The sequence below is a fragment of the Narcine bancroftii genome, chromosome 6 (assembly GCF_036971445.1).
Source record: "Narcine bancroftii isolate sNarBan1 chromosome 6, sNarBan1.hap1, whole genome shotgun sequence".
Lineage (NCBI taxonomy): Eukaryota > Metazoa > Chordata > Chondrichthyes > Torpediniformes > Narcinidae > Narcine > Narcine bancroftii.
In genome coordinates, this window is record NC_091474.1 from 33,036,550 (window position 1) to 33,108,638 (window position 72,089).

At 39.8% G+C, this 72,089-nt stretch overlaps 1 long non-coding RNA gene across 1 annotated transcript; it reads left to right on the forward strand.

Annotated features, from left to right (window-relative positions):
* Window positions 1–546: 546 nt before the first annotated feature.
* LOC138735932 (uncharacterized) lies at window positions 547–35,227 on the forward strand. The gene is made up of 3 exons (XR_011340019.1): window positions 547–947; window positions 14,567–14,780; window positions 32,543–35,227. It is a non-coding gene; the product is annotated as an uncharacterized lncRNA (long non-coding RNA).
* Window positions 35,228–72,089: the final 36,862 nt, after the last annotated feature.

Genomic DNA, 72,089 nt, shown 5'->3' on the forward strand with positions numbered 1-72,089 from the left:
CCAGCAACCACAAAGAAGGCATATCACACAGGGGTAAAGATGAACAATTACTTTATTAACAAAAATTCACCTTCATACTTTAATTTAAAATCCCCCCCACCCTTTTATAACAATGCCCACTGGTTACTATGCAAATTTCTATAACAGTGTAAAACTAATAAATTCCCCAGCCTAAATATAACATATGTAATTAAAGTCTAAGTTATATTTCCAACCAGCCCACAGAAAAACTTAAGACACAAAACAAACACAAAACACACAAAACTTAGATCTCAACTGAAGCAAATATCATAAACAAAATTCAGTTTGTTTGGTAAACTGAAGCCAAAAGATCTTTGAGAGAGAGAGAGAGAGAGAGAGAGAGAGAGAGAGAGAGAGAGAGAGAGCACAAAATTCGAAGTTGTCTTGTGTTGCTCGCATAGAGAGGAACAATGGCTTGGTCCGGATCCTTCTGGCTGCCTTTGGAATGTTCGTCCCTTTTAAAATGCCCAATATTCTAAACTGCCTCTCAGACAATGACTCTGCTTGGGCCTCCTTCCACTCTAACTGTCACTTTTTAACATAGAATCACACAACACATAGGTCAATGCACAACACAACTCTGTAACAAAGTAGTTCAAAATATAGCATGAAATCTTAACTAAATACAGTACCACTCTGATTATCTGAAATCGAATTTTCCAAAATTCTCATTTATCTGAAATATTTTCGGAGCCAAACTGACTGGGGACGTAGGCTCCCAGCTCTGGCAACAACGGACCTCAGGCTCTCGAATCCAGCAGCAATGAACCTCGGGCTCCCGGCTCCAGCAGCAACAAACCTCGGACTCCCGGCAGCGGCAGCAATGGACTTTGGGCTCCTTGCGGTGGTGGAGAGCTCAAGCTCCCAGCATGAGCGGGGTCTCGGTGGGGAAGTGTTGGTATTCGACAGTGGCTAACTTATTTTTGGTGAGAATTAAATGTTATTTTAATGCTTAAAAAGCGTTCCCTTGTTGTTTGTTGTTGTTTAAACACTGTTACAAGTGATTTGCTGTTGCAACTTGAAGGGCTCAAGTCTGAAACTTTGCTGATGTGCCTTTACCTTTGCTACATGAAGACCCTTTTTGACCTGTTGAGTTTCTCCAACATTTGTGTGTTTTTTCACTTAACCACAGTGTCAACACAATCCTGTGTTTTACCTCTGATTACTACAACAACTCTGTGAAAGCTTTCCAAGGGATGCCCTCCCTGAAGAAGTTTGCCTTTGCTCTCCACAGGGAGCTTTGTGGGATTCTCACTCACTACTCCCCCCCTCTGTCACCCTTGCTGCTCTCAAGCTCTACAACCATGTACTCACCCAGACTCGATTCCACAGCCACATTGCCTTCCTCTCTACTTTCCTCCACCGCCACCTTGTGCCTCGTGGATTCCAGCTATGATTCCAGGCCTCTTAGTTTGGCCCACTCCAGGACCTAAGGTATTTGTACCACATTGACTGCTGCTCTCTCTGCTTCTCCCAACAACTCCTATGCATCACCCTCACCTTGAGCAACTTTCCCTCTTGCTGCCACAGCTCCGGACCTCGCTGGCCATGGCCTGCAGCAGACCCCTCCTGTACTACATCTGCCGCAGGATCCATGCGTTCAACCATCGGTTCCACACTTACCCGGCGTCCATCAAGGATTAATATTAGACACCTTGATGAAGGGCTCAAGCCTGAAATGTTGGGTGATGTATCTTTACCTTTGCTACATAAAGGCACTGTTTGACCTGCTGAGTTTCTCCAGCATCTATGTGTCTTTTCACTTAACCACGGTGTCAACACAATCCTGCTGTTTTACCTGCTGTTGCTACTCAGCTACTTTTAAAAAATGACCTGTTCTCCAAAAAAAAAAGGTTTATTCAAAATGGCCCAGTCCCAACCATTTTGGATAATTGGAGTTGTACTGTATGTTACTTCATAGAATGCAATCCTACTTGTATTATGTTAAAATATTCCCAATACAGTTTTATTAGCCATGAGAGATAGGCTGTGTCAAAATTAGCTTGAAAAATTTCAAATTTACATGTACTTTTGTCACAGGAAAAAAGAAATTGCACAACGTAAGATTTTTGCACACTGACTACTAAAATTTAGAGGGAACATGGGTGACATGCTTTCTTTTTCAGGGAAACACAGGGTGAGAACTTATTAAAGGAGCCAAGTTAGAACGTGTAGGTAGTGATGTATAATATCTGGAATTCACACGTTGGATAGAAATTTTTTATATTTGAGGAAGAGTAATGCTTGAAAATCGTAGTTTGACATGGTTTCCTGGGGGACATCACATGATGAGCAGGGCCAGGATGGAGAATCTGGCTCCTCCGAGAAAAAGTTTTAAAAAAGTGAAAAAATGAAGAGAAAACCTTGCAATTCATCTAAATAAATTATAAATAGTCAAGGGAAAAAAAAATGCATTTCTGCCAAAGGAAGAGAATAAATTACAGAGAAGATGGAAGAGAAACATTCAGAGGGAAAAAAAAGGCCTACCTTAAAAAAGTGAAGCCTACTTTTCAGACAGAGGGCCTCCTGACTCATCTCCTAGTGAGCTGCAGCATCCTTGCAACAACAGGGGCACCTGGATGAGTCAGGGAGGCCCTGTCAGAGTGACTTACTAAGCCCTTTAGACATGCTCCCAGGCAGTCCAAAAGGCTGCCTGAGGAGGGAAAATTATTTGAGCTGGAAGAAAAAAGAGAAGAGGAGAAAGAAGAAGAACAAAGCTCAGAGGAATTTTTGGAAGAAGAAGAGGGGGTAAGAAAGAAAGCTAAAGTTATTCCTAAATCTCAAGACACACTGGTTATGATTATGAAGAGTTAAAGTTAATAAGATGTAATATTAAGAGATCAGAGGCTAAAATTAATAAAATGTGTGAATTTGTTTAAGAGATGCAGATAAAACATCAGGAAATGCAAGAAAAAATTCAAAGCATTAATTTGGAATATCAATTTCTTCAAGAAAAAGTAGATAAAGTGGATGACAGATCAGAGCAAGTGTTGGCCATGAATAAGCAATTGTCTGAAAAGGTGGATTCGTTAGAAAATTTTAGCCGAAGAAATACTATTAAGATTATTGGCCTGAAAGAAAGAGAGGAAGGAAAATATTCATTTTATACAGCGCTTGATTCCTCAGACTTTGGGCATTTTAAAGGAGATAATGAGACTGAACGAGCTCATAGAGCCCTTAGACCTAAACCTACTTTGGTCAAATTTCTTTGTTATCACTGTGGGAAAAACATTTGGAATTAGCAACAAAACAGGCTAAAGAAAGAAAAGCACCATTGGAATTTGGAGGGAACACGTTTTTTTTATCCTGATATAAGCTTTGATTTATTGAAGAAAAGGAAGAGTTTTAATCCAGTAAAAAATATACTGTGAAAGAGGGGATATACTTTTATTCCGCATTATCCTGTGTGACAGAGTATTTAGAGGTGGTTTGGGAGGAATTGTTAGAGCAGCTTTCACACACACATTTTAAAACACAGAATATTTGCAGGAATTTTGCAGAATGCTTTTTGCAGGAGGCAACAAAATATCGACAGCAGCTTGCCTGGGAGAGCATGTGATCTTTGTAGGCAGAGGAGAACAGTTTTGCTCTCAGAGAGGGAAGGTGTGAAAGAGAGAGAGAGGAGACAGAAATCAGTTCCAGAAGGACAAGCTGGCAAATTTTCGAAGGCTGTCTGGTCAAAGGAGGAGATTGGCGGTCTGAAAAGGTGACTTGAAAGAAAGTGGATCATCTGGAGAACCCTGAAGGGGGCAAGTTTCATCAGTAAGACTGATTGAGAAGGAATCAGTTGCAGATATCCTGGAAAAGGAATCTCTCTCTGAAAACCAGCAAGAACCCTCCTGTGTGGCAACCATTTGCCTGTTAAGCACCAAAGCCTGGTTAACTTTGTTAATGCTAACTTCTGTGCACAGTACAAGAATTGCCTGCAACCCGTGAGATTGGATTATGATCCAAAGAACTTTTCTAATCTTAAATATATATTACACACACCTGCGCTTAGTATTAGAAGGGGAATTAAGTGGGTTAGGTAGGTTAAGTAATAAATTAAAGTTTAATTCTGTTTTCTTGTTCAAATATAATTAAAAACAACTTTTGATGAAGTAACCCTGTGTTGTGGAGCATATCTATTGCTGCTGGTTTTGGGGGTCCTCTGGACTCTATAACACCTGCAACTTTGAAAGTATTTGTTCAAGGAGGTCCAAGTCGATTTTTTATGAATCCAGAACATGCTTACGAGCAAGCAGAAAGTTTGCCGGTTATGCATCAAGAATTGACCCAAAGAGTGGAGATTTAAAGATGGAAAGTTATATTATTGTGGTGAAGGGAATCTCGAAGTGGTTTGAGATATTGCAGAGATGAGTTTAATATACTCAGAGGAGCTGGAGATATGCTGACTGGTTCCTGCCTAGCCGTGGGCGATATTTTGCAACCCTAGTCGCAGCCTGAAAAAATGGAGGGTGGTAGCATTGTCAGTGGGCTTTGTGACAAACCTTGGTGGGGGGGGGGGGTTCTCTTTTCTATTTCTCTCTTTCTTTATTTATTCAATCAAGTACTATCTTTATTACTGGATTTATTTTTTTTGTATTTAAGAGGTTGGTGAAAAGCTGGGGACTGATGAAGGGGAATCATGAAAAGGGGGAAAGTGTAAGAATTTTAATTTTTTTTACAATGATTAAAGGATTAAATTTTATGTTTTATTGCAAATAGGCTTCAAAACTATAAAGTGAAAGAGAGTTCTGACATATGTCAAAAAAATGAAAGCAGATATTGCTTTTCTACAAGAAACACATTTAATTGAAAAGGAGCATCAAAAATTAAAAAGGAATTGGGTTAGAATGGTTGTAGCATCGCATTTTAATATAAAAGCTAGAGGAGTAGCAATTTTGATAAATAAAAATCTTCTAATTAAAATACAAAATACAGTATTAGACCCATTTGGTAGGTTTGTATTAATAAATGGTCAATTTTTTTTCTGAACAGTGGAAATTAATGAATATTTATGCAACAAATGTGGATGATGGTAAATTTATACAAGAAATCTTTATTTTAAATATGGGGAAGCTAATGAAAATATTTTAGTAGGTGGAGATTTTAATTTTTGTCTTGACCCTCTATTGGATGGATCTACAAAGAGTGTATTGAAATCTAAGGCAGCAAAAATAACTTTGTATTTAATACAAGGCTTGAATTTGGTTGATATTTGGAGAAGGATATATCCTAGAGAAAGGGACTATTCATTTTATTCTAATACACATGATTTATATTCTAAAATTGATATATTTATATTATCAGCAAGACTTCAAGTAGAGTACCACAGTTTCAATATAAGGCAAGGCTCATATCAGATCATTCTCCTTTGTTCTTAGCATTTTAGTTAGAAGATAAGCAGGATATGAGTTTTAGATAGTTTAATAGCACATTGTTGGAAAAGAAAGATTTTTGTCAGTTTATTAGGAAATGGTTTCCTGCTCAGAGAATCCGCTTCCTACTCGGAGCAGCTGCTGGACTTCCTGTGCTGGACTCCCAGAGAAATGGAGACATAACAATCTTCTGATGCGCAATCTAGAGCAAAATTAAAACTCTGGAGGAAATCGGAGGGTCTGGCAGCATCTGTTGATGCCCCAGACTGAGACATTGCTTCAAAGCCCTGGAGTTAAGATCTTCCCCTGGGGAGTCCACTGTCCCTATAGGCGATGACTGACCTGCTGAGTTCCTCCAGCAGTTTTGTTTTTGCACCATAACATCTGTAACTAGGAACAAGATAAAATCACTTTGAAGTCAATTCCTTTAACCTCTTGCACCCTGTAGACATTAACAACATTAATATTAGTGAGAGTTAGATTGAAATGCTGCTCAGCCAAAAGTGAATTATGAAGGACTGAAGAAAGTTAAAAGGATCTGCAACCCATTGCATTGGTGACACTACTGATAAGATTAGAGTTTGTTTGTTTGTAATAGGTTGGTATCTCAACAAAATTTTTAGTCACTGCCTGTAACTTCGTATATTGTGGGGATCACGCTTAGTAGATACTAAGCCACTTGATTAACTTGTGTTTAAATTAATATGACTCATTCAACATCAGGTTTGTTGTGTACAGTGAAAAAATATAGTCCATGAATCATTTGGTAACACCTGTATTCTGGACCACAATTTGCAGACCATTTTAATGAATGTGGCCTGGTACCTAGGAACACATGTAAAACTAAGGTTGTTTTGCTGACTAGTTCAAATTTGTGTAAATGTAAAGAAAAAAACAAAATTAACCATTAATTTCCTTGTTGATTCATTTATTAAAGGAATGAGAGACAGAGCAGAGATAATTTTGAATCATTGCACTAGAATAAATCAAGTGATATCGACTTGGCAATCCATTTTACTTGTATTTCAATAGTAATGAAAATCAACTAGTCTGATTTTAATTTAGACATGCAGCGCGTTAACAGGCCCTTCGGCCCACAAGCCCGTGCCACCCAAATGCACAAATTAACCTGCAATCCCCATACATTTTAAAGGGTGGGAGGAAACCAGAGCACCCAGACGAAACCCATGCAGACATGGGGAGAACATAAACATTCCTGAAAGACAATGCTGCATACCAGCTGTAATAGCGTTGTGCTAACCATTGCACAAACTGTGCCACCTGACTGCATTTTTATATTCAACGCTTTTATATTTAGGCACCCACTCTACCTTATATCTTTGGTCATCAATGCTCTCCACTCTTTTTAGGATTAAGATGCAATATAAAATAACAAACACAAATGTCAGGCAGGAAGCAGGAAAGTGTATAAAAACAAAAAGCTGTACTTGTTTCATCATCTGTTCAGAATGTTCAGCATCAGCTCTTTGTATGAAAGCTCATCTCGGAGCCCATAGAAAAATCTGAGCAAAGCTATTATCATTAACTGAGATTTATAGAGAACCAATATTATGCTACAGAAGGAAAAAGTACTGGATCCAAAATAGGGTGATGTGCAATGGCAGAAACCTGATGTGCAGAAAAGAATATCAGAAATGTATAAATGAAAAGATGATGTGATTTATGACAGACCTCCAGGCTGTATAAAATGTCTGACTTCATTATTTAAAAAGTGTCTGTTTTTTTTCTTCTGCAACGTTCTCAATGGCACTGCTATTAGAACTACTTCCTCTTAGTTCGAGAGACCTGGTTTCGACCCTGACCTCAGGTACTGCCTGCGTGAAGAATACCTTGTTGATTTTCACTGACTGGTTCAATTTCCTCCAAAGATGCGCAGAATGTTAGGGTTATAGGCCACTGTAAGTTGCCTCAGGTTTGTCAGTGAGGTCAGAATCTGAGAGGGGAGAATAAATATGTAATGATAATGTGGGATTGACATACATGGGTGGTTGATGGCAGACACCAATTTAGTGGGGTGAAGATTTTTTTTTCCCCCTTTCGCACATATGATTGTATTAGGCGTGGACATTAAAATGTACTTGAGGTGCAAGGGCAAGTATTTCTACCATCATTAAATGTGTCATGCATAAATTGGTTTAGATGCATGAGCTGTAGCTGAATACATAACAAGAGGTGAAGGAGACATGCAGGAGACTGCAAATGCTGGGGTCTGAAACTGAACAAACTCCTCCAGCAGAGTTTGTAAGGTGATGGAGGTTGCAAATAGAAAATGGAGTGTATTACTGTGTTTGTAAAAGGTTTACTCCACAAATTGTGTAGACTACACAAAAGAGTCTGGAAAAACAACCAACTGAAAAACCTCACAAAGATAAGCGTATACAGAGCCGTTGTCATACCCACACTCCTGTTCGGCTCCGAATCATGGGTCTTCTACCGGCACCACCTACGGCTCCTAGAACGCTTCCACCAGCGTTGTCTCCGCTCCATCCTCAACATCCATTGGAGCGCTTACATCCCTAACGTCGAAGTACTCGAGATGGCAGAGGTCGACAGCATCGAGTCCACGCTGCTGAAGATCCAGCTGCGCTGGATGGGTCACGTCTCCAGAATGGAGGACCATCGCCTTCCCAAGATCGTGTTATATGGCGAGCTCTCCACTGGCCACCGTGACAGAGGTGCACCAAAGAAAAGGTACAAGGACTGCCTAAAGAAATCTCTTGGTGCCTGCCACATTGACCACCGCCAGTGGGCTGATATCGCCTCAAACCGTGCATCTTGGCGCCTCACAGTTTGGCGGGCAGCAACCTCCTTTGAAGAAGACCGCAGAGCCCACCTCACTGACAAAAGGCAAAGGAGGAAAAACCCAACACCCAACCCCAACCAACCAATTTTCCCTTGCAACCGCTGCAATCGTGCCTGCCTGTCCCGCATCGGACTTGTCAGCCACAAACGTGCCTGCAGCTGACGTGGACTTTTTACCCCCTCCATAAATCTTCGTCCGCGAAGCCAAGCCAAAGAAGACTCCACAAATGTAGTCCTGCACACTTCTCTCATTTTCTGATGCATATGTATGTCTATCTCTGCACATCATTGATTGCTATGTTACTAGAAAGGAGATGATTGACTACTCTTCTAGATTAGTCTGTGGTAAAGAAAATTTCAATTTACCAAACAGAAGATGTATGTTCTTCCACATTATCATTGCATTTCAACCTGTTTCAACTCTGAACTCAAATACTTCAATGTATTGAGCAGTGCAACGTGTCTGCATGCAGGGAACCCAACATTTTCTCTTTTATGAGGCATTTCTGTTCAATATTTTGACTTATTTCATGGACTAACTCTAGATGTTTTCACTTACCATCAGATAACTTCAGGTTTGTGCGTGTTGGTTTGAATGGCTTCATGAAGGAAGCACATCAACACCCCCCTACTTTCTCAGGAGTTTGCAGAGGTTTGGTATGAAATTGACAACTTTGTCTAGATTCTACAGATGTGTAGTGAAAAGTGTGCCGACCAGCTGCATCATGGGCTGGTATGGGGGTACCAATATCTCTGAGCATTAAGCCCTGCCAAAAGGCAATGGACACGGCCCAGTACATCACAGGTAAAACTCTCTCGACCATCAAGAAAGCGCTGCCGTCAGAGAGCAGCAGCAATATTATCAAAAATCCACCCAGGACCTACACTCTTCTCGCGGCTGCCATCAGGAAGGAGGTATGAGTGTCATGAGACTCATATCACCAGATTCAAGAACAGTTATTACTCCTCCACCATCAGACTCCTGAACAATAAACTCAATCAGGGACTTGTTTAAGGACTCTTACCTTGCATGCTATTTATTATTAAGTATTTATTTTCTGTATCACAGTCAGTTTGTTTACATTCCTTTCTTTGTTTACATTTCTCTCTTATGCATACATATCTTCTTCAGTACAATTTTATTTTGTATTATCGATAAGTAGAAATTCTACCTGGTCTGCAGGATACACTTAGATTTGTGTGTGATATCTTATACTCTGACAATAAATCTGAACTTTGAACTTTGAAAATGTTTCATTGCCTGCGATATTAAGAAGTTATTCATTTTGTAACCACGAGGTGGAGTGCTGTGTAAAGCAAGAAATTTTAGCCTGGGTGGGAACATTGCCAATTTTCTTTGAATTTATGAACCAACATACTTCTTTGTCAGAAGATGATGAAGAGTCAATGTGATGTGTCAAAAGAGGATGTGGCTTCGATTACCTGGGATCTCTCATGGTTGCCAAAAGTAAACATTGTATCAGAGGAAATATAAGTTTGTTATTCGTTCTGTATTTTAAGCTTGTTTGAGGGAAATTGGTCCTAATGCAAATAATTATCTAATTCCCACCTTTTTTTTTAAATGTCAAAACAAAACATTGGATAAAATCACTCCAATTCCAAGCCGCTGGTGATCACATCAGCAAAAATATAAGACAAACTTTAATTAGAATTTGACATTTATAAAACTGTGAAACTCTGTGCTAAATATGTTTGGAAGGAATGTAAGCCTTAAGAGGAATGTAGCAGTATGAAGGTTGAGGTTATTTTAAGGGACACTGTTGGAATGATGCCACCCAGAGCATTAATAGAGTGCAGTGTGGATGTAAAGTGGTGTGAGATTGCTTCAGATGATAAATAGGCAGGAAATCCTAGAAAAATTGTATGTATTGAGCATTTAATAAAATGGTTGTCTGAAACTGTCAACTTTAAATGTATCTTTATTCATTTTCTTTTCAGTATGTAAATAAATGGTGTATTCAGTTCAGTGGTTGGACTGGAATATGAAATGATCCAAATGAAGCTCAAGTGTTTTGAGATTAACTTTTGAACCTGACTGTTCAATCGCACCTTTAATTTACAGTGACTGATATTATGCAAATATGCAAAATAGCCTTCATTCATGTTAATTAAATACTTTGACATGGTTTGTGTGGAATACATTTTAAAGAAACTCACCAGGTATTCAGAGCAGACAAATCATCCTTCTTAGCATTTTGAAGTATTTGAGCTGCAGATGGCAACTTCATAAATGTAGAAGGGAAGATGGTGTGGATATTTGTAGTAAGGTCATCAATGTTACTCAGCAAGAAAAACACAATGCTGGTGAAACTCAGCAGATCAAGCAGTGTCCTTTATATGGCAAAGATAAATATACATAGCCAAGGTTTCGGGCTTGAGCCCTTCATCAATGTATGAGCAAAATGAAGGCAAGCGTATGAACAGAATTTTTTTTTAAGGAGAAAATGGGAGAAGGGAATAGAATCTTTGCAGGGGACAGGGTGTGAAGAAGTGTAGTTGAGGTAGTTGTGGGAATTAGTGGAAATCTTCTCTCCTGAGATGGAGACAGAGGGATCAAGAAAGGGGAGAGTGTCACCAGAGATAGACCAGGTGAGTTTGAGTTCAGGGTGGAAGTTTACCACAAAGTGAATGATGTTCACAAACTCATCATGGCTGCAATAAGGCAGCACCGATGTAGTCATCAGTAGCGTGAAGGAAGAGTTGAGGTCCCTTGCCTATGTGGGTTTTCAGCATGTATTTCTCCATAAAGCCCACAAAGAGCTAGGCGTAGCTGGGACCCAATGGTAACCTCTTTAATTTGGAGGAAGTGGGATGAGTCAAAGGAGAAGTTAGTGAGTGAGAACAAAGTTCTGCCAGGCAGAGGAGGTTGATGGTGGTGGGTAGCTGCTTCGGTCTCTTATCAAGAAACAAACAAAGGGCTTTGAGAACTTCTGTATGGGGGAGGGAGATGTAAAGAGATCGGATGTTCAAAGTGAAAATGAGGTGGTCAAGTTCAGGGAATTGGAAGTCATTGAAGTTACTGAGCGATAAATTGGATAGCAAATTTAGTCAAATGTACACATCCATCTAAATGTATAAATCAGCAACTGTTTATCCAGGTGCCTTGTTTCCTTGAATTACTGTGCAATGATAGCATTTAAGTGAGAGACTCGTGGAGAAGAATGAAGTTGCACTCTTTGCAAGATGCTCACTGAAATTAGTAGAAATAATGCTTGAGATTGTCCATTGTGTTGTCTGTACATTTAAAAATATGTAGACTACATGATCGTTTGAGTGAGAATGCTGGCAGTGAATCTCTACAATATTGAGTCCACGCAGACACTGAAAACTCTCTTCTGTGCCTCAGTCTTTCAGATTTTAATGTCAGATATTTAAATGCAAAAAAAATAAACATTTTATAACCACTTTTGACATTAATCTCGCTTCCTCAACCTTAATCTTTACTCTCTGCCTCAATTTCTCACAATATAAATAACATATTGATATGGCTTCAAGAAGCAGAATTGTATTTGTGAATGGTGATGTTCCCAAGATCAGTGAGAGGACAATTGCTTTATTGATGAATTAATTGGATGGTCAAGACACTAACTCAAAATCTGCAAGTGCCACAATAATTGTGAAAATTTTAAGGATGTAGACTGCTTTCTGCAATTGATGGATATAGGTAAGAATATGCAAAGTTGTACATTGTGACAGGAAGAACATGGACAACTCAATATAATGTGAGGTGACAGTGAGAACCAGAGGCCAGAGAGTTTGTGTGCATAGACATTGAAATATCATTAACAAAGGATGTAGTATTTTGGGTTTTAAGCCCAGAATCATAAAGTCTAAAACTAGGACATTGTTGAACCTTTAGAAGACCCAAATTCCAAATTCATTGGATTTAGTGGAGGATATGAAGGCTTTAACAAAAGGTTCTTGCCATTGATGAGGAACTTCGGTTAATTGGAGAAGTTAGAATTGTCCTGCAAGCAGAGAAGCATTCAAAGTCTTGAGTGGTCGGGGAAATACGGATAAAAAAAAAACTGTTTCCACTGATTGAAGGGTCAAGAACCAGTTGACACTGATTTAAACTGATTACCAAAGGTGGGGTGCATGGTTAGCACAGCGGTTAGCCAACTCTGTTATAGGACCAGGGATCGGGAGGGACCCAGGTTCAATTGCTGCACTGTCTGTAAGGAGTTCGTACACTCTCCCAGTGTCTGCGTTTTCCCCCGGGGGGGCTCCGGTTTCCTCTCACCCTTCAAAATATACCAGGGGTTATGTTAATTGGGTGAAATTGGGTGGGCCAGAAGGGGCTGTTACTGCACTATAGACAGGAGCTCCACAACTTACAATGGGGTTACTTTTCTGCAAACACATTATGTTGAAAAAAAATCATGTCGAAAAAGAATAAGACACCTACCATTTTATATAATTAAATTTTGAATACCTTTATTCCACACACTGAAAAGAATCCATTAATGCACACAACTGAAAACACACTGTTCACAATAATTTGTACTGATTTTCTGGTTTATTTTACACAGCAGAGAATGAAATGACTCACCCAAAGCTTCTGGGTGATCAGTAAAACCTCTGAATCTGAAACAGACTTGGAAACACCTCGATTCTCTGCCCATTGCTGATGAAACTCATTGCACATGAACTCCTCAGATATGGCGAGCTCTCCACTGGCCACCGAGACAGAGGTGCACCAAAGAAGAGGTACAAGGACTGCCTAAAGAAAGCTCTTGGTGCCTGCCACATTGACCACCGCCAGTGGGCTGATATCGCCTCCAACCGTGCATCTTGGCGCCTCACAGTTCGGCGGGCAGCAACCTCCTTTGAAGAAGACCGCAGAGCCCACCTCACGGACAAAAGACAAAGGAGGAAAAACCCAACACCCAACCTCAACCCACCAATTTTCCCCTGCAACCGTGTCCCGCATCGGACTTGTCAGCCACAATCGAGCCTGCAGCTGGCGTGGACTTTTACCCCCTCCATAAATCTTCATCCGCGAAGCCAAGCCAAAGAAGAAAAGAAGTCAAGAATGGCTCTTGCCACCAGATCATTATTTCTATTCTCCCTCCCTTGAGTGAAACAACAAGGAAATAATAACTAGACCTCATGGGAGAAGGTGGGCTGCAAGAAAATTCAGGGCAGGGAGATAATGTAAGCAGACTGCAGGCTGAATTTTGCACCACTAGTCAGTGAAAGAGACTCTCAGATCTGCCTGCAGGCGAGGTATGCCCTGAGGTGGGCCCCTTCCTATACAAGGTTTTCAATTCCATTCATTTTAATTAGTGGGGGCAGAAACGGACTGCTGCTCATTGAGCATGCAACTCTTATCTTTTTTTGGAATACATATTAATTAAAAATTGCATCGCATTACACATAAAATAGGGCTTTGTTTGTGAATCCATTGCCTCTGTGCACTGCGCCTAATGTAACCATGTATGTACCCACTAAATATGGATCAACATGCAACTTACATAAACTGGTGTCTGGCTTGTAAAAGAAAAGCATGGTATTAGTACACATTACTGATGCAAAACCCTATGGTTTACACCCACTTTATATGTATATGTTGAGTTTTTGGCAGCAAGGAAAATATGTGGAAAATGCAGTCTTGCTCTTATTCACATTTGGTATGTAAAATTATTCGATCCTCTGAATCCTGTAAATGATTAAATGCCTTGTGTATTCTATAACATATTAGGGGCAATATTTATTTTGTGCATAGATCCTGGAATAAATAAAAAAATCTGAACCTTGCCATATTTTTATATTAATTTCATGCAATAAACCTGCTGTTTGCATCAAAGGACTGAAGTTCATGTGTTACTGATGAAGCAATTCTATATTTTTGTCAGAAGTAATGATTAATAGATTGGTTTAAACTACAGCAGTACTTTATTTGGAAGCCTTGCAACATGTTTCATGAATCTCATCTGTACATTACATTTTTAGAAGGAATTTGAATCATAATATGCAAAGTAATTTTTTGCAAATAGTCTTGTAGAAAATAGCTTTCCCTATATATCTCAGAGGGTTATTTTAATTCCATGTCTGAGCTTCGCATACAAGTGAAAAATACTGTGAAGGATTTTTTTTTTTAAAGTAGCTAATAATAGATTAATACCATTTGTTTAGGTCTTTTTACAGAGGACCAAATCTTTGGCATAAGAACCTTGTGCTTGAGCCAATAACTTCATTCTAATAAGCATGAACCCTTTGGCACCAGCCCTTCGGTGAGTGAGAATGGTGGTACATTCCGTGAAGCAGCAATGATAGAGTATCAGCTGATGCATTCATACTCTGACATACTGCCTCACTGTCTCTCCCTCACTTTGTAGGTGGGATAAGCCTTGTTGCGAACCCATGGGCCGGGAGCTTTAAGCAGATGCTGAGCTGTGGATAAACTGAGAGCTGGAGGAACTGCATTTAGAGCTGGAGTACACAGTGCTGAAATATTATTCAGTTACTGAGCTGAACAGAAAAGTAATGGCTTCAAATTTTAATGACATTGTCAAGCAGGGATATGTGAAGATTTGTAGCAGACGTTTAGGGGTGAGTGTTTCTCTCTTGTGCTTTGTTCTTTAAGCTAAACCATTTTCTTTTGTGTCAATATTCACAATGAATGGAGTATATGTCATTAATAATAAGTATAGCTCAGGTGCTAGCTGTTACTATAAATTAGCAACAAGGGATTATATCCAGCGTTAATGAGATCATAAGCTTTGTACTTGTCTGGCCTTTTGTTTTATTTAACAGCAAGAATATTTGCAAGGATGAATATTTAACAAGTTAAACATTCCTGAAGGTTTGTTTTAAGGTTTTGGAAAAAAGTTGTTATTGCCAATTAAATTAAAGCATAATTGATAATTTAATAATAGAAGGATGTTCCAAATAGAAATCAAACTTTGAAAGAAGTCAGTAGAACAAAATAATCTAATAAGAAATGCTAGGAAGGAACATTTCCACCAATGTTTTGAATCCTTGATTTATAATCAGTGGCATTTGTTTTGTACACCGTATGATTCTATTTTCAATGTGTGTAGAGCAGTTCTCAATGAGTGAAAGTTACTCTTCAAAATAAATATGCTTCATCAGAACATAATTGTAAAATTATTCATTGAAGATCAGTTCCTTGATTTTCAAAACATTTGGTTTATAATCTCACTACAATTTGCAAGGTATAAAACAATTTTGCTCCTTGATTATTGAATATGATTAAATAATGAAATTTCAGAGAATACATTTTAATCAATATAAGGTCAATTTTTAAAAAAAATATTGCAGTTTGCAAACATTTCCTTTCATTAAAAAGTTGTCTTGTGTGAATTGCTGCTGTGATACCAATCAATCATTGCCATCTTAAATTGGTCCAAAGGTAAGGAGGGGCAAATATATTTTGTGTGTTAGCAAATCACAGACAAAGTTCCATCAGTAACAAACTGGTCACTTATTTCCATGAATGAATGATAAAGTTGAAGCACGTAACAGGTATGGTGGGAGTCATCTTTTTGCAAAATAAAAGTTTGGCATTTGTTGCTTTCCTTGACAATGAAACAATCATAATTATTTAAATCATTTGCTGCAATGTATATGCTTGTGACAGATGTATTAAATGAACAAATGAATAAAGGATATAAAGTGCTTTTAAAATATAATGCATGAAGCTGGCAGAGCCTTTAGATGGAAAAATACTGTGTGCAAATTAACTGAAATGGACAGGTAAGAGACTAAAAAGAGAGATAAATATTTTGCGCAGGTGGTTGTACTGTACATTTGTCCTTGAGATCATGATAAATAAAATGAAAGAATGCACAACACAGACTCTCCCATGGGATTAATATGATTTGCTACGAGGTTGTCTGCTTATTGGTTACCACCATGCTATATTAAGTCAGTTTTTACATCCTAATTGGCAGATAAGTGTGCAGAGTTTGCACTTGTGGTCAGGAATTAATGTATTTTTAGAATTATTTGGAACATTAGCATTCTATTCCATTTTATATTTAAAAAATAAAAATAATGAATAACAATCTCACATAATTAAGACCAAAGCATTATCAGTCCTGAATGTCGCCAATATTTCTGTTAATTTAAAAGTAAAATTACCACAAGCCATAACATTAAAGGCTTTTGACCCTTTTTTTGGAGTTTTGATTAACGCTTCAGCTAAAAGAAAAGATCAAAAATGACCATGTTTGTACCAGACTCAATTTTAAAATTTCATGACAAGTGACCTGTGTAGGTAATTTGCAAAAGGTGGTGCTATTTTTGAAGTTTCACTGAAAGCTTACATCCAGTTTCCCTGGCTAGTGAAAGGATAATTTTTTGCTTCGGCCTTATTGTTATATTGAGATTTACTAAAGGGAAGTTATTCTTTCTACTGAGAGAGATGAAGTGTATATTCAAATTCCTGATGAATGAATGAGGAAGAATATTAGGAACTCATCATCTTTGTGAGACAGTGATTGATCCAGTAAACATTTGTTAATAAGTTGATTTCCATTTTGCCCAACTAGTGTATTTTTTCAATTCCTTTCTCCAGATCTGAGCTTTGCTGGCAATCCCTATTTGTCCTTTGAACTGAGAAACTCATTGGTCCATTTCACTGGGAATTTGGAGGGCCTTTCTTTACAGAAAGGCTACATTGGGAATGGTCAACAGATTTCAAGACTGAAAGACATCACTGAACCAGATGGCTTTTGCAGTCATTATTACAAATGATTGTTTATTTTTCCAGATTATTAAATGACACTCATCAACAAAGGTTGACAATATAGGTTTTCGTCAAGCATTTGTCAATGTCCTGCATGGTAGGGTAGCCCAGAAGATTAAGCCACATGGGATTCAAGGATAGCTGGCTCCAAAATTGGCTTGGTAATATGAGGCAGTGGAGAATGATACAAGGATTCTTATCTGATTGGAAATAAGTGACCAGTTTTGTACTGCAGAGACTGGTGCTGGGACACTTATTTATATATATATATATAATTCAATTTTGATTTTAATCTAGGAGGGGTGATTATCAAGTTTGCCACATGGCAATGTTGTTATGGATAGTGAGGAAGTCAGGAAATAGATCAAATTAAAAACTGGGCAAAATATTGGCACATAGAATTCAATCTTAACAAGTCTTGGTGATGCATTTTGGGAATTCTGATGTGATAGGACATGGTCAATAATTGGTATGGAATTAGGGAGGTTTTATATCAAACTGACTGGGAAGCTTGTACAAAAAAATTGAGATTTCTTATTGTTTCTTCCTCATGACCTAATAAAGAGCCCTTGGAAATCTGATGGTAATGGAGAGAGGCTCTTTTTAAAAATGAATTATCAGATGTTAACCCATGTGAACATGGTAAAATTAGTCGATCTATGAAGATTCCTCAAAAAATGCGGATGTTGCTTAAAGTGCAGGTTACTAATTCAATGTAGCTGCAGATTTTGATTTGTATCTGCATTACCAAAGGTGGTTCACAATCAATTACACTTTGTGGCGAATGCAATCTATATTGGTAAAATCAGGAAACATTCAATTGTGCAAAGATAGGAGAAACCTGAGAGTCTTGGTCACAAAAAAACCAGTTGAACTGCATGAATTAAGATTTTTAAAATGTGACTTGTTGATTTTTTTTATTTGGCAAGTTTTATTTTAAATTACCAAATGATTTCAAGTGAATGGAATTGATGAGAGAGCCAAGAGCTATTCCAGTGACCAAAGAGCACAACCTATTTTTCTCTCAATGTATGAATAGGAAGATTTTTCAAACTTAAATTAACCTACATGTTTATGATGGTGTTTGAAGAAGGAGGAATGTTAGCTTATAAATCATTGTTGAATAGTGTGGCAAGATTTCTTATTTCATGGATATCTTCAATATCTCAGTCCAGCAGGGTGTGGTACCTACCTGTTTCAAACAAGCATCAATCATACTACTGCCTAAAAGCATGTAGCAACTGGCCTTAATAACTATCGACCAGTAGCACTTACATCAACAGTGGTGGTGTTTTGAAAGCCTGGTGTTGAAGCATATCAGCACCTGTCTGAGCAGTGACATGGATACGATACAGTTCACCTATCATAGCAACAGGCCTGTGATGGATGCCATCTCACTGGCTCTCCACAAAGCACTGGAACACCGGAACAGTAAAGATGTATTCATCAGGATGCTCTCTATCAACTGCAGTGCGGCATTTAACACCATCATCCCCTCAAAACTGATCAACAAACTCCAAGACCTGGGACTCAAACCCCACTGTGTAATTGGATCATGGGTTTCCTCACCTTCAGACCACAATCAGTGAGCATTGGTAAGAACATCTCCTCCATAATCTTCATTAGTACTGGGCTGTGTTCTTAGCCCCATGCTCTACTCATTTTATACCTACGACTGTGTGGCTCGGTACGACAATAACATCATCTACAAATTTGTCAATGACTGTAGTGGTTTGTATAAAGAAAGGTGATGAGTCAACATACAGGAGGAAGATTGAAAAATTGGCTGAATGGTGCACCTTCAACAACCTTGCACTTAATGTCATCAAATGAAGGAGTTGATTCACTTCCAGTGAACATTTGGAAAATCAGAAGTGGAGAGGGTGAGCAAATTTGTTCCTAGGAGTTATTATCTCAGAAGATCTTTCCTGGACCAAACAAACTAATGGCATCGTGAAAAAAGCACATCATCGCCTCAACTTCCTCAGAAGTTTATGGAGGTTTCGTATGACATCAGAAACCCTGGCAAATTTCTACTGATGTGTGGTGGAAAGTATTAAATCCCAAACTGCAGTTGATAAAGAGCATCCTGATGAATACACCTTTACTGTCCAGGTGTTCCAGGGCTTTGTGTAGAGCCAGTGAGATGGCATCCATCATAGACTGACCGCATCACGGTCTGGTATGTGGACATCAATACCCCGATTGTTAAGCCCTCCAAAAGGTGGTGGACATAGCCCACAGCATCATAGGCAAACCCTTCCCACTATGGAATACATCTACAGAGAACACTACCTTCAGAGAGCAGCAGCAATCATCAAGGATTCACACCATTCAGCACAACCTCTATTCTCGCTGCTGCTATTAGGATAGACGTATAGGCACCACAAGACTCACACCACCAAGTTCAGAAACAGCTGCTCCCCCTTCACCATCAGACTCCTCAACAACAAACTCAATCAGGGACTAATTTAAGGACTCTTACTTGTTCACTTTATTGATTTTTTAAAATTCTCTCTGTATAGGAACATAGGAATATAGGAAGTAGGAACAGGAGTAGGCCAAAAATGGCCCATCGAGCCTGCTCCGCCATTCAATAAGATCATGGCTGATCTAATTTATGACCTAACTCCACCTACCTGCCTTCTCCCCATAGCCCCAAATTCCTCTATCACGTAAAAATTTATCTAACCGAATTTTAAATATGTTTTATGAAGAAGCCTCAACCACTTCCCTGGATAGAGAATTCCAAACATTCACTACTCTCTGGGAAAAACTATTTTTCCTCATCTCAGTCCTAAATCTACTCCCCCGAATCTTGAGACTGTGTCCTCTCATTTTAGTTTTCCTGGCCAGCTCAAAAAACCTTCCTACATCTATCCTATCCATACCCTTCATAATTCTATATGTTTCTATAAGATCTCCTCTCATTCTTCTGAACTCGAGCGAATATAATCCTAGACAATTGAATCTTTCATCATAAGTCAACCCCTTCATCCCAGGGATCAACCTAGTAAACCTCCTCTGGACTGTCTCCAAAGCCAGTATATCCTTGCTCAAATATGGAGACCAGAACTGGACACAATACTCCAGGTGCGGTCTCACCAATACCTTATACAGTTGCAACATTTCCTCCCTACTCCTGAATTCAATTCCTCTAGCGATGAAGGCCAACATTCCATTTGTCTTCTTAATAACCTGCTGCACCTACAACCTAACTTTTTGTGATTCATTCACAAGCACTCCTAAGTCCCTCTGCACAACAGCATGCTGTAGTTTTTCACCCTTTAAATAATACTCAGCTCTTTTTTTTTTGCCAAAGTGGATAACCTCACACTTACTAACATTGTACTCCATCTGCCAGACCTTTGCCCACTCATCCAGCTTAACTATATCCCTCTGCAGACTCTCCACATCCTCATTACAATTTGCTCTTCCACTCAATTTTGTGTCATCCGCAAACTTGGCTACACCACATTTTGTCCCCTCTTCCAAGTCATCAATGTAAATGATGAACAGTTGTGGGCCTAACACCGACCCCTGCAGCACCCCACTTACCACTCTCTGCCAACCTGAAAAACTCCCACTTATCCTGACTCTCTGCCTCCTGTCAGACAACCAATTTTCAATCCATGCCAATATACTTTCCCGGATTCCACTTTCCTGTAACTTACTGAGAAGTCTCTTGTGCGGCACCTTATCAAATGCTTTCTGGAAATCGAAATATACAATATCAACCTGTTCCCCTCTATCCACCAAAGTATCCTCAATGTATCCTAACAAGTTTGTCAAACAAGATCTTCCCTTTCTAAAACCATGCTGCGTCTGCCTGATTGAACCCTTACATTCCAAAAGTTTCACTATTTCATTTTTAATGATGGCTTCAAGCATTTTTCCAACTACAGACGTCAAGCTAATTGGCCAATAATTTTCAGTCTTCTGCCTACATCCCTTCTTAAAAAGTGGCGTGACATTTGCTGTCTTCCAGTCTGCCAGGACTTGCTCAGAATCCAAGGAATTTTGGTATATGACCACCAATGCATCAACTATAACTTCCGCCATTTCCTTCAGAACCCTTGGATGCATATCATCAGGACCAGGTGACTTGTCTGGCTTTAGTCCCATTAGTTTCTCCATCACTACTTCCTTTGTAACAACTATTTTATCAAGGCCCTCCCCAACATTCGCATCCTTAACTCCGCACTTGGGCATGCTGGACGTGTCTTCCACCGTGAAGACTGACACAAAATATTTGTTCAATGCCTCGGCCATTTCCTAATTTTTTGCTACCAGTTTTCCTTTCTCATCCTCCAAGGGTCCTATGTTAACTCTGGCCACTCTCTTCCGTTTTATATATTTATAAAATTTTTTGCTTTCTGTTTTTATATTTACTTTCATAATCCCTTTTCCCATTTCTTATTACCCGTTATCCCAATCTTCCAGTTTCCCACTGCTCTTTGTAGCTTTGTACACCTGTGCCTTCAATTTTATACTCTCCTTTATTTCCTTTGTTAACCACGGTTGATTTTCCCCTCCCTTGCTGCTCTTTTTCCTGACCGGAATATATTTTTGTTGAGCATTACAAAATATTTCTTTGAAAATCTTCCACTGTTCCTCAACAGTTTCATCAATTAGCCTGTGCTCTGCCCAATTCCTCCCTCATCCTATGGTAGTCACCCCTGTTTAAGCATAATATATTAGTTTTAGATCTAACTATTTCCCTTTCCATCTGAATGAGAAATTCAATCATACTATGATCGCTATTTCCCAGATGGTCTCTGACTATTACATCATTTACTCTACCTATCTCATTGCACAACATTAGATCCAGGAGAGCATTTTCTCTTGTTGGTTCCTTAACATGCTGCTCAAGAAAGCTATCGCGGATGCATTCTATGAAGTCCTCTTCCAGACTCCCACAACTAACTTGATTTTCCCAATCTATTTGGAAGTTAAAGTCCCCCATGACTACTGCCGTATCATTATTACATGCCTCACTTATCTCTCTATTTATTTCCTGTGCCACTAAACTATTGTTATTTGGTGGGCGATAGATAACACCCACCAATAATTTTTTCCCTTTGCTATTCTTTATCTCTACCCAAATGGACTCAACATTATGCTCTTTAGATCTTATATCATCCCTCACTATTGCCTGGAGCTCATCTTTGATTAAGAGTGCAACTCCACCTCCCTTACCATCCTGTCTATCTCTTTGCACCACCTGACACCATTGAAAGTTTAATTCCCATTTAGGGTCACCTTGTAGCCACGTTTCCGTGATGGCTACCAAATCATAGGCATGGATACCGATTTGCACCTCAAGTTCACTAACCTTATTTCTAATACTGCGGGCATTCAGATAAAGTGCCCTTATGCGCTTTGTCCTTTTAATATCTAGTGACTTCTGTAACCTTTTCTTTTGATTTTTCTGCCCACTATTTTTCTTTGTAATTTTCTTAACACTATCATTGACCCGAAAACTCACTGCTCCATCTGATTTTTTACTTTCTCCTCCCAACATTACTTTTCCTATTTTACTTTTCCTGGCCATTTCTTTATCTTCCCTACCCTTTTTCCTATCACTCTGGTTCCCATACCCCTGCCAAATTAGTTTAAACCTTTTTGTACCAAACATACCTGCCAAAATGTTGACACCTTTTGCATTTAGGTGCAACCCGTCCTTCTTGTAAAGATCATGCCTTCCCCAAAAGAGATCCCAATGATCCAAGAAGCCAAATCCTTGCCCTGTACACCAGCCCCTCAGCCACTTGTTCATTTTCCTTATCCTTACATTCTTTTCATCACTTGCATTTGGAACAGGTAGTAATCCCGAGATCACCACCTTAGCGTTCCTGTCGTCCCAGCTCACTGTAATCCCTTTTCATTACCTCCTCCCTTTTCTTGTCAATGTCATTTGTACCAAGATGTACTAAGACATCAGGCTGCTCTCCCTCTCCTCTCAGAATATTTTGGACCCGATTTGTGAGATCTCGTACCCTTGCACCAGGGGGGCAGCACACCATGCGGGTATACTTATCTGGCTCACAGAACCTCCTGTCTGTACCCCTGACAATGGAGTCCCCAATAACTACTGCATTTCTCCTTTTCTTTTTCTTTTGCACCACTCTGCCCGGCCCATTGCACAGATTATTTACATTCATTATCCGTTTATAGTTCTTGTATATGCTGTGTACATTTTTTTTGTTTACATACTTTATTTGCTGAGATGTTGATTTATTTTTGCACTGCCGATAAATGGTAATCCTGCTTTGCCCGCAGGAAAAAGAAACCCTAATGTATGTGATATCACATATATCCCGTCAGTATTTCGCTGAATTTGACCATGCTTTCAAGTTTCAAAGCACATGTCTGTATAGAACCTACTGGCTCTGAAATAAAAGAGCCAGAAACTGGGGAAGATTAGAAATCACTATGATATAGATGAGTGCAAAAAGATATACAGTGACACAGATTTAAGTGGTCAAAGTAATAGAAAATGGAATTCAACCTATCGAAATACTGGTATCTTCGCAATTAAATCAATGTCAGAAAACTAAGATTTACCAAGGACCAAAATTGATCTTGAGATTCAGGCACACCAAATGTTCAAATGAACCAAACAGGCCAATTATTTTTTTTTCCCCTGTGAAATTTCAACCTCAAAGATTAAGAAGTTATGCAGGTTGTGCAGTGTAGTTGGTGAACTGAACAAATGACTATTTTTTGGTGAATTACCCAAGGAAAGCTATATTCAGATGTCAGATTCCAATTTATTGTCAGAGTACAGACAAGACACCATGTACAACTCCGAGGTTCCTTTTTTTGCAGGCGAGATAATATCTCTTATTCGTGGTTCAAAAAATCTGCACTCAATGTACATATGCAAACAAGTAATGTGAATAAAATATGCAATACTGTGAAGAAAAATAAGAGTCCTCAGTTGTTATTTAGGAGCCTGATGGTGGAGGGGGAGCAGCTGTTTCTGAACCTGGTATCATGAGTCTTGTGACACCTACACCTCTTTCCTGATGGTAGTGATGAGAACCGAATGTGTGCTAGTTGGTACGGATCCTTCATGAATGCTGCTGCTCTCTGACAGCAGCGTTCCCTGTAGATGTTCTCAGTGGTAGGGAAGGTTTTGCCTGAGAGGTCCTCTGCCTTTTGCAGGGCTTTACGCTCAGGGGTATTGGTATCCCTATACTAGACTGTGATGCAACCAGTCAGCGCTCTTTGCACCACCCATCTGTAGAAATTTGCCAGGGTTTCCAATGTCATACCCTACCTCTGCAAACTCCTGTGGAAGAGAAGGTGCCATTAGTATGCTGGGCTCAGGAAAGATCCTCTGAGATAGTCACTCCCAAGAACTCAAATTTGCTCACCCTCTCCATCTCTGATCCTCCAACGATCACTGATCGTATACCTCTGGCTTTCCCTTTCTGAAGTCCATAGAAATCTCTTTGGTTTTGGTGACATTAAAGTTGTCATTGGTGCACGATTCAACCAAGTTTTCAATCTCCCTCCTGAATGTGGATTCATTGCCCCGTTTTATGACTGTTATTGTTGTTGAAGGTAGGAAAAAAAAACACATTTCAGTTGGAACATATGATTTGGATCTGTAAAATTAGAATTGGCCTAATCAAAGGTAAATTTTTGAAACATCCATTCACACAAAAAATGCCTGGAGCATTCTCCTCTAAAAGGTTGTGGCTGCTGGATCAATTGATGTCTTAAATGCTTGAAGAGATAGATTTTTGTTAGGTTAAGTATCATGGGATGTGGTTCAAAGGAGGGTAAATGGAAGTAAGGTACAGATCAGCTGTGATCTAATTGAATGTCAAAACAAGCTTTTGGTATTAAATGGACCTGCTCCTGAGTTCCAAGCTGAAATTCATTTTGAGCAGTGAAGTGAAAAGTAGGTTCAGGCCATCAAAATCTCTGGAGGACTATATTTTATCAGTTTACATTATAAATAAACAGAATGCTTTTTACCATTGTAAATTAGTGATTCCTATTTTGAACTTATCATTGGAAATGCACCAAAAACTAATCCAGATCATCGTCATAGGTGTAAATAAAACTTTTGTCCTTGGTTTGTTCCTTCAAATATCGACAACTAAAACACCCATCTCTGGGGAATGCAGTGTGCTCCAAAAAACTAGATGGCTGTAAGAATGTGTCGATCAAGTTAATCAAAGAAACGTCGAGAAAGTACTTTCAGCCATCCTGAGGGGTCTTTGGCAAAATGCAAGATGGTGTGATTTGAAGGAAATGCTTTGCAGTTAAATTAGGAAAAATTTTAAAAAGTAGGCAATTTAATGAGCTTGATACCTTACATTGACATATGCTGTCTGCAAACGTGGCACCTGGCAACATGGAGGTCTCATCACAGACCTCAAAGATTTCAAGAGCCATTTATTTTAAGCACCCATACCTGGTACAAAACAGGAAAGATTCATTTTTCCGTCAGCCCTTGCATGAGAGTGACAGCTGGGTAACTGGATATCCACTGCTGGCCTTGTTGCACAATCCTACCATGCCAGATAACACAGATGGGGTCAGAGCACAGGTACAGATAAAGCAATGAAGAGATTAGATTGTTGTGGAGTAGGTTTATATAGGTCGACACAACATCGTGGGCTGAAGGGTCTGTTCTCTACTGAACTCCCATCTATGTGGAGTCAGTACAGAAACTGTCCCTTGGCTCACCCAAGTCTGCTCCAACCATCAACCACCTATTGACACTAATCGGACATTAATCACATTATTTAAAAAAATCTTTTCACATTCTCAACTTATCGCTAAATTCTTACCTACACACCAGGGGTTATTTACTGTGAGCAATTTTCCTATCAATCTGCAGGTCTATAGGGCTGTTCATGCAGGATGTGGCTGTTTTGAAATGTAAGAGGCTCTGCCGATGATAGGATACCTTAACCTGTCATGGGGTTGGCAAGAACACATTGTGGATAGTCCTAGATTTGAGGAGTAACAGGAGAAGGTTGGAGGAAGAAGAAGAAAAGCCATATCATTTCCTTTAGACCAAAGTTGCTGAGATTCAATGTTTTGAATCCTGATGACTTGGAAAGAGCCTCCACATTTTGACACATTACCATATTTTTCACTAATCGATTCACTGAACTAAATAACATCATCCATATTGGAAAGCAGCCATTAAGCCACACTGCAGATCAAGAAAAATTAGGATAGGTGATCATTTAAAGGAAATGGAAAATTAATGTATTTTAATAATTCTTCTCCCCTGTGTTCAACTGACTGAGGATATTGTGTCAGGTGTTCCAGTACCTGCTCATCCATTGAGTGTCCAAATGAGTTGGGTGATCTAGACATGTTGGCACATACTGCAATGATCAGCAACATTAAGCATAAAATGGGTGAGAGGCGTTTCACTAGAGGGCAAGACTGTGTCAGACCTCCACTGAAGACTATAAATACATTGGACAACAAAGATTTTGCTTCCTGAACAGTTTTGTATTTATTTTATGGATTTTGGGCTGCTGATCACATTAAGGTTTACCTATCACGTACTGTTTTTAATTTGTAACCCTTTTGTGATTTCCTTGATGAAGGGCCGAAACGTCGGCTATGTATTTTTACCTTTGCTCTATAAAGGACCTGCTGAATTTCTACAGCTTTGTGCTTTCATTTCAACTACTGTTTCTGCAGATTTTCGTGTTTTGCTTGTGATTTCTTGTCTTATTTTCAGTCTACTAGTATATTGTCCATAAAACAAGTTGTTTTGGTCAGTCCAAACATGCCTGGGCAATCACTTAGTGCAGGTGCTTTACAAATGTTGTCTGAGGCCTAGGCATGCTTAGTCAGGATAGATACAGACAGTCTGTTAAAATAGTTCCCATATACAGACGTCCTGTATTACATTGATAAAGACAGAACACATGTTGATGCACGTTCTTCAGGCAATAGCATTTATTGTCTTCAGGAAGATTCAGTGCAACAGAAATGTCTTGTCAATGTTGCAACAGCTGCTCGACATCCTGTTACATTTGTGGTGAATATGCACTTCAGGCTCAAAGACACAGCATGACTGCACTTATTAAGAAAGCCTATGAGCTCTTTTTCAATTGTAAAATTGGTGACCAAGATCAGCCCTGGGCTCCTCAGATTTGTTGTGCATCATGTGCAGTCAACCCTGGCTCAGAGGTACATTATGGGATTCAGATGCTAAATTCAATAAAAGTTAATTTAATGTTTCTCCATCTTCCTCTGTGATACAGCTATTTGTGTTCAGCTTGAAGTGACGATCATGATCCCACTTTTATTTCAGGAAGCAAACCTTTTGAAATTGTTGTCCAGTGATATCGATGCCTTTCCAGGTCCCAGCTATGAGAAGTAATCTATTGGATTCATGTTAACAGTTGCATAATGTACTGAAAAGTCATTTAAGCATTGACATTAGTGCTGGGGAGGGACTTTGAATACTGAAGGCAGTTGTGGGCAAGTTGGAGCAGAGCTGCATTTTAGTGCCGCCCACCAGTTTTGACCACTTCACAGTCAGTGCTCCATCGATAAGGATTTTTTTGGAAAATTTTATTTATCATTTACATCAACACAAACATTAAGAATATCAATAATATCTTATAACAGCTTTTAATACAAAATTATACATTTATTTTTCCATTTTCTCCCCCACCCCCTCCTTCCTAGCCACCCTGAAGAAAGAAAAAAAGAAAAACACCTAAATCTATACATTTACTACTATTACCATAGCTATTTTATTTTCTAACTATTAATTATTAACTGAGAGGAGTGGGTGATGTCACAAAATCCATAAACGGTTCCAAAATCTTGTAAAAACTCCCGATCTGGTTTCTCAATCTGTAAGTAATTTTTCTCTAATGGTATACAATTAAGCAGACCAGTTTTGGAAAAAGTTTCCCCATCTTCAGTTTTGCCAGATTGGAAGTGGTGAGCTCAGATCTAAGGAATTGGCAATGGGGAGCTGGGAGGAGGCGGCGAGCACCCAGACATAACTCCCCCCCCACCCCCCCCGTTCAGTGCCAGCAACCCTCATCCTCTCTCGTTCATGATGACGCGTCGTCAGTGCAGAGCCCTGTCACAAAACTCAGGCAAACGTCAAGTGTGCATGTGCAACAGAGGAGGTGGGGGAAATTGCATCAAATCGACACAAGACTAAGACTTATTGCAGTAGCGGCAAGAACAGGCTACTCACTGCAATATCACAGAGAAAGCTCAGAGCCGACCGGGTGATGATGCCACATTCTGTTCAATCATCCCACAGAAGGGAAGCAACGACTTACTCACCTGGCAGCGAGGCGAGGGCTGCGACTGATCCGCACGTCTCCACCATGCATTCAAATTTTGCCGACCGACTCAAGCGAGGGTGGGGGGGGGAGGGGAGGGGGCTCCGAAGTCACTCACGGTGCTGAAAAGCTGCATTTCCTATGCATGTTCACACAGATAAGACACACGTGGCGACAGCTTTACAAAACCACCAGCAACTAATAAAATGCCACGCCAGCAGTTTTCAGCCATGCTTTATCAAAATTTAAATTAAGAAATGAGTGAGTGCCCGGCGTTTATGTTGCATTGCGGAGTGAAGAAAGTTTTGCCCTTTTTACACTGGTTTTTGAGAAGAGATTGAAGTTCATGATTCAAGCCGCATTGGGTTGATACGTTGCAATGCTGTTGAACCGTCACACAAGAACCGCACCAGACACACTGATTGCACTTTGTTCAAACGGTTTTGTGGCAGATTTTTTTTTAACAGGAGTGGCACCAATGTCAGTGGCAGCCCACTTTACCTAGATATGCCACTGTTCAGGTTAAGGGGGTGTAAATTGGGCAGCGCAGACTTGTGGGCTCAAATGGCTTGTTGCCGTGCTCTATGTCTAAATTTAAAATAAAACTCTTCCTCTAAGGATCTCAGCATGTCAAGGTAGCTGGGCCAAAACAACCCAGTTAAAGTTAAGTTCTGACAGAATGTGAATTGGTTTTGTGGGCTTGAAATCTCAAGGATGTTCACACAAGGCACAAGATCTGCTTATCGATCCTGTTGAGTCATATGATTAAAACTGGTGGGGGAAAGAGATTTCAGAAGTATTGAAAGGATAATATTCTTAGATCCATGAAGATAGCAGGACAGGTTAATAAGATTATTGAAGACAGATGGCATTTATTTACTGGGGCAAGAAGATTTTTTGGTCTATTGAACACCTTGAATACCATGCTCAGTTCTGGTCTCCACATTACAGGAAGGATGTGAATATTCTGAAGCAGATGAAGAGATTTATAATGATGACAGGATTGGAAAACTGAAGCAATGACAAAAAGATAGGGTGAAGGTTGTTTATCTTTGAAATCTAAGTGACTAAGTGAAGATTAGTTGAGGCATATAAAATTAAGTAAATAGTAAGGGCCATTTTCTGAGGGTTCAAAAAACCATGGGCAGCGATTGAATTGTGCAAGAATCAAATATTTTTCATCTGGAGAGTGTTAGGAATCAAGAACTCACTGCTTGAAAGGTTCATAGAGGCAGAAACATTCTCCATTTGAAAAAACAGGTTCTTAGATGCGTTCCTGGGTGTCAATCTAACACCCTCATGATGTTTCCAGCTTTAATTAGTGCCAAATCTTTTATACCTTTGTAGACAGACCTCCAGCAAGGGCAGTCATTTAAAAATAAATCGACATTAAAATGGGTAAAGCACCTTCACTCAAAAGGCAGTATCATAGCTTCATACGAAAAGTTGAATAAGCTTCATAATCTAGTGTATCATAACGAATCAAGGAGCTTTTAAAGGAAAACTTGAAAGGGACTGTGAGCTGAAGGAATTATTTATGCAGAAATACAAACAGGATGGGTTTCACTAACTCAAGGAAATGGTTATTAGACCACACAATGATGTTTGTTTTAATATCATTTTCCGTCTTCTCCTCTGAACTCATGTGGTCAGGCTGTCTACAAGAGTTGCAAATCCACAGAGGTGTAGCTACAATGGTTCGACCAAAACTGGATGCATTCCCTAAAAGCCTTCGAAAATGTAAATGAAGGGATTATTACTGCTGGAGTGTACAACTATTCACCAGCTTATCGAGCTGCTTAAAAACATCTAGAATTTTCCCAACAGAGTGCCTTTGTGTGATGAAGGTTCAGACATCAAACAGGATGACATTCCCTCAAGAAAATGAGAAACGACTTCACTGCAACAGGAATGAAAAGAATACATGTTACATGCCAATAGCAAACTGGTTCAACCACCCTTCTTGGGCACAGGGAGTTGGGGCTAGTGTTGTCTCAATCAAAGTATTACAGTGTGATTTTTGCATTGTAAAAGAGGTGAGTTCAGAATAAACTCTAGCAATTTGCAAAGCAAGATCAGATAGAACAATCCCCTGAACTCATGAAAATAGATTCCTTTGAGTGATCATTTGGGGTAGAAATGTTCAAAATCATCTAGCTTCACAAAAAGTGAGTAACATTTAAAGTTAAAAGGGAACAGTGTGTTGAATACAAAACAATTTAGTGTTTGTATATATTGTAGGTGCAATAAGCTATTAACAAAGGAATGTGTTGTACAACTTTGCAAACTTTGTGTGGTGGTACACCACCATCCTACTGTAGGGGGCAACCTCTGTACCTGCAGGAGTGTAAAGGGACAGGACAACACCTGGCCAGCTGTCAATCAGTCAGCCTGAATGGATCAAGCCCCACCCATTCAGGTGTCAATCACCCTCTGGGATATAAGCTTGCGCCAGCCTCCTGAGGCCTCACTCAGAGTTGCTGCAGCCACAGCCAGCTTGACTCTGTGGAAGTCTTTGTGGATTAAAGCCTGTTGTACAGTCTTTATCTTTGTGTGTGTCTGATTCTGGCTAAGAGTACACCACACTTTGTGAGTATAATTCCAAGTTGAGACATAGAATGAAAGCACCTTTACCTCTATTTTCGAGCTTGTTTACTTCTGGCCTCCTCTTGTGATCTTCCTATAGATTTTATGCTGATTCCAGCAGCCTTTCCATCTGTGAGAGCAGAGTTCCTGTTAATTTACACATGAGCCAGCACACAATTGATGTTTTCCTTAGGTTTGAAGTATATCTCCCAAGATAAAAAAACAATTCATTCTCACCAAATGTGTTTTCCCATCAAGTGAACTAGATCTGAGGGATTGTCTGGACCTTGAAGAGAATGACATGTTTTCTATGGTTCATTCCTTCCAGACATCACTAGATCTTGTTTTTTTTTGCACATACTCCCTCATCTCCACATTCATCCATGATAGTTAGATGGTCTCTGGGATGAGGAGTGAATTAATAGGATTGCATTGAACCTTTGTAGCTTTAGACATCCTGTTGCCTCTATCAATCAGTCCACCTTTATTACACACAGAAGTAGGGTCAGAGAACCTCATTCTACCTTGTTACATCCTAATAGGTATATTGCATTGCACTACCTCATGTATCGTCCAACTCTTTCATCAAACATGGAGAGATTGCAAGATGTGTTGCCATGTGGACTGTCTCAAAGCCAGTTTTCTTGGCATTCCTTATGTCTTTAAGATAGGGTCAACTGAGGGTGCTGGCTACGTACTTGTCTTTGCTTGGACAGTACCAAGTATTTGACCATATTCATGCATTTTCAGAAGCATTCTCAGCACCTCTTTTGTGCTCAGTTTTGATTGTTATTCACATTTACAGTGTTCCAAAGCAAAGAACACAGCAAGCAGAGTTAAAGAGGAAAGACTGCAAATGGTGGGGTTGTAGTGCAATACACAAAAGTATTGGAGAAACTGCAGGTTTGCAGCATCTGGAGCAGTGGTTTTCAAACTGACCTATAGGAACATAGGAAGTAGGAACAGGAGTAGGCCAAAAATGGCCCATCGAGCCTGCTCCGCCATTCAATAAGATCATGGCTGATCTAATTTATGACCTAACTCCACCTCCCACCCCCCCAGCTCACATATTCCACCTTAATCAATCCCTTTGCCATAAGTGCTCAGTGATTAGTAAGGGATTGCTTAAGGTCGTATGTAGGTGGAAAGAAAAAGTTTGAAAACCACTGTTTTTAATTGTACCTAATTGACTCGTTATGTGCACGGTTTGTTAACTCCAAAGGAAATGGGCCAATCACAATTTTTTTTCAAGCAAAATATTTCTGTTACAATTGGGTCTAGATCAGTGGTTCTCATCCTTTTTTTTCCCCACTCATGTACCACCTTAAGCAATCCCTTACTAATTTCAGAGCACCTATGGCTTAGGGATTGTTTAAGGTGGAATATGAGTTTAGAGGGGCAGTTTGAAAACCACTGACCTGGAGGAAGTAAAGGTTAACCAATGACTCAGGCTTGACCCCTTCACCTCTGTACAGTGCCCTCCATAATGTTTAGGACAAAGACACTTTTTTCATTTATTTGCCTCGTACTCCACAGATTTTAAATTTGTAATCAAACAATTCAAGTGTTGTTAAAGTGCACATTCCATATTCTATTCAAGATTATTTGTATATATTTTGGTTTGACCATGTAAAAATTACAACCCTTTTTATACATGGAGAGATTATAGTTTTCTGTCGCTAACTAATGTTTTGCACAACTCTGGTCCTCAGGTTGAAAAATGACAACCACAGACTCCAAAGGTGATCAGAAGCTTAGAAGCAAGCCTAGATCTCTTGTACCCGCAGCAAAGAAGCAATTAAACACACCTGAGTGCTCACAAACACCTATGAAGCCAAATGTTCCAAACATTATGGTGCCCTAAAATGAGGGGTCTATGTATAAAAACTGCTGTAACTTTATTAATCCATTGGTGCTCTAAATTTGACCCTTCCTGTGGCACCATCTAGATCATTTCATCATCTTCATAAACTTGTAATGTCCTGCTGTTCATTATGCAATATTTGTAGATAAGATTTTCAAATCGATATCCCACGAAGGCCCAGACATGAGACATTTCTTTTCGGCCTGCTGTTGTTGTCTTCCGCAATATGTGCAACATCTAAGTCTCCTTTGCAGGGATTCCATGTTCTGACTTTTGTTTTCCACTTCACCACATTCCTTCAGGTTACCCTGCAACGGCTCTACCTGACGTTGAATAGCTCCACAGATTTGTTCATCTGAAAGCATTCCTTTGAGTTCACTCTGTCTCACATTGTAAATGTTGCCTCAGAGTGGACTCCAGGTTTCCTAAATAATCCATTCTTCAATGAATCCATCCTTCAAATGGCTATAGCTGCAACTATTAAGAAAGTTATCAAAGGATTCTCCCTGCTCTTTGTGTGCAATGATCCAGAACCAATTAATGGAACCATTTCAAGAGAGTTTGCAATGTGCTTCTGCTGTTTCTAATGCATTATCCAGGGTTTCATTTGATGTTTTTCTGGTTTAATACAATTTTCTCCTTTTGTGACCAATGTAACTATAAGTTTTTTAACTTTTATTTAAACTTATTTGCGGTATTCATTTCAAAATACAGTGTAATTTTTTTCTTGCTCTGGATCCATTTTTATCCAGGTTATTTGCCTCAAAATTCAGCAACTTTAATGTCTATTTACATTGACCTCGCTCTCTCTCAACACTTCTTCATGTTACCCCAATTCAGAAGAATTCCACACAGTATTCATTCTTCCAATTCCAAATCTTGTTCCATCAAACAACACATAACATCACATCTTAGCCTCCCCCTCTCTCTTTAATTCTCTCTCTCTTTCCCGCCCCTCTTTCCCTATTCTCCCCTCTCTTTCCCTTCTTTTTCCTCTCTCCCTTCCCCCTCTCCCCCTCTTTGATCTCCCCTCTCCCTCCTAATATCCTTCCCCCTTTCCTTCCCCTCTATATTCCCCTCACTCCCTCTCTTTCCCTCCCTCCCTCTCTCCCCTTCCCTCTTTCTCCCTGTCCTCCCTCTCTCACCATTTTTTCTCTTTCTCTCCCTCCTTCACCCTCTTTCTTTCTCTCTACCCCTCCCCCCTTTGATTCCGAATACACTTGTATCAGCCATTTTGTTACACTTTAAGGAAATGGATTGGAAATTATATTGTTTACTGTCATATACATTGTAGATAAGCACCAAAATGTTTACTTGTAACAGCCACACAGGTATTTTGTTAAAGACTTCAAAAGTTTGATAGAGTTTTTGATCCTAAACACCCTCCAACTTCTTAGAAGTAGAGGTGTTGGTGGCTTGTTTGTGGCTGCCTCTGTGGGTTGGTTTCAGGAGAGCTTTTTTGAAATACAGACTTCAAGGTCCTTGAAGGATCTAACCCTTTAAACCACGCAGACAGGTGCATGGTTCCTCAGCCTCTCCTTCTCCAATTAATAACACCCCTGGTCTTGGTGATGTTAATGGTAAGATTATTGTTTAGGAATGACATCTACAAGTTTTTCGATCTTCATTCTGAATTATTCAGCTGTAAGCTATGGTGCCATTGGTGAATTTGTAGATTGACATGGAGTCGAACTTGCCTACGCAGTCATGAGTGGACAGTATCTAAAATGAGGGGTCTATGTATAAAAACTGCTGTAATTTTGTTAATCCATTGGTGCTCTAAATTTGACCCTTCCTGTGGCACCATCTAGATCATTTCATCATCTTCATAAACTTGTAATATCCTGCTGTTCATTATGCAATATTTGTAGATAGGATTTTCAAATCGATATCCCACGAAGGCCCAGACATGAGACATTTCTTTTCCACCTGCTGTTGTTGTCTTCTGCAATATGTGCAACATCTAAGTCTCCTTTGCAGGGATTCCATGTTCTGACTTTTGTTCTGACTTGGCCTGTGTAGATGGTCGGCGAGGGTGCATTGAAGTTGCCAATTCACGCTGATTGGGGTCTCTCAATGATGAAATCGAAGATCTGGTTGCAGAGGGACGAACAGATTCCCAGATCATTTTGTAATGTTCTAAATTTTGGCAACTTAATAAAGGTTATGAAAATATTGGTTCTCCAGTATCTAATTATCAACTTAGTTTCCCAACAAAGTAGAGACCCCTTATAATGAAAATAGTAACAAGACATTTAGCTCTGGCAAAAGCTAATTCTAGGAATGATGTGAAATTTGCACATTCTCTCGGCTTCTCTCTCTCAAAAAATGAAGAGGTGAACAGTGCCTATCCCAATGCAGCACATTATTTTGGAAGTCCCATCATTTTTGCAGTGTAAACATGGGACAGTCAATTTGTGCGAGAAAAGGCTTGCAATCTGTTGAAAGCGAATTTAAAAAAAATGTTTGAGTGTTGATTAAGGGATAAATATAGCCAAGATACTGGGCATATCTCACCTGCTCTTCCAAGTTTATCCAATGAGAAGCCCTCTGTTTGCATCTAGAGAAGAAAGTAGGGACTAGGTGCTGTTTGCAAAGACCACATATGTCTACTGGTAATACAGTTGGTGGCTTGCCTTAATTTTAGTCAATGAGTATAACCTCAATAGACCCATTTGTGTGGATTATTCAATTATTGCCACTCTGTATTCCACAACAGGACTTGAACATAAAATTTAAGATAACACTTCATATTTAGAAAGGACTATATTATTGCATCAACCATCTTTTAGAGATGGTGTAAAGTATAATCTCTTCCTTCTGCTTCAGAGGACAGTGAGATTTTTTTTATCTGTTGTGTTGTTCATTGAGCAACATTCTTCACTCACATTGCATAAATGACCAGTTGATCTGCTTTGGGTGACTGTGGAGTATCACAGACTTTTGCCAATAGAACTGTAAATGGGTATGATTTTACAAGATGCAAAATGCTTTGAGATATGAAAGGTGGTGTTTTGGTTCACAACATCAGTGATACCATCATGGAGACCAACTGAAGCATTCATGCAAGAGTCATCATAGCTGATAAGGTTCACAATTTTTCTGGTGTCTTGTCACTAATCTTGAACGTAATCTCTCAATCTCTCCTTGGGCAAGTTAATCACCATTTAAGATCATGGGAGCTCACGGCATTGGTTCTCTGGTGCTATTTGCAGCAATAAGATCAGTAGATACAGGATACTTCACCATTCCATTATGAGCTGCCCTTACATCCTATTCCTCTAGATATAAACGCCAACATTGCATTCGCCTTCTTCACCAATGACTCAACCTGGAGTTTATCCTTTAGGGTATCTTGCATGAGGACTCTCGTCCATTTTCCCTTCCAAATTTTGAAACAAACTATTACCTAGCCTGAAGTGCTCATTCTGATGCTGCTGTGCCTCCTTGATGGCACTGTGTGTTGGATGGAAAGTCTTCTGTAATTCTTTGAGCCCTATTTAATCCTGGTAAATGTTGTTAATGGAGGAAACAGAGGCCTCAGTGATCTTCTCAGCCATTTTGATGATCCTCTATATTGACTTTTGGTTCAATGCTTTGCAGGTACCATGCCACACAATGATTCAGCCAGACAGGGTACTCTAAATTGTGCTCCTGTAGAAAGTTGCCAAGATGGGGGCTGGTAGCCTTGCCTTTCTCAACCTTCCTAACCTGAGAGGAGCTGTTGTGGGTTAATTTAATACTGCAGGATGTCCAAGTTACTATTGCAGCCAGTAAATTATTTTGGGAAGTTATTGCAGGGTAAGAAACTGGGTTGTAAATTTGTGCATAGCAAGTTCCACAGCTTTTTGTTATGACCTTGCAGATAGGTTTTGGGTGCTGTTTGACGAGTTGAGCAAATTAATATGAAATTTATTTTTCAGAAAGACTGTTCTAAAATATTAGTTTGGTTGATAATTTGTACATGTTTTCCCATTAAAACAACAATGTGGTGCTTTGAAATTTTGTATTAGCAGAATTATGAATAAAAGTTGTGAATGTGGATTAGCAGTTACATAATTGCTCTGCAAGGTTATTAGCTGATTGATAAATTGGATATTCATAAACACAGTGAGCTTCCCTTGCAGAGCTGGTCAACGATCAAATGACTTTTTTGTTGTTAAAAAAAAATCCATAAGTGAATCTCATGCCCAATAAAATCTTGTTGGATAAAATCCATCGGTTAAAGGTGAAAATTTTCCCATATTATTTAAGCTACAAGGCAGAATTGTTAGATAAACAGGGATCTCTGTTGATGTTCTGAGTGTTTGGTAGAACTGATGTAATGGGGAAATTTCAATTGAAATAGTAGCAAAAGGCAAGTTTAAGACTGAAGTTAAATGAGAGCAGTAGAGAGATGGTTTGGTTTGAGAAAGAAGTTCCCGCATCGGACTGGTCAGCCACAAACGAGCCTGCAGCTGACGTGGACTTTTTACCCCCTCCATAAATCTTCGTCCGCGAAGCCAAGCCAAAGAAATAGAAATAGCTGTAAGCTAGACCCTAAAGAAGTTCACTTTCTACTAAAATTACCTTTCACCTTGAAGAGATACTTTCAAAGATGAAAGCAAAAGAAATATGCCTAACGTGGATAAAGCAGGAAGATGAATTCTAAACCAAGACTTAAAAGACACCTACGGAATAAAATTTATGCTTACATCACTAAAGATAAGTAATTTAGGAAGTGTAGTAAGGGATTGAAACATAATATTTGCAGAGCTTAGAGGAAACATGAAAAAAAAGAGCTAATATAGAAGAAATTTTAAGGGCTTTTAACAGAAGGCTAAAAAGTGAAGGGGTTGATTTTTTTTAAATTTTTTTTATTTTTCACACTATGAACCATACTGACCAAAATACATACAGACATTTTTCTCTTGAAAAATAGTGTCATTTTCTTCCATTTCCCCCCCCCCCTCCCTTCCCTCCCTCCCTCACCCCCTTCCCATTTATTCAAAGTTCAATCTATGAGATACATTAAACCCGTTAAACAATGTCGTCACTTAATAAAAATAAACGAGAAATTTTTATCTTTTACTTTTATATACTGAGTCAGTTCATTTTGTTGTCTTCTCCTTCTGTTATTTTAGGTGGTGGAGGTCCGTGGTATGATTTCTCTATTGTGTTTCATTTATGGTTCCCATATTTGTTCGAATATTGTGATGTTATTTCTTAAATTATATGTTATTTTTTCTAATAGAATACATTTATTCATTTCTATGTACCATTGTTGTATTCTCAAGTTGTCTTCTAATTTCCAGGTTGACATAATACATATTTTTGCTACAGCTAGGGCTATCATAATAAATCTTTTTTGTGCTCCATCCAAATCGAGTCCAAATTCCTTGTTTCTTATATTACTTAGAAGGAAGATCTCTGGGTTTTTTGGTATATTGCTTTTTGTGATTTTATTTAATATCTGGTTTAGATCTTCCCAAAATTTTTTCACTTTCTCACATGCCCAAATTGCATGTACTGTTGTTCCCGTTTCCTTCTTACAACGAAAACATCTGTCTGATACTGTTGGGTCCCATTTATTTAACTTTTGGGGTGTGATGTATAGCCTGTGTAAGCAATTATATTGTATCATGCGTAACCTCGTGTTTATTGTATTTCTCATAGTTCTGGAGCATAGCTTTTTCCATGTTTCATTCTTTATGTTTAGATCTTGTTCCCATTTTTGTTTAGGTTTACAGTTTGTTTCCTCGTTCTCCTTTTCTTGCAGTTTGATGTACATGTTTGTTATAATTTTTTTAAATGATCATTGTGTCTGTAATCACATATTCAAAATTGCTTCTTTCCTTCCAAGGGGTGGTTGAAGTAAGGCTGAATTACTTGGGGTGAGAGGAAAAAGTTATAAGGATTAGGGATCTGATGGGAATGTCAAATATTTTAAAATGGTGTTTATAAACTGTCAATTTGGAGCAGAAATAATTGATGAAACTAACTGTAAAATGTAATGGAATGTGAAAATATGATCATACCTTGAAATGGATAAGTTAGTGAGCCTTGCACTGTTGAATGGATCCTCCAGAGAATTTTAACCTCAGTTTTTCAATTCTCCCTCTCCCATGTGAAGGAAAAAGTTGACAAAACATCCTAATGTAGAAAGGGAATCGATTGGGTTATTATGGACCAGTTAATCAAATCCAAACTCAGACTTAAATCTCTGAAATCATAAATTGTATAATGCCAGTAAGCTCTAAGAAAAATATAAGTGAATAAGTGTCAGCCAGTTGCTGTTTATTTAATAACACAGTTAATATTGTTATTTTTAAAGTAGTTATCTGTTCTCTGGGTAGAATATTTGATTCACAGAAACTCTTCAATAAAGTTTATCACAGGTAATGCTTAGATGATAAATGAACATGTCAGAAGAAGAAATATTGAGCCGGATGGCAAAGTTCCCAGAAGAAACAGAAAAAGTATCAATTAGTGTGGCTTTAAATGGTGAAAGGCCTGAAAGGTGGATCCGAGCAATCATTGGGCACAAAAAAAAGATTTAAATTTGCAAATATTATTACAAGTCTAAAAAGCTTTGAGGACAATAAAAAGAATCATAAAAGAATTCCACAGGTTTAAGACTGTTCAAGTGCAGGTGTATATGAGGTGAATGTGGGAGAAAAACATCTAAATGGGAGAGGGTTATGGGGATAAGGCTGGAAAGGGGTACTGATGATAGTGATCAGCCATGATCTGTAAAATGGCAGTGCTGGCTCGACGGGCCGAAGGGCCTACTCCAGCTCCTATTGTCTATTGTCTATTATCCTGTGCTTCAGGGTGGCTGTCAAGAGAAATTTGCAGTTGTATAACCTTCTCTTGACTATGGGTTCAAGTACGTTTAAGATAACTACTGAGTGTAGCAGTACTACATTATTCCTCTGGTGTCCATGGGCTACTGAAAAATAAGGCGCTTTGGCATCTTGCAATCCTGGCTCTGAGTTTCAAGGCAGCATGGGTCAGTCCTCTTACATTCATTATATTTGCAGCCTATAGATAACTTCTATGTCTCCCTCACATTGAGCTTTGTATCAACAATGAATGCCATGTTGAGTTCTCGTGTTTCAATTTGCATTTGCTACACCAGTTGTATCCTTTTACACAGAATGATTTTTACAGCTTTTCCTGTCCTCTCCAAGTTTCATTCTTATCCATGGCTTTGGTGTCTCACTATAAAATCTTTTTTTGGTAAACTTATTTCGATTTAAAATGAGTAACTCAGCTGGCACTGATTACCATTTACAAGAGGGAGTTCCAAACTTCTACTATTCTTTGCACTTTGTTTAATTAACTTCATTTCTGAAAAGCTTAGCCCTATTTTTTTTTTTGGTTTGTCTGGTTCTCAGTCCTAGACTTGCCAGATAATGAAAATATTTTGTCTCTTTCTCTACCCTGCAAGTTCCCTTCAATATCCTGGATATTAAAATCTCTTTTCTATCCTCTCCCAAATTTTACGTCACTTTAGAGTTTATTCTGGTAAAACTTTACTGCAGACTTCCAGGAGTAATACATCCTTTATAAGTTGTGACACTCCAGGCAAACAATAACTTTAGTTGGTAATCTCGTCCTCTCAGTCTAGAGAGAAGCCTTTACTCTGCTTGTATAACTGTCCTCCAGACATAAAAATTCAATTCCCTACTGATAGTCATTAATTGTTTTCTCCATTTTTACAAATGTTTTATGAATTTCATGCCTGCTTAGGACCATCTTGATGTCAAACATCCTGAAAATACTCTTTTTATTGCTATCTTGAATTCAATACGATGGCTCCAGGTGGATTGAAATCCCTTTCCCCTGGTCAATTCATTAATCTATTAATACTCTTTTGGTAATTTGATATTTCTGTTTCTTCTGATTACAATGCCACCAAGTTTGTTGCCATCAGCAAATCCTAGCTCTCTACTCATAGATTGTGAAATGTGTGATTAAAATGAGTTGCAATCCTTGCTAATTTGAGGCTTGTTACCTCTACTCTCTCTCCTAGCATTCAATCTATAGACACCATCCACAGAAGGTATAAAGCAGTTGACGTTTCGAGCCTGAGGCCTTCATCAGACTAGAGTATTCCTACTTTCCATGCCACCAGCCACCATATTTGAATGGATTATCCATTGCAATGTCCGCCATCTTTATTGAGATTGCATCATGAAACACTTTGTCCCTGTTTTATTATGTGTGTATAATAAAGAACTACATTTCCCAGTAGGCAATGCGCGTGGTTGGCGTGGGAACAAAATGATGACTACGACAGAAGTTGAGTGTGTTGTTGGTTCAAGCAGTTCAAAAAATAAAGTCATTTAAGAATTAAACCCACTCAAGGTTGTTCTTCAATGACTAAACATAACATGGTGTCAGAAATGTGTGAGTAAGTAAGAAAAGACAATAATTCCTGCCATGGATAAGCTAATTCCTCCCCAACCGATGTAGTATACCAGAAATCTAACTGATAATTAGAAACACTTCAAACAGCGATTCAACATTTACTTAGAGGCTGGTGGAGTGGGAGAGACTGATGAAAAACAGCAAATATCTTTATTTCTACACATGATGGGTGAAGGTGCCTTGGACATCTACAACAGTTTTCAAACCTTTCATGTTGGACCCTCTGATGACAAAATTTGAGGAGTATTTTGTCCCAAGTAAAAATGTCACGTTTGAGAAATTCATGTTTTTCTCCTGTAACCAGAAACAAGGTATGAGCTTCGATCAATACTTGGCCGAGCTTCACACACCGAGTAAGAGCTGTGAGTTTGGAGATTTGAAAAATTCACTCATTAGAGACAGAATAGTTTGTAAATCCCTAAATATGGGCTGAGAGAAAGACTGTTGCATGAAAAAAGATTTGACACTGGAAAAGGCTGTGTAGGGCAGCAGAAACCACATGAGCTCAAGCTAAGGACCTACACAGGATAGACACAACAGTGCATGCAGTGAAAACAGAGAAGTGGAGCACCATAAGTTTCCCAAAGCTACAGCAAAGCAAAGAGGTCAGCTCAAACAGCAAATGCAGCAGGTGCAGAAGTAGGCGTATTCCAAAGATGTGTCCTGCCTATGGAAATTCCTGCTATAAATGTGGAAATCAAAATCATTTTGCTAAGTGCTGCCAAGCAGGGGCCATCAAGAGAGAGGTGCACACAGTGGATGAAGAAGTGGATGAATTTTTTGTGGATTCAATACAGGCTGCTCCTGGTAAAATGGAATGGATCATTTCAGTGACTGTGAATGAGACAGTAATTACATTTAAGTTCGACACTGGAGTTCAGGTGAATCTGTTATCTATTGATGATTACAAGACCCTCACTGTAAAGAGCAAGATTTATCCAATGAAATAAAAAGTGATGTTCTAGTAAAAGGGGGCTGTATGGTGATCTTCAAACACAAAGAGCAGCGTCTAAAGTCACAGCTATTGATTGTAGAATAGAGAGTACAGCCAATATTAGGTCTGAGTGTATGTGAAGAGCTCAACCTGATGAAAACAGTTTTCATAGTGGCTTCACAGACCGAAGATAAGTACACAACACTCACAGAAGAGTTTGCAGATGTATTTGAAGGGCTTAGATCTTTACCTGGTGTATACAAGATCCATGTAGATGAGACAGTGGCTCCTATTTTCCATGCATGCAGGAAAGATCCGTTTCCACTTGGAGATAGACTTAAACAAGAACTAGTGCACGTGGAACAAATGAAAGTCATCCAGAAAATTGAAGAACCTATAGATTTGGTCAACTCACTGGTCATTGTGCAAAATAAAAATGGAGTATTGCACACATGTCTGGATCCAAGAGATCTCAATAAAGCCATCAAGAGAGAGAACATTTTAAATTGCTAACACAGGAAGAAATCATGTCCCGGTTTACAGATGCTTAGTTGTTTAGCAACCTTGAAGTGTCATTGTGGTTTTGGCAGATGAAGCTCAATGAGGCAAGTTTGAGACTATGCACTTTCAATACTCCACAGGGAACATACTGCATTCTTTGGTTACCATATAGGATCATGTCCACACCAGAATCTACCACAAAACCATCCACATGATCTTTGAAAGTATACTTGGAGTTGAGACCACAATGGATGACATAATTGTATTGGGGTCCACCAAGAATGAAGATGATACGCAACTAAGGGAAGTGCTTGACATGACACGAAATGTCAATTTGAAATTAAATAAAGAGATATGTAAGTTTAGCGTAAAGACACTGACCTTCATAGGAGATGTAATATCTGAACAGGGAGTGAAGCCTAATCCAAGAAAGACATCAGCCAATTGAGATATTTGTGAGGTCCCAAAACAAAGAGGAGGTGAGACGTTCCTTGGGGATGGTGACTTAACTGGTTAAGTTCATTCCTCATCTGTTGATTGTGTCAGCACCACTTAGATCACTTCTTGAGCAGAAAAATGAGTGGATATGATTCCATGAGCAAGAAAAATGCTTCCAAGCACTCAAAAAAAGTCCTAACCGAAGAACCTAAAACTCGATGGTCTGGATAGGCGCCCAGGATCTTGGCTGTTGCTTCCCGACCTGGCCTTGGAGCAGTACTACTGCAACAGCATGAGGACACATGGCAATCAAGGGCTTTAACAAGTGGGGAAGCTAACTATGCACAGATAGAGAAAGAGTGTCTTGCCAGCACTTATGTATGTGAAAGGTTCCATCAATACATTTATGGATAAGCTCTTGAATTGGACACAGACCATAAGCCATTGGTCTCAAGTCACTGAATAACTGTCCCATGAGAGTACAGCGCATGTTCATAAGGCTGCAGAAATTCAATGTGAAAATGCATGCCAGGAAATTACATGTTTGCAGCTGATGCACTGTCTTGAGCAATTGACAAGAAAGAAAAGTGACAAAAAGGTTAATGTGGAGGTATCGGCTTATTTTGGCATGATTATCACTTCATTTCCAGTATCCCAGGGTAGAACAGGGCAGATCAGGAAAGCACAGAGACAGACGAAACAATGAAAGAGCTCAAAGATACAATACAGAAAGGATGGCCAGCAGCTAAGAATGACTGTCCAATGGGTATTAGGGATTATTGGGCATGCAGAAATGAACTGTGAAAGGGAATAGGTTTGTGATTCCAGTGTTGCAATGCAAAGAAATGTTCCAGAAGTATAGGCATATCTGGTGTATGGCAGCTAGGGCCCATGCCCTGAGAGACATTTGCAGGGGGTGTGCCACTGACCTCACCTTGCCCACCCAATATCCAAGTCCCTAGCTCAACACAGATTCTCCGTCCAACTTGAGCACCCTGGAACCCTGCTCCAGCCCCTCTCCAGGCCGGACTGGTCCGACATCTTATCACGCCACTTCGGGGCCATTTGAGCACTTCACGGTGGTGGCGGCTCAATAAGGGATCAATGGAAAATATGGCCGGCTTCCTCATTCATAATCCCACATGCAGAGGGAACCACTCTGCCAGTGCCAGTGGAATGCAGAGTATAACCTTGGTGACACTGACAGAGTACTGTGTATCATCTTTAAAATGTGATTTAAAAGTGTGTTGGTTTGTGACTGAAAAGGATATTAAAATCTAAAGAATCGAATGACCATTTCACCACTTTATATTGTGTTGTGTATTGTGACAGCACTACCAATCAAGGTTTTGTTTTGTTTCACTTCACCCCACCCCACCCATTAAGTGCACACCTTGCATTGACCAATTTAAATTCCTTTGTTCTTGGGCTTGGGCCAATGGCTTTTGTAATTGGCTTAATCTTGCTGGCTTTGAGCTGTTGACCCCTGGTAAATTACCTGGAATGGGCTCCCCAGCCTGCCTGTAATTGGCATTGGGTCATTGGCTGTTGTAATTGGTTTAACCTTGCTGGCATCGAACCATTGGCCTCTTGTAAATGACCTGGCCTGGACTCCCCCACCCCCCCCCCCCCCCCCAGCCTTCCAGCACTATAAAGGTCACCTCATGTGGTCAAATTGCTCTCTTTGCCATTGTTGGGTGTCTTGGAACCATATGTGCTTGAATTACTCTCTTTGCCATTGGGACCACCTTGCTGAACTCCAGGCCTAGAACCATGGAACAGTGTTTGCTGCTGGAGAAATTGTTAGTAAGTTGTTGGTACTACGATATGCACTGTTGGGCTAAGAGCATTTAATCAGTGTCCCTAGTTCCTAGTAGTAGCATAGAGCCGTGTGCCTGAGTCAAGGGGTGGCATGGCAGGTATTTTATTGGTTTTCCTTGATTGTTGAATGGACTGGGTACCCAGTTTGGTGTGTGTGTATGTGTTCATGTTTTTCATCCCAGCCGGGGTGCAGTGCTGCTGGAGTTCACCGGGGTGCCCCTTCAGCACCTCACTGGCCTGCTCCAGCCTCCAGCATCTCATCAGGCTGCTTCTGTTTTTAGGGCTGCTTGGGTACCTTGTGGTAGTGGTATTTCAATGCAGCTGGAACATCTGTGCCAGGGAAATTCAGAGCAGTTTCAGCTGAATGGGGGATTATGGGTTAGGAAGATGGACATTTTGCCCATTGATCCCACCTTGAGCCACCACTGTCATGATGTGCCTAAGTGGCCCCAAAGGCCGAAGCAGCCCGATGAGATGCCAGAATGGCATGGTGAGGTGCCAACCCAGGACATTCCGAGTCGACAGACCCAAAGTTATCATGAGCACAGAAACCGTGGGTCCTCCTGCAGAGGCTGCAGCTTCCAGGCAGGAACTGCACGAAGCTTGGGTTGCTTCAATGCAGGTTGGAGCCTGGAGCATCCCACATCTTAGCAACTGGGATTAATAAACCTCATGATGTAGTGTGGCGTGGTTTGCAATTGAGGGTTCTGTTAATGAGGGGGAGCCAGTGGGGGAGTGGAGGGGGCAAGAGGTGGGAGGGAGTGAGCGAGAGGAAGGGGTCCTTTCCCTTACTAAAGCTTAGCCTAGGGGCCTGGGTGGGAGTTAATCCACTGGTTCACCTCTAATAAATTATTATGCAATGTGTGAAATTTACAAGAATATGTTGAGTGGCATGCTTGGTGCAATATCAATGCTTGCCATACGTGCTATTCAGAAGATGCATGAAGGACATCTTGGGGATGAAACAGGCAAAAGTAGTGTTCGAGAGATGTATTGGCCAAGAATGAGTAGCCAGATTGCTACTTCATGCAAAACATTCCTTAACTATTGACCAAAGCAGCAAACAGAACAGATTACATCACACCTTGTACCAGACAAGCCGTAGTTCAAAGTTGGAGTATATTTGTTTGACTATAATGGGAAGAGTCATATTGTAGTAACACATTAATTTTCCAATTACCCAGAGGTAGCAACACTGTGGTCAACATATGTGTTTGAGGCATGGAGTTCCTTATGAAGTAGTATCAGACAATGGTCCACAATTTTTGAGCAGTGAATTTGAGTCTGGCAATATTTGGGGGTTTTGACATACAACTTCAAGCCAAAATCACCCAAAGTCTAGCAGGGGTGGGAAACCTTTAAATTTTTAATGTAGATATACAGGTTATTTCAGCCCATGAGTCTGTGTCACCCAATGAACCTACAGCCCCCAGTACGTACTTGTAAGGCAAAATGGCCTGTTACTGTGCTGTATGTCTTAAGTTATTCTTCAAGGAACAAACATTCCAATCCCCTCAGCTCTTTTCTCATTATGCTGAAGGGTGCACTCTCTTCATGACTCCCTCGTCTGCTTTTCCACCTCAATCCAGCACTTTTCAAGGCACTTTCTCAGGCAGCACGGGAGATGCACTACCAGTCCTTTCATTCATCCACCCAAGCCTTCCTTCCAATGAAGCAACAATTCACTTGCACTTCTAATCTAGTGTACAGCATTGATTAATCATATAGTGATCTACTCTGCATTGGAGAAATGAAAACCACATTATTTGACTGGTTGGCACTGCACCTTGTGTTCAGTCTGCAAAGAGTATCCTGCTGCCTGTTATTTTAATTCTGCGTTTCACCTTCACTCTATATCTCTATGGCTTTCTGTACTGTTATTAAATGTTTAGATTAAGCTTGAGAAACAGCACCTCATCTTCTGTCTGGGCATGTGGGAGCTTTGTTGTCCTTTCCTGTAAAAATTAATGCATTAAATTCTTAATATGAATTTCTCTTTCCATGCCTGAATGTCCATTGAAATTATTTGTTTGTTAGACTTCTAGATTTGTAAAAAAAAAATAAACCCGGAGACCATTTGAAAGAAGGAAATATGATTGTATTCATTCATTATTTCTGATTTCAAATATTAGATATGAATTTATTTCAAATGGTTAAAAAATACATTGTCCTTCATGAATGTTTCCCTGCTGATGGTCTTGAAAGAGTGCGGTAGACTTTGTTTGAAAGTTATTTTGCAACGTGTTGCATGACCTTTAATTTCCCCATGTGACTTATCTTCTGGTTTTTGAATAAGTCTGATTTCATTTGAACTCCAAGAAGCCATCAGCAACATTGGACTTTCATTTTCTTGCCCAGCATGACTTCGGCCCCGGATGTTGGAGGTGAAAAGGCAGCTGCATTACCTTCTCTAGATCATTCATTCCCATCTTCTGTGGTGATTTTATGCATTTTTAAAATTTGGATCTCTTGTGAATGCATGAGATGTAATTTTGTGACTTTATGTCAATTGCATTCAGATCTATTAAAATCACTTTCAGATCATAGCACAGTGGGTAAGGCTTGAATCAATGTGGTAATTACTTTGATATGTGATAGATGGAACTGACAGAATTGGGGCTTCTCTCAATCCCAATTCAAAGCATTGAATTTTTAAAATGTCACTCTGGGTTTTAATTGACAGCCATTCTATTTCATGCCCTTTGCAATTAATCCCAGTAGACTCCTTATGCATTTTGAAACATTTATCTTCATATGCTCCATTTTATCAAGGTTATGTCATGTTGTTTAACAGCTGCAGTTATTGAGGAGCCAATTCAAGGATCTGGTAATAGACTTGAAGGAAACAAATTATGGGTGTGTGTTTGCCCTGTCATCAATCCAAGACTCAAATCCAACATTGCTGTATTCTTGCTTTGTCAGTGTATTTACTAATATTCCTATAATTAACATACTATTGCGCATGCTTTGCTTTACTGCCTCCATTTACTGAGTCAAAATAACATGAGAAACCAAGGAAACTTCTGTTAATGATCAAAAACAAATGCATTGCTCACTGATTAAGATTCTCCTGGGTGATGATAGTTGAGCTCTGGATGATGTAAGTCAGAACTGTTGGAAAATGCTCTCATCAACGCGATGAGAAAATGACTCCACTGAGTCTGATTTACCACAATGTAAAGGCTTTAGAAGTCGAAAGGTGAGCTACTCTCCAAGGAAAACTTTCTGACCTGACACTGGTTACAATATTTATGTGGCTATTCCAGTGAAGCAATTGAGACCTGTCCTTATAAAGAGATTGACAGAATCAGTCAGATTTATTGTCATGAACAGGTTACAAAATTTGTTGTTTTGTGGCAGTAGTAGTATTGTACAGAACAAAGTGAAAAAATCACCATAAATTACAATTCCAAATACAATTATGAATATTAGTGGATTGAGAGACAAAGTGAGGATCATTGTTCAGAAATTTGATGCCAGAAGAGAGGAAACAATAGGAACTTGTCAAATGCAACATTGTTTATTATCATGGGGAGATGGTTAGACCTCCTATTCACCTCCTGCATTCATGTCGCACAACAAAATGACATGGCACTTTTCTCCCTGCAGCTGAACATTGCCTGGATTTTGTTGCATGCAAGAAAAGACCTTTCTATAATTTGAGGAACTCAACATTGTAGCAGCAAGACTATCGATAGAGCAGCTGAACATGATTGTGGCAGGACATTGATTTGAGGACTTCTGCTGTAGTCTTTTGGACTGGAGTTGATTGACTATCAATAATCCCAATGGCCTTTCCTCATGCGAGGTACAACTCTTACAGGAACATTTTAAATTTCCCATTTAGTTCAGTTATATCAGGGTTCTTTAATGCTGCACTTTGATACCTGTGAAAGCCAGTGTTTTCATAATTTTCTAACCAACAGACCACCTTAAGTCTTCGTTTAGTTACCACAGACCATCTGTAACAAACTAAGGGTCAACAGTGTGAGGATGTGGGGAGGTGAAGGAGCCGGTCAGCCTGAATCATTTCTGTGTCCACTGATGGGTCATTTGGTTTGTTTTGGTGAAAAATACTTTGAGAATTTTCATTTTTACTTAGTGTCAAATTTACAACCTTATTTTATATATGACTTATAATTACATTTATTGTTAAATACATATATCAACAATAAATACTTTGACACATTATCACATATCACCTAAAGCATTCTCGTGGATGACAGGCCGCGAAACACTGAGCTATATATGAACAAGTGCCATTAGTTATGCTATTTCCTCCCACTGCCTTTTAGCACCATGGTAGTCACTCACTAGTTATTAGCTAGTTTGCAATTGGCTGCTTTGTGAACTGGGCATTTATGAGCAACTTTCCAAATTCTGGGGTAGATTCCTTTGTTTTAAGCTTGACAACCATTGTTGCTAATTCTGATGTGCCAGTCTGCAGCACTACAGGTGGATATTGTGGTGCCCCACAGGCTTTGCCATATCCAACCTTGTCAAAGATTTTTTAAATCTAAAGTGGCAAGAAATCAATCAGTTGGACTTGGTTGAAAACAAACTTCTGTGATGATGGGATTCTTCAGTGTAATCAGAGGGTCAAATGCTCAGACCTTTGAAGATGATGGTAACTCACCTTTCTCTGTGCAACCACGCAAAACAGACCCTCAGATGACTATTTCCATGCTGACTGTTGCATCATCTATACCCAGCCTATTTACCTGTATTGGATTCGTACTAATAGGTATAAAGTTCATTCTTGTGTGGAAATATAATATTCCAATTCCTTGGCCATGTCAAGATGTTACTTCAACCTCAACAAGGCAAAAGACTTATTGTGGACTTTTAGGAAGGAGAAGCAGAGTGAACGTGCACCTGTCTTTATTGATGTGACCATAGGGTCACATAATGGAGGACCTCTCCTGGATCCAACACATTTGGGTAACAGTGGAAAAAGCACACCAACACCTCTACTCTCTGAGATGTCTTGAGATTTTGGCACGTCATTGCTATTGAGCTACCACGGGTGTGCTATAGAAGGGAGACTGACTGCTTCCATCATGACCTAGTTTAGAATAATGAGAGCCCAAGAGTGCAGAAAGATGCAGAAAATGGCAAATCTAACCAACTCCTTCATGGGCACTGACCTTTGTCCATTGAAAATATTTATATGGAATTCAACATAATAAAGGACCCCTATCACCCTGGTCACAATCTTTTCTTGCTGGTCCCTTCAGGGACAAATAAAAACTCAGAAATTCTGGAGGAACTCAGATGGTCTTCCAGCATCTATAGTAAGTACGTTGTAGGCCTAAGCCCTTCTGCAAGGTATAAGCAAAAAGCAGGCAAGCATCTTGGTTAAAGACAAGAGAGAAAAGAGGAAGAATGGAAGGGGAAGGAGTCCAGATGAACAGCTAAATGGTCTTAATTGGATATGATAAGTGGAAAGGTGAGAATTGATTTTGGCTCTGTGAAAAGGGATAGGTAAAAAGGAAGAGATACAGTACTAGAGGGAAGGAGATGGGAAGAAGGGGGATGGGCTTCTTAACAGAAACTGGAGGTCGATGTAAATGTCATCCAGTTGGAGGGTGTCCAGATGGAAGATGAAGTTTTGTTCCTCCAATTTGAGGGTTATTTCAGTCTGGCAGTGCATGGACAGACATGTCAGCAAGGGAATGGGACTATGAGCTGAAATGGGTGGCCGCTGGGAGATCAAAGTTTTGTAGTGGACAGATCCGAGGTCCCTTCAGGAAGAAGGTACAAAAGCCTAAAGTCCAGAACAAGAAAAGTTGTTATCCAATGGCTATCAGGTTCTTGAACCTTTTCTGAACCATAAACAATGCTGGGATTACCAAAAGATTTGACTTCACGACTGAATAATCTGTTCTTTTTCTTGAATCAATTGCAACTGCGAACTTTTATTCATCTATCCTTTTATATTTATTTTCTCCTTCTTGGTGTTTTGTGGTAATTTCATTTGTATTGTTGTAGTTGGTGTGTCTTGCATGTTGTACCTGATTGACTGCAGCATGCAGGAGTTTTCTTCACCCTGATGACATTCTTTCAGCTATTGGGAGCTGTTGAAAGTCATTCTGCATGAACTCAGGAAGTGTATGTTAAATTAGAAACATAATTTTTTAGAAAGTTAATACTTTGGTAAAAAACATGCAAAGAGTAATGAAAACAACATTTTATTAGAAACATTATAGCCCTAAGTCAGAACATTATGATACTAGAATTCTATTATTTTAAAAATTGATTGAACATGTTCATAAATGTTACTTTGTCCTTCGAGATGATTTATATTTTAATAATTTTATGCTGAATGCATAATATGGTGACCTAATATACATTGTTCAAATCAGCACCTTGTGAGAATGCTAATATATACACTGTTTAGTAGGAACAGTTCAACTCAGGCACACCCTGGCCCTTAGAATATTTATCGATGAAGAAGATTGTGGTCATACTCTTGTGCAGCTTGACTGTTGTGTGTGTGTGATGCTGTACCTCCTTAATGGTTGGTCATGAAAGATCGTGTGTTCTGGATGGAAAGGGTCTTTAGTTCTTTGAGTCCTAATTAAGGTTCCAGTAAGAACTCTGATGCCCAAGGCCATGTTTGTGATATGAGTTATGTATAACAACCTATTGATGATGCCAGCTAGCAGCATTCAATGCAGACAGGCCATGCAATCACGAGGAGGCTAAGCTTGGGGGTAGGGGTGTGGGGAAGACTTGTAGAGGTTTACAAAATCATGGGGGCATAGATAAGTAAAATTTTCACTATTTTTCTGTGGGGTTGAGGTCTAAAAGGAGTGGGCACAGACTTGAGGTGAGAAGGGAAAGATTTAAAAGGGACATTTATCACATCAAGGGCAATGGATATATGGAATGAACTGCCAGAGGAAGTTGTTGAGGTGGGGACAATTGCAGCCCTTACCATTCAGATGGTATGTGGATAGGAAATCTTTAGAGGGATGTTGGTCAAATAGAGGCCAATGGGATGAGTTTGAGTACACAGCTTTGGCATGGACTATTTGGGCCAAAGAGGCTGTTTCCATGTTGCAAACCACTTTGACTCCACAGTGTGCAATGTTAATCTGGTACTAGCTCTGCCATTGGGGAGCCAATTGCTCAATCAACATTCTCTCTTTGCATAGGTGAGACAAAATGTGAGGAAAAATAATCCCACTGTCAAGTCAAGGATGTTTCCTTATGATTACTATATTTCAACGTGATTTTTGTGTTTCCCACATTTTATTTCAAGTTGCTAAAGGGAATGGAATGATATGCTGAAGGATACAGGCAAAAGAAACTGCAGATGCTGAAATCTGGAATAAAAAAAGTGCTGGAAAACTATGCAGGTCATGCCACATCTGTAGGGGGAAAGGAATGCTTTAGATTTTGGGTTGAAGCCCTGAATCCAGACTGAGATGATACAGGGAGGATAGCCAATATAAAGGGGACAGGGCAGTAGTGAAGAATATCATTCTTACTTCAATGTATCTGTGCAAAAAAGGTTGCTACAATGAGGCTGTTTTCATTGAGACCAGCCACTGATTCAGCTTGGCTGCAACATCTCAACATATCCAGCATCATTTATTCTTTCCCCCACAAAATAAAATTTATTCACAATTAATTATTTACAAAAATGAAAACCATCCAGTTTTTTTCACATCCTTAGTGTCAAAATATCCACAGATTTCCATTAATATACATTGTTACTTTCATTCTCTATTTTGCAGCCATTCTCACCTTGGCACCTTGTTATTAATACACCCTCTGTTGTTTGAGTGATTTCCCCTCGGTCTCAGCCCATCAATGCCTGGTAATGGGAGGATCTAGACTGTGGTCCTTCCCCACAAAATCCTTGTATTGGCTGCGCCAAACCTCAGTGCATCCCTTGGCACGAGGTCCTGCAGTCTGGAATGTGCTAGTTGGCAGCATCCTCTCATTGACATCTCCATGAGCAGAAAAAAAATGTTTCAGTCAGACAAAAGGGTGCCTTTCATTGAGTTGATGATCTTCCAGTGGTTCTACATTTCTGATTCTGTGCGTGTCCCAGGGAACATCCCATAAATCAGAGTGTCCTTATCACACTGCTGCTGGGGATGAAACATGACAAGGATCCTTGCATCCTTCTCCACACTCTTCGCAAATCCACATTCTGCAAAATGTATCCACTCCACTGCAGTCATCTCAGGGATAATATACATCTGATCGCCAATGACCGTCAAGGTCACAGTGCCCAAGTCAGACTCCACCTGTTAGATTGGAACTGGAGGCATTTTGCAACACTTAACTCACACCTTAATGTCCACTATAGTACAGGTACTCCCCAGCTTGCAACCTATGCAATTTAAGACCATTTGCACATACGACAAAAATTTAAAAAAATAAAACTTAAGCAATTACTGTGAAAATAGGATCTATGGTGGCTGCCATGTGGGCTGGTGGCAAACCTTTCATGCGAGCTGGTCTTGGTGGGTGCCATGTTGAGATATTTTGCTGCATTTTAACTACTTGTGACCCATTTTTTTCTGATTCTGTTGCTCAATGTTCTGACGGTCAGACAGATTTTAGAGGCCAGTAGTGTCTGCAGGATACTCAAGGTCCGCAGCCACAGAGAATGAGAAGGATTTAGAAGGAGATAGATTGTTTTACTCTTCAGTATCACAGGTAGGGCAGTTCTAACATGCGTCTATTCTGAGATACAACTGGTCATCCAGACAGAACATGGACCTATGTCAGGGAGTACCAGTATAAGGGTGCCTGCTATACTTTTTAATGGAAAGAGGTGATTGTGCTTTGACTTCCAAGAGAAACAGATGAAGGGCTGACATTTATGAGAATGGCAGGAACTTGCACAGTGTGAGTTGTGAGCACAACATATCAGTTCAACACGCACAGTTGTGGAAAGGGATTCTTGTTATTCTGTGTTAGCTGGTGTGCACACTAACTGCAAATCAAATGGTCAGTATGGATCATCTTGACAGCAGGCTTGAAAACTGTTTCCCAGGGCCATCTGCTGTGCTATCCGCCATGCTGCCAAACGAAATATGTCAGAGCAAATTGACGATTGTGTTCCGTAGCAGATTTAGCAACCACCTTTACACACTTGTATCCAAGTTGCTTGTATAAGTTGTGAAAAATGTTGCTTCCAGTACTGATCCCAATGCACACCACTTATTACAATTTGCCAACCAGAGAGTTAGGTTAAGTTTCCTGTTGGCCAACTAATCTACCATCTAGCCTAATATGTTATACCTCAAACTTTTAATTTTCCTTATCTTTTCATCCAACATCTTATTAAATCCCTTCTTGGTAACAGGCATGCATTAATGATGGATTTACTGCTGACTGTCCAATTGCCTGATGGTCAACTGGATGTTTGTAGAACAGAAGCCTTATCCTGACCCTTCTTCTGGGTTGATAGCAAATGAAGCAGAAGAAATCCAACTTTGTCCACTTGATCACTTTTGTTATTTTGTCAGAATTCGTTAGCATCAAAGTTAATGTGAAGGTCGACTCCCTTTTAATGGATACTGAAGGAGGAGTTTTTTTTAAATAAGTTGTGCACCCTTCTGCAATTGAATGGAAATTGTATGACATGCTTCAGAAGATTTGCATGTTAGGGAATGAGTCATACAGCACAAAAGGTCCTTTGCCCAGCTCATTCATGCTGACAAAATTGGCATTCTGGACTTGGCTCAATTACTGCATTAAGTCAACATCCTTCTGAACCCTTCTTATCCATATATCTGTCTAAATGTCAATGGAACTGTGATTGTACCTGCTTCCTCTGGTAGCTCATTCCTATTATGGACTATCCTCTATTTGAAAATGTTGTCCCTCAGGCTCCTCTTAAATCTCTCCCTACTCTCACCTTAATCCCGTGCCCACTAGTTCCAGAATAGTCTACAGAGGATGGATCTAGACAATAACAACAAATTAAGAAACAAAAGTACAGAAAAATAGATTTTTATTGGAGATTTAATAAATTGTGTATCTGTATGTTCATAAATTATTGATCAGACTATTGAAAAATTATTTGATCAAGTAAGATAGAAGTCTATTGTTAATTTGTTTAAGGTTTTCACATTTCAGAAGGTTTGTTATTCTGATCGACCAACTTGGATTGATATCTGTTAGGCTTTGCTGTTTTAGGTATAATTTTGAGCAAAGGTCTATGTTTCTAAAGTGGGAGTCATAACAAGACCCTCTCACTTCTAGTCTAAGACACTGGAAATGTTGGAATTAGTTCTCAGCCGTGAATACTTACTTTACTATAGTTGACTTAAAGAAATACATTCCCAAGTAAATTCCTATTTCATCCAAAATGTAATGCTGAATTGACAAGTGGAATATTTATTTAAACATATGTTTCAGTTCATTAAAAAGGAAAATATGTACACTGATAATTTTTATGTCTTAATCTTAGTGATTGACCTAATGGATGTAGTAATGCGTCTCCAGTGCATGGGTGGATGTTTTAAGTTTTAATGGAGATTCCATCAGACATTTAAAAAGCAATGTGATTAATGCAATGATTGTCAACATTCAAAAGCAAGTAGTTGAATGCAAATGTCAAGGGAAATATGCGGGGATTGTTCAGCATATCGGGCTGGGGATTATGGAATGTAAAAAAAAAAAGAGTTTACTGTCCAATATTTCCTGCCAGAGGTGTTCTTGCCAGTGACTCCACTCCAATTCTGAGCATATCTTTGAATGTTCTGGTGCCAATAATATGGGAAGTTATTGTGATGGAACCTGAATAGAAGTGACAAAGGGTTAGAGATTTCCAGAACATGCTCAGCTGTTGAGCAGCTAATTAATACAGTTTGCTAATTTTTTTGTTTAATTGAAAAACTATTAAAATCAAAGATTTAAAATTATGAAATGAAATATTTATAAATATAAACACATTAAATGCAGAATCATTTAATGATTGAAAAAAAGCCTGCATGGTTAGAATAGCCGTTAGCGCAATCCTATTGTACCACTCGTGACCCAGGATTGAATCCAGCACTGTCTTAAAGGAACTTGCACATTGTCCTCACCTCTTTGTGAATTTTCTCTGGGTGTTCTGGATTCCTTCCACTTTCCAAAACAACGCACAGGGATTGTAGTTTAATTCCTGTACTTGGAGGCCATGGGTCTGTGGGCTGTAAGGACCTGTTACCTATTTTCTATATTTAAATGTAAATTTGAAACATTCAACTGGCCTTGAATAATTGACATACATGTCATTTATCTTGTACCTTTTATCCATTCATATGGAGGAGTCAAAATTCTGGAACTCCATCCAAGTGAACATAGACACACCTCGAAGATTGCTCGAAGGCAGCTCACCTCCTACCTTCCCAAGGCCAATTAAATTCTGGCTGGGTCTGCACATCCCACATTTCTTGAATGAAGATTAAAAAGGTGCTATATCTGCTGCATGCATTTCAGACAGACGGCATGCCCTGCCCTCTCCACTCCTGGTATGAGGGCTGGGGAATGGTTACAACCTTGCTCTATACTTTGCAGACTCAACATCAGGAGGTTTGTGCCTTTCTTGTGTAGAATTTTAAATGATGCAGAAATTATCTGCCCTCATTTCCCTGCAAAAATCTGGGGTCCTTTTTTCAAATCAAGAACCTGGAACAGGGGACCAGGAAAAATTAGATTCTGAAGTACAGAAGGGAAGGAGGGATAAGAACAGGATACTTGTAGTTGGGGACTCATTAGTTGGAGGGACAGATAGAAGGTTTGTGGGATGAGATTGGGGATCCAGGTTGGTGTGTTGCCTCCCTGGTGCCAGGGTCAGAGATATCTCTGATCGAGTTCACAACATTCTGCAAGGGGAAGGAGAACAGCCAGAAGTCGAGGTCCATGTGGGGACCAATGACTTAGTTAGAAGTGGGGATGAGGTCCTGAAACAGGATTATGTGGAATTGGGTAGGAAGTTGAAAAACAGGACCTCCAAGGTAGTAATCTCTGGATTGCTGCAGGTGCCATGCGGTAGTGAGGGTAGAAATAGGAGGATGTGGAGGAATGCGTGGCTAAAGAGATGGTGCAGGGGGCAAGGGATAAGATTTCTGGATCATTGGGATCTCTTCTGGGGAAGGTCGGACCTGTACAAAAAGGATGGACTCCACTTGAACTGGAGGGGGACCAATGTGCTGGCAAGCAGATTTGCTAGAGCTGTGGGGGAAGGTTTAAACTAGTTTTGCAGGGGGGTGGGGAACAGAGTGTGAGAGCAGTGTCAAGGGAGCATGGCCACCTAGATGGGAATAATAACGATAACAAAGGTAGGATGGAGATTAGGGTAAAAGGTAGAAAAGAGAATATAGGTGAGGGTCATTCTCTGAAATGCATATATTTTAATGCAAGAAACATAATGAGCAAGGTAGAGGAGCTTAGAGCATGGACAGATACTTGGGGTCATGATATTGTGGCAATTAGTGAGACCTGGCTACAGGAGGGGCAGGACTGGCAACTTAATATTCCAGGATGCATTTGTTTTAGATGTGATAGATCAGGGGGTAAAAAAGGGGGAGGAGTTGCTCTGCTTGTGAAGGAGGACATTACTGCCATGAGGTGGCAGGGTGGTCTGGAGGGATTGTCCAGTGAGGCTGTTTGGGTGGAATTGAGGGGTGAAGGAGGCATGAGGGTGTTAATAAAGGTGTATTACAGACCACCAAATGGGCCAAGAAAATTAGAGGAACAAATTTGTAGGGAGATAACGTATATGTGTGAGAATCATAAGGTAGTGATCATGGGAGATTTTAACTTCCCTCACATTGATTGGGATACCCATACAGTTAGAGTTCGTTAAATGTGTTCAAGATTGTTTTCTAAATCAATTAGTAGAAGAACCAACTCGGGACAGTGTAATACTGGATCTCCTGTTAGGGAATGAGCTAGGTCAGGTATCGGACATTAATGTTGGAGAAAAAATTGGATCTAGTGATCATAACTCTTAATTTTAGGGTAGTTTTAGGGAAGAGCAAGGAGGGGCAAAAAGTTGAGGTTCTGGATTGGAGAAGAGAAAATTTCAAAGGAATAAGAAGGGATTTGGGGAGTATTGAGTGGGACAGGATATTTTCAGGTAAGGATGTAAATGGAAAAATGGAGGATATTCAAAAAATAAATTTTGCGGGTACAGAGTAGATATGTCCCAGTGAGGATCAAAGGAAAGGCTGGAAGTCGTAGGGAGGTTTGGTTTTCGAGGAATATTGGAAATTTGGTTAGGAGAAAAAGGGAGGTGCACAAAAGGTATAAAGAGCAGGGAGCTGAGAATTTGAAGGACTACAAGGAGTGTAGAAGGAATCTTAAAGAAATTAGAAAGGCAAAAAAAAGGCACGAAGAGGCTTTGGGCAGACAGTAAAAATAAATCCAAAGGGTTTCTATAGGTACAGTAAAAGATTAGTGAGGGATAAAATTGGACCCCTTGTAGATAGCGAGGGTAAGCTGAGTGAGAAGTCAGAGGAAATGAGGGAAATTTTGAATGATTTCTTTGCCTTGGTATTCACTAGGGAAAATTAATTGAACCATTTGAAGTTAAGAAAAATAGTGGGGAGGTCATGAAGCATATAAGCATAATCGAGGAGGTAGTGATGGCTGTGTTGAAAAAGATAAAGGTGGATAAATCTCCGGGACCGAACAAAATATTCCCTAGGACACTCAGGGAGGCTTGTGGATAGATAGTGGGGCCATTAACAGATATTTAGGATGTCACTGACCACGGGCGTAGTGCCAAAGGATTGGAGGGTGGTGCATGTGGTTCCGCTGTTTAAGAAAGGGTCCAAATGTAAACCTGGCAATTATAGGCCCGTGAGGCTGACGTCTGTGGTGGGTAAGTTGATGGAAAGTGTTCTGAGGGATGGTATTTACAAATATTTGGAAGTACAGGGATTGATGGGGAGTAATCAGCATGGTTTTGTCAGGGGTAGATCATGCTTGACAAACCTGATTGAGTTTTTCGAGGGGGTTACAAAAAAGGTTGATGAAGGGAAAGCTGTGGATGTTGTCTATTTAGACTTTAGTAAAGCTTTTGACAGTTCCCCACAGGAGGTTAGGAAAAAAGGTGGAGGCATTAGATATAAATAAGGAGGTAGTGAAATGGATTCAGCAATGGTTGGATGGGAGGTGTCAGAGAGTAGTGGTAGAAAATTGTTTGTCCAGTTGGAGGCCAGTGACTAGTGGAGTTCCTCAAGATTTGGTCCTGGGTCCACTATTGTTTGTTATATATATTAACGATCTGGAAATAGGGGTGGAGAATTGGATAAGCAAGTTTGCGGATGATACAAAGATTGGTGGTGTTGTGGACAGTGAGGAAGATTACCATAGATTAAAACGTGATTTTGGAAAGCTGGAAGTGTGGGCTGAGAAATGGCTGATGGAATTTAATACAGATAAGTGTGAGGTGTTACATTTTGGAAAGGCAAATCTAAATAGGTCATATGCATTAAATGGTAGGCTATTGAGATGTGCAGAGCAACAAAGGGATTTAGGAGTTGTGGTAAATAGTACCCTCAAGGCTGATACTCAGGTAGATGGTGTAGTGAAGAAGGCATTTGGAATGTTGGCCTTCATAAATCGGAGTATTGAATTCAAGAGTAAGGAGGTTATGATGAAATTGTACAAGGCATTGGTGAGGCCAAACTTGGAGTACTGTGTACAGTTTTGGTCACCAAATTCTAGAAAAGATGTAAACAAAATAGAGAGAGTGCAGAGAAGGTTCACGAGAATGTTGACAAGATTTCAAGGTTTGATTTACAGGGAAAGGTTGTGCAGATTCAGGCTTTTTTCTCTGGAGCGTAGAAGATTGAGGGGGGACTTGATAGAGGTGTTTAAGATTTTAAAAGGGACAGACAGTAAATGTGGATAGGCTTTTTCAATTAAGAGTGGGGAAGATTCAAACTAGAGGGCATGGTTTAAGATTGAAGGGGGAAAATTATAAGGGGAACGTGAAGGAAAATTTCTTTACGCAAAGGGTCGTAGGGATGTAGAATGAGCTTCTGGCAGACGTGGTTGAGGCGGGATCATTGGTTGCATTTAAGGGAAGACTGGATAGTTACATGGAGAAGAGAGGACTGGAGGGGTATGGACCGGGTGCTGGTCAGTGGGACTAGGAGAGTGGGGATTTGTTACGCATGGACTAGTAGGGCCGAACCGCCCTGTTCTGTGCTGTAAGAGGTTATATATGGTTATATATGGTTAAATTGCATTGTTGTCATTAACATTAATGCCATTAACTTTCCTCTCCACTTCCACAATGATTTGAGATCAGAATAATATGGGATGACTTTAATATTTGGCAGATGTTCAAGAAACATTTCTTCACCCAAACGATAGTGAAAGCCTTAAACTTCCTCTACTCAAGTGGCTCATGTCAAAATTGAGTACCACAGAGCCTGGTAGTCAACTGAACAGCCTGATTCTGCATTTGTATTCCTTTGGGTGTCTCTGTTATTTTTCACTTTGCTTCAAGTTTTTCTCAGATGTAACTATAGACACTTTCAGGTGGCCAGAATACCTCGATGTCACTATGTGGCTGTTGGGTGAACACCTGAAAGTAGAGAACATGGCCAGTAGGAGCACTTAACTAACCCTCCTCGTGTAGGTATTATCTCTGGCTCTCCCGTTGCACCTGAAGGCAGCAGTGGGACTCCAGCCATAGTCCACAGGAGCTGTCTCCTTCAGCTGGGACATTCAGGTGACAGAAAGGCATCTTCTCCGCGGCTACCTGAATGTCCCAGCTGCACTCCCTCCAGCTGCCTCTGCCAGCACATTATCTGCACCCAAGCACCTGAAAGTGGCTTATGTTTCATTTTATTTCTGCCATATTTGGTCTCCTCTCTTTCACAGACAAAATGGCTTTAAACTTCTGGCATCTTTACAGAGCATTTAAATAAACATTGTGAATCAATGGCACCATTTATTACAAAAAAAGAGAGTATATGGTTAGCTATATATTTTAAATAGGAAAGGATGCAATAATGTGGGGGGGAGAGACAGATTTGGACTAGATTGTTAGCTCTGTCAAATAATCTGTATTAGCAGAATACTGTGGTTTCTCATTTCTCTCATTAACACATGTAAGGTAAAAGCAGAACATTTTTATTTGATTATCAAGGAAAAACACATGAAAAGATCATGAAAGTACTTTCTAAAACAACTAGAATTCTCCCCTTGGTGGCTGCTTGTTATGTATCATGATCACTCACCACCTACTGTGTAGGAAGGTCAAAGGTTGACTGATATGCTGGAAATTACTTTGGAATAAAACCTTGGAACAATATTCAACACTTCCATCTGTTTAAGATGTCTGATTATATTGGCTGCTTTAATCAGGCGGCATCCAGGAGGGATTGTAAACTGCTTAACGCATTGATCAAGAAAACCAAAAAACAATCTTGGTTTATCAAATAAAGGCAGGAAATAGATCTTGGGTTGTCTTATACTAGCACTTGGAAATGGTCATGTCAGTTGTATATAGTACTTGCATATTTATTGCCCATTCAGAGCCAGCTCTTCAGCGCTTGACGTCCTGCTTTGCGGAAACTGCCAAAATGTTTGGCCTGGAAGTCAGCCTGAAGAAAACTGAGATCCTCCATCAGCCAGCTCCCCACCATGACTACCAGCCCCCCCACATCTCCATCGGGCACACAAAACTCAAAACGGTCAACCAGTTTACCTATCTCAGCTGCACCATTTCATCAGATGCAAGGATCGACAATGAGATAGACAACAGACTCGCCAAGGCAAATAGCGCCTTTGGAAGACTACACAAAAGAGTCTGGAAAAACAACCAACTGAAAAACCTCACAAAGATAAGCATATACAGAGCCGTCGTCATACCCACGCTCCTGTTTGGCTCCGAATCATGGATCCTCTACCGGCACCACCTACGGCTCCTAGAACGCTTCCACCAGCGTTGTCTCCGCTCCATCCTCAACATCCATTGGAGCGCTTTCATCCCTAACGTCGAAGTACTCGAGATGGCAGAGGTCGACAGCATCGAGTCCACGCTGCTGAAGATCCAGCTGCGCTGGATGGGTCATGTCTCCAGAATGGAGGACCATCGCCTTCCCAAGATCGTGTTATATGGCGAGCTCTCCACTGGCCACCGTGACAGAGGTGCACCAAAGAAAAGGTACAAGGACTGCCTAAAGAAATCTCTTGGTGCCTGCCACATTGACCACCGCCAGTGGGCTGATCTCGCCTCAAACCGTGCATCTTGGCGCCTCACAGTTTGGCGGGCAGCAACCTCCTTTGAAGAAGACCGCAGAGCCCACCTCACTGACAAAAGGCAAAGGAGGAAAAACCCAACACCCAACCCCAACCAACCAATTTTCCCCTGCAACCGCTGCAACCGTGTCTGCCTGTCCCGCATCAGACTTGTCAGCCACAAACGAGCCTGCAGCTGACGTGGACTTTTTACCCCCTCCATAAATCTTCGTCCGCGAAGCCAAGCGAAAGAAGATTTATCAGCAATGATATTTTGTATTACTTTGTTAAAGGTTCACAGATAAAAGAAATAAATGGAATATATCATCATATTTAGACCATGCAGTCCTTGTTTTTCACATAGTCTCGATTTAAATGAATGAAGGGAAATTATTCCTGCCTGTGATGGGACTTCTGGTGCATGGGTAACCAAAACATTCCAAGAAGCTAAATTAAATTTTCTTTCTCACTCCTATTGTGATAAAATGATATGGATAATGATATAGAATCAAGAAAACATTCAATGTAACAAAAACATACTTGAGTTGTAAATCATATCCATAATTCATATTCCAATTACTATATGTACAGGTCGTCCTCAACTTATGACCTACGTGAGTTACATCCACCTGCACATATGACCAATTATTTTACATATGCTGAGATTCTTCATTAAAGGTTCATTTGTTGAAAACCTTTTTTGAAAAATTGCTTTAATACCTTGGTAAGACATGCAAATCCAACTTGGGATCAATCCGAGTTATGACCAATCCTTTGGACCAATTACAGTCGTAAATTGAGGGCTACCTGTATATTAAAACAAAACTAATAATAAAGAGAAGAATAAGAGAAAAAAATAGAGGAAAAGAAAATGAGAAAACATTCAGGTTTAACCCTCTTATTAAATGTCCTCTTGTCATTCCTCATTCAATTACATCAACATCAACCTCCATTTCCTTTCTCTTATATACTTATCCAGTCTCCTTTTGACTCCATCTGTGAATTCTGTATTTTTGTCATTCAAGATGAAGAGTATTCTCCTGAATTCTTTATCTGTGCATTCTTTCAAGACTAAATTCTCTTTGATGCCTTCTTATTTTGTTCAATATTTTTTGGAAAGAATGCCATCCTTACTCATTTGCTTGTTAAAATAGCTTAACCTGCTTTGAAAATGGTTTCTATTAGCCTAGGTTCAATATGAACTTTGCATTAATTTTCCATTTTTAAATTCTATCTCACAGAACTAGACCCCATGCATTTTGATTTTCTTTTAGCCAACATAGTTATCAATCTATCTTTAATGGTGTATGTATTTACATTGCAACATCTTTTTGCTGCAGTATCCTTTTTAGATTCTTCTTTCACAAACTAGATGTAAACACTTCATATTTTTTAAATAAAATATAATGCCTCATTCTTATTGGAAAATGTTTCCAATTAGAAGGGCATCCTATAGGTTCGTTAATGATGTTGGAATTTTTTCAAGCTGTTTTTTGGTATCATGAAATCACAACCAAGCATCCCACCTGTAATCCTCTCCTGACTGCATGGTGGAGTCAACAGATTTAGCAGCTGTTTCCATTCCATTGTGTAAATAAATTATATAAAATTGCTTCTACCACTGATTTTGGTAGAACCCCATTTTCCATCTTCTGTGATTTTGAATAATGTTCTCTACAGAAAATTTTGTGATTATGGTGTGAAAATAACAATCTGAGCTCCAATGTAGACAAGATGAAGGAGATGATCGTAGACTTCAGGAGGACCAGGAATGACCAGCCTCCACTACACATCAATAACTTGGAAGTGGAGAGAGTGCACAGCACCATTCATTTGGAGTTCACTTAACAAGTTACCTATTGTGGACACACAACATCTCACTAGTTAGGAAGACACAACAGCAACTGCACTTTTTGAGAAGACTGAAGCAGGCAAGGCCACCAGCCACCATGTCAAATCTCCAGGAGCTCTATTGAGAGCGTCCTGGCCAGCTTCATCACAGTGTGGTATTGTTGCTGTAGAGAATTAGATTGAGGTCAATCTACAGGATCATGAGTGGTAGAGAGGATCACTGAGGTCTCCCACCCCTCCCCCAATGAAGTGATCTGAAGAGCGTGCTCAAAATCATTGAGGACTCCTACTACTCCTTAAGGATGCACGGAGTTGGGTGATAGCATGGATAAAGGATTGGTTAACCAATAGAAAGCAGCACTTTGGGATGCATGGGTATTTTTATTGTTGACAATCAGTGGTAATTGGTGTGCAGCAAGGGTTGGTGCTAGACCCGCAGCTGTTCATGATACACATTAACAAAATGGAAAAGAGGACAGTGTAGTGGATCTAGGTTTGCTGATTTCACAAAATTAAATGGAAAAGTGCAGAGGATGTGGAGAGTCTGCAGAGGGATATAGATAAATTTATGGGGAAGGGTCTGGCAGATAGAGTACAATGTTGGTAAATGTGATGTTAACCACTTTGGAAGGAAACATGGAAGATCAAATTATTATTTAAATGGCAACCGGTTGCAGCATTCTACTGTGTGGAAGGATTTGGGAGTTCTTGTGTAAGAATAAAAAAAATTGGCTATCAAGAAAGTGAATGGAATGTTGGCCTTCATTGCCAGAGGGATTGAATTTAGGAGCAGGGAGGTTATGTTGCAACTGTAGAGTTGAGGCCACATTTGGAGTAATACTTGCAGTTCTGGTCTCCTTACTTGAGGAAGCTTGTACTGACTTCAGAGGCAATGCAGATGAGGTCCACCAGGTTCATCCCAAAGATGAGGGGGTTTGCCTATGAAGAGAGATTGTGCCAATTTGGACTGTACTCAGTGGAATTCAAAAGAATGAGAGGAGATCTTATAGAAATGTGTAAAATCGATAAGCTAGAGATGGGTAAATTGTTTCCTTTGGTTGGGGGACCAGAACTAGGGGTCATAACTTCAAGATTCATAGTAATAGGTTTAGGATGGAGATGAGGAGGATCTGCTTTTCCCAGAGAGTGGCGAATCTGTAATTTTTTTGCTAATTGAGGCAATGGAGGCTACCTCAGGAAATATATTTAAGATAAATTTTGTTAGATTTTTACATTGTAGGGGAAATTATATGGGGGAAGGGCAGGTAGAGTTGAGTTTATCATCAGATCAGCCATGATCTTATTGAATGGTTGAGCAGGCTCAATGACCAGATGGCCGACCCCTGCACCTATTTCTCATGTTCTTATAAATGAACTTCTACTATTCTGCAGATAAAATTTTAAATAATAAATTTGATCAAGGAAACTTCCTATTCTTACTTTAAATGCATGAATACTTTCCCTGGCCTTCACCTGTGACTTCCTTATGTATGTAGAACAATCCCTGTTTCAATCCAATTCAAGTACCACTCCCCTATTCTTTTACTGCTCCATCTTGTATTGTGCAGAATTCAACTTCACTTCTAAATTCTATCCTGGCCTTAAATTTGCGTAGACTGCTCGTGACACCTCTCTCACCTTCGTGGACCTCTCAATGTTGTATGGTTCCTGAGTCAGATCTCCTCAAGCCTGTCATTGTTTGCTCAAGATTCCAGCATCTGCAATTATTGTGTTCCTTTAATGTTTCCCTTTGTCAAGATTCCTGATGAACTCAAGCCTCCATTTCCAACTACTTTTGGGTATCCATAGCTTTAACATGTGTACCATAATCAGCTGGTTTCTCATGGCCATGACAATCTGCCACCACATTGAACATCAGTGTTGTCTTTTTTCAAGTATTGGCACATGACCCTAAGGATTTTAATGCATTGTACAAATTCTGTAATGCTATCTATATTGCTGTTTTGGTTGACTATGGAATACTTTAATCACTTCTGCATCTTACTCCAAGACTCTGCTGTTCCTTATCCATATAGAAGCCTGCACTGATGCTTCTGACTCTTAGATGCACTTTTCAGATAACTTTGTAGTGTTTTACTTGTACATCTTTCGCTTTGCACCATTTCATGGTGCTGAATCTGTGCAGTTAATTCCTGAAGGAGAAAAAAAAACTTGCTATTTACCTGTCATCACTTTGCAAAATTGCCAGCCCCATCTCATTTAATCAATGATTATGATCATATAAATTTCACACCAAAGGCCGGGAGAAGTGTGGGATTGGAGTAGAAGCAATGTCAATAACACTCTTGTGCCATTTGCCTTATAAATGTTATCAGTTCTTTAATCACTTTCCAGAACCAATCAACTGGAGATGTTGACAAAAGATGACAAATCTGAGTCACAAATCCTGGGGTCCTGTCAATGTTTCTTGAGTAATGGGATGATGGTGGTGTTTGGATCAATTAGGGGATTATATATCTGAAGTCAGCATGATGCCAACACTTTATTCAAATTGTTGACCATTTGGGAACCTACTCCAAATGAGCACAGATTGCTTGACATTATGTGGAGGTCAGTCATGCATGTATCTTAAGAATGTGATATATTTTATCATGCTTATACACATCTGATGAAGTCTCCTGGAATACTTCTAAGAAGAGCTAACAACCCAACTTCGATCACAAGCATCTACCATGAGTTCAGGTCATTTATTAATTTATCTTAATTTATACAACTTAATTTATCAAGTTATAACTTCTTTAGGACAAGACTTCAGTAGACAATGTAAAAGACACAACTGTCACCCTTTTTCTTTTAATATTTGCAATATTAAGTTTGTCAAAACACTGTGCTGTCAATACCAAGGTTAGCTGCTCATAGAAATCCTTTCAACATAGAATCCAATAACCAGGTTGGCTAGGAATTTTTGTATTATATCAGCTATGATTGGAAGATTCAAATGCCAGAGACCCATAGGTTTAATATATAGAGGTAGTCCCTGACTTATGACCATCCACACCTACGACCAAATTTTAAAAAAAAAATTATTTATATAAAATTTGTGGTTTGTTATTTCACAAACTATAACAGAATTGTAGTCCATGTAATAGCAAAAATGTGCATACTTGTTAGTCAGCGTTCAGGGTCTCGGGGCTGGGTGTGGTCATCTTGATTCCTGTGTGAATGCGTGAGTCTTTGGTAGGTGCATCCGCAAGATTTAAGGATGTGATTTCAATATCGTCAGCGAGCTTAACTCTTGCGCATGCTCCAACAGAACTCCAATGTGTGAACCCACCAAAGGCTTGCGTATGTGCCAACTGAAGACTCGCTCATGTGCACAGGAATCAAGATGGCCACACCCAGCCCCGACACCCCGGAATACTGACTAACAACGTAAGCATGATCCAGAATGTGGAAAGAATAGCCAAGGTTATTCGACAAATTCAAGAAGCTTTAATTTATTATTGTCAAATGTTTGATGAAAAAAAGGTCTAATTAAAAGTTTGCTTTAAGACTTCGGAACTCCGTTTGTGGGCAAAATTCCAACTTGCGTCTATTCTGAGATACGACCAATTCTTCGGTCCCCATTATGGTAAGTTGAGGACCTCCTGTACTTTAAGAAAATGTCAAGATCTCTCAGGATGGTCTAATAATACTGTTGCACCAAGTTTGCATTTCAAAAACCAAAGTGTGGGTGTTTGCACATATGTATATACAAATTCAAATTCTGATAATGGCCTACTTTTGTTCTTTCAAGTTAACTAGAAATTGAGTTGTTTATTGTTGTGTACCAATCTACAGCGAAAGCTTTGCTTTGAGTGCCATGCTGGCAGGTTAACCCATAGTTAAGTGTGGAAGATAGTGCAACAATATAACAAAAGCACAGTGTAAAATGTTACAGTAAATGGAAAAATATAGGATATAATGTTATTTGGACAAAGAGCAGGGGGTAGAGAAAAGAACAGTTAAACACTGCAGCACCATCACTTTTTTAAACCAATGAGAGGTGCAATTAGGCATCTATTAATAGCAGGAAAAAGTCGATCTTGATTCTGTCAGTTAGGAGTTCAAAGCATAACAATTGAAAAATAAAACCTGCAGATGCTAGAAATCTGAAATAAATTAAATGCTGAGAAAGCTCAAGATTTCAGGTGGCTTCCATGTAGAGGAAAGTAATTGAATAGGTTAATGATCTTCAATAAAGTTAAGAAATAGTCAAATGTGTTTTAAGTTGCAAAGGAGAGGGGAGGCATTGAGAAAGCTCAAAAATGGCAATGACAATGTGGAATATTTCCATAAGCTTTAGTTTTATTTCAGATTTTGATTTTTAATCCTTGTACTACATTTGTCGTATTGAGTCACCCAAAGGATGAATGTATCTTTTCCAGTTATTTTGTTTTGACAGGTTAACACACTAATTATTCTCTTTATTTAAAATACAAATCTGTTCTTTCCTTGTATTCTACAAACTGAAAAATTGCAATGTGAGTCAAGTCACAGGATTTTCCACAGAGAAGACTTGTATGTAATACATGGTATAAAATGATACCTAAATAATTCCTTGCAATTATGCCAGCTTTTATCTGCTGCAAATTTATTCATGGTCCATTTCATCACTGTTGAATAGCCTTACAACGGGGAGTTCTAATAAATCCCAACCATGATGGCCATTCTTTCATTGAATTTATGACTTTGTCTCATCATTGTCAATGATGCAGGTTTAGCTGATCTCTGTCACTGAACCTAGCCTTCATTTTATTTATTTGTTATAATCTGGGGATTGCTGCTGGCAGAGCTACCATTTCATTGTTTGTCTCTGATTGCCATTTCCCTTCCACCTTTTATCTTCTGGAACAAGGAGAATAGTGATATCTGATTGAAACTGATTTCTCCACATGAATATAATGTATTGCTTCTCTTTCCATTTACTCTTGTTTTACCAAGTGAGAAATTCCGTTTTTCCTGACAGCCATCGAATATTGTTGCAATGGCCTGTTCTATGGTTTAGCTATCTTTCATGAGTAAATCTCTTGTCATTCAAGTGTTGAAAATAATGTTACTTATGGAACAGTTAAACTTACCATCAGATTTGTTGCCTTAATATGAATAAAGTCTCAATGTGTACATATTTTGCTCATCTTGAATTTCCATTCCATTTAATTATCATAAATCATCTTTGCCTCAGAGTGAACTAAGATTTTTGAATTAAGTTGAATTGGATCTTTCCTGGATACATCAAATACTACTACAATTCACCTCTACTTCCTTAGGAGGGTTAAGAATGAATGAATGCATGTGTTTTTATATATATAAAAAAAATTCGCGGACGAAGATTTATGGAGGGGTAAAGTCTATGTCAGCTGCAGGCTCGTTTGTGGCTGACAAGTCCGATGCGGGACAGGCAGACACGGTTGCAGCGGTTGCAAGGGAAAATTGGTTGGTTGGGGTTGGGGTTTATCCTCCTTTGTCTTTTGACAGTGAGGTGGGCTCTGCGGTCTTCTTCAAAGGAGGTTGCTGCCCACCGAACTGTGAGGCGCCAAGATGCACGGTTGGAGGCGATATCAGCCCACTGGCGGTGGTCAATGTGGCAGGCACCAAGAGCTTTCTTTAGGCAGTCCTTGTACCTCTTCTTTGGTGCATCTCTGTCTCGGTGGCCAGTGGAGAGCTTGCCATATAACACTATCTTGGGAAGGCGATGGTCCTCCATTCTGGAGACATCACCTACCCAGCGCAGTTTGATCTTCAGCAGCGTGGATTCGATGCTGTCAGCTTCTGCCATCTCGAGTACTATGTATAGCTTTATAAATGTATCGTATAAATGTATCGTATAAATGTATCGTATAAATGTATCGTACAAATGTATCGTACAAATGTATCGTACAAATGTATCGTACAAATGTATCGTACAAATGTATCGTACAAATGTATCGTACAAATGTATCGTACAAATGTATCGTACAAATGTATCGTACAAATGTATCGTACAAATGTATCGGACAAATGTATCGGACAAATGTATCGGACAAATGTATCGGACAAATGTATCGGACAAATGTATCGGACAAATGTATCGGACAAATGTATCGGACAAATGTATCGGACAAATGTATCGGACAAATGTATCGGACAAATGTATCGGACAAATGTATCGGACAAATGTATCGGACAAATGTATCGGACAAATGTATCGGACAAATGTATCGGACAAATGTATCGGACAAATGTGGCGGACAAATGTGGCGGACAAATGTGGCGGACAAATGTGGCGGACAAATGTGGCGGACAAATGTGGCGGACAAATGTGGCGGACAAATGTGGCGGACAAATGTGGCGGACAAATGTGGCGGACAAATGTGGCGGACAAATGTGGCGGACAAATGTGGCGGACAAATGTGGCGGACAAATGTGGCGGACAAATGTGGCGGACAAATGTGGCGGACAAATGTGGCGGACAAATGTGGCGGACAAATGTGGCGGACAAATGTGGCGGACAAATGTGGCGGACAAATGTGGCGGACAAATGTGGCGGACAAATGTGGCGGACAAATGTGGCGGACAAATGTGGCGGACAAATGTGGCGGACAAATGTGGCGGACAAATGTGGCGGACAAATGTGGCGGACAAATGTGGCGGACAAATGTGGCGGACAAATGTGGCGGACAAATGTGGCGGACAAATGTGGCGGACAAATGTGGCGGACAAATGTGGCGGACAAATGTGGCGGACAAATGTGGCGGACAAATGTGGCGGACAAATGTGGCGGACAAATGTGGCGGACAAATGTGGCGGACAAATGTGGCGGACAAATGTGGCGGACAAATGTGGCGGACAAATGTGGCGGACAAATGTGGCGGACAAATGTGGCGGACAAATGTGGCGGACAAATGTGGCGGACAAATGTGGCGGACAAATGTGGCGGACAAATGTGGCGGACAAATGTGGCGGACAAATGTGGCGGACAAATGTGGCGGACAAATGTGGCGGACAAATGTGGCGGACAAATGTGGCGGACAAATGTGGCGGACAAATGTGGCGGACAAATGTGGCGGACAAATGTGGCGGACAAATGTGGCGGACAAATGTGGCGGACAAATGTGGCGGACAAATGTGGCGGACAAATGTGGCGGACAAATGTGGCGGACAAATGTGGCGGACAAATGTGGCGGACAAATGTGGCGGACAAATGTGGCGGACAAATGTGGCGGACAAATGTGGCGGACAAATGTGGCGGACAAATGTGGCGGACAATTAACTAATTGTAACAACATTTTCTCATGAGTCTGGATCTAGCCATAATAGCTTTGCTTTAATTTTTATGGGATTATGGTTGAGAAATGATCAAGGGTTAGACTTGAAAATTAGAGACTACTTATTTAAATATTTGTTGTGGGGTGGAATTGAAATGGCATGAGAACATCTAGAGCTATTGTCAACCTCTATTTATGGTCATGGCCTCTATAGGACTCTTCTCAGAATTTATGGGCCCCCCTTCCCTGTGAAGCAGTTGTTTAATTGGTTTAATTCTTACTTCTCTCTTACTGACGACATAAAAAGCATAAAAATATTTGTAACGTGAGGTGAAAAGAAAGCACGGCTTTTACTTAAATGTGCTGTGGCATCCAGGCCTCGCTGTAGGGCCCCCATTAAGAATGGCTGATCTAGAGGATGACATTTATGAAATGTTATCCTGAAAGGCGACAGGGTTCAAAAAAGGCAATCATATTGACTTCACAAAGCACAAACTGGCATACGCTTTCCATTTGCTATAGCTGTACTTTTGCTACTGTGGGAAAAAAAAATACAGACCATTGGATTTTTGTTGTCCATTTTCCCCTTCTCCGATACTCCGAATTGAATGTTAAAATCCATCAAATGTAATATTTGCTTTAATCCAATTAATATATTTCTCTGGTAGGTTGAACCTCTGTAGTACTTTGAATAAATAATTCCATTCTACCCTGTCAAAGGCTTTCTCTGCATCTGAAGCGACCGCCATTGTTGGCGTCTTATTTCCGTGTACTCCATGGATTAAGTTAATGAACTTACAGATATTGTCCATTGTTCGTCTTTTAATAAATCCAGTTTGATCTAGTTTTACTATTTTTGGTACACAGTCAGCCAATCTGTTTGCTAATAGTTTTGCTATTATCTTATAATCTGAGTTGAGTATAGATATTGGTTTATATGATGCTGGTGTTAGTGGATCTTGCCCCAT